This window comes from Cryptomeria japonica, chromosome 5 (assembly GCF_030272615.1).
Source record: "Cryptomeria japonica chromosome 5, Sugi_1.0, whole genome shotgun sequence".
NCBI lineage: Eukaryota > Viridiplantae > Streptophyta > Pinopsida > Cupressales > Cupressaceae > Cryptomeria > Cryptomeria japonica.
In genome coordinates, this window is record NC_081409.1 from 728,102,935 (window position 1) to 728,175,023 (window position 72,089).

The 72,089-nt window shown below is 34.1% G+C and overlaps 2 protein-coding genes across 9 annotated transcripts; one reads left to right on the top strand and one right to left on the bottom strand.

Moving 5' to 3' along the window:
• The first annotated feature begins 19,990 nt into the window (after positions 1–19,990).
• LOC131064953 (uncharacterized) lies at positions 19,991–24,563 on the top strand. The gene is made up of 5 exons (XM_059220926.1): positions 19,991–20,389; positions 20,476–21,154; positions 22,709–22,948; positions 24,088–24,296; positions 24,462–24,563. The coding sequence occupies exons 1-5, from the start codon at positions 19,991–19,993 to the stop codon at positions 24,561–24,563; spliced, it is 1,629 nt and encodes a 542-aa protein (XP_059076909.1).
• An 8,043-nt stretch (positions 24,564–32,606) lies between these two features.
• On the bottom strand, positions 32,607–44,179 carry LOC131060409 (uncharacterized). Of its 8 annotated transcripts, none has more exons than XR_009372713.1 (6): positions 44,032–44,179; positions 43,788–43,858; positions 41,209–41,289; positions 40,855–40,943; positions 38,843–39,160; positions 34,733–38,714 (listed from the first exon to the last, which is right to left on the bottom strand). XR_009372713.1 is itself a non-coding variant. In XM_059221705.1 (4 exons), exons 2-4 carry the CDS (start codon positions 39,146–39,148, stop codon positions 33,906–33,908), a joined length of 447 nt encoding a protein of 148 aa, XP_059077688.1. In that variant the 5' UTR covers positions 39,149–39,160; positions 39,409–40,844; the 3' UTR covers positions 32,607–33,905. The 8 variants fall into 8 exon arrangements, 1 of the variants encoding a protein (XP_059077688.1); XR_009372712.1 differs by having other exon boundaries at positions 43,967–44,179; XR_009372714.1 differs by lacking the exons at positions 43,788–43,858; positions 44,032–44,179 and adding an exon at positions 42,201–43,757 and having other exon boundaries at positions 34,733–35,224; positions 38,618–38,714.
• Positions 44,180–72,089: the final 27,910 nt, after the last annotated feature.

Sequence of the window (72,089 nt, forward strand, 5' to 3'; positions counted from 1 at the left end):
AGTCTCACATACCTAGGAATAACATGATCATTCTCTACAAGTTCAGCTCCTTCATTATCATCTTCTTCTGAATTTATTGTTCTAGATGAACAAGTACATCTGGATTTTCTTTATTGGTTTGTGATTTAACAGTTTCAAGTTCCAAAAGAAAAATGCAAGGATCTCCATCCTTCTTCTCAGAACTAGTTCCATCTAAAACTTCAGGGCATTCATCTACATGAACATCAACACTCTCAATGATTTTCTGTGTCTAGTTGTTGAATCATTTATAGGCTTTACTCTTGGTGGAATAGCCAAGAAATATGCCTTCATCACTCTTAGCTTAAAACTTTCTTATGTAATCACTTTTTTAATAAAAGATTTTCTTCCAAATATCTTAAAATAGCTAACATTAGGTGATCTCCCATACCTGTATTCATATGGGATCTTGTCCTTACCTCTTTTAACTAGAACTGGATTCGTTGTGTAGACAGTTGTACTTACAGCTTCTTTCCAAAAAAAATTTGGTACACCTCCTTGTATCAACATGGTCCTAGCAGCTTCAACCATTGATCAGTTGTTTCTCTCTGCTATACAATTCTATTATGGTGTCCTTGGTGCAGAAAGTTGTCACTTGATACCATTATCATCACAATACTTAGTGAACTCCACATAAGTGAATTCACCACCTTGATCTGTTCTTAGACATTTTATCTTTTTTCCACTCTCTTTCTTAGCTAAGGCACTAAATGCCTTGAATTTACTAAAAGATTCATTCTTATCCTTCAAGAATGTGACCCACATCATCGTTGAACAATCATCAGTTAAGATCATGAAATATATGTCACCTTAAATGCTTCTTGTTCTTATTAGTCCACATAGATCTGTATGAACCAAATCTAACAAGTGCTCTGCTGAGAAGGACTTGCTCTTGAAAGTTAAAGTAGTCATCTTTCCTAGCTGACATTCTTTACAAAGAGCATTAACTGGTTTGTCTAGCTGAGGCAGACCTCTTACTATCTTAGACTTGCTTACTTTAGCAATATTGTCAAAATTTATATGACAAAATATCCTATGCCAAAGCCAGCTATCATCTAGTTTTTCAATCAAACAATTGTTAACTTTAGGATTGAGATGAAATAGATTACCTCTAGCTTGTTTCCCGGTTGCAATCAATTCACCTTTATTGTCAAAGATTTTTCACATTCCATTTCTAAACTCCAGTGGGTATCCTCTATCATTAAGTTGTGTCACACTTCAAAGATTGTGTTTTAGGCCTTCAACCCAATAGACATCATCAGCATTGCTCTTCCCATTAGGAGAAATAACTCCCTTACCTTTAACCATACAGGGTGAGTAATTTTCAAATCTGAAAACACCACAATCAAATTCCTTCAGGGAAAGAAATTTGCTCCGATCACCAATCATGTGATGTGAACAACCACTATCAATGATCCAATCACCAAAGTTATCCATTTTGGGTACTAGTGCCTTCTGATATGATATTTCTTCCTTAATAGCTACAAACACAATATCTTCACTGGCATCATCATCTGATTCTTCGTCAGTAAAACCACTATCAATAGTTACAAGACAATCTTTCTTTCCTTTACCCTTATACTTCATAAATTTGTCTCTCTTGTATTCATGTTCACCATTAGGGCAATTAGTTGCTATATGACTAATCTTGTTGCATGCAAAACATTTTGAAGGTAGCTTACCTCTATATTTACCAGTGCCTCTAGGTATTCATTTTGCCAATAATGCTTCAAGTTCCACTAAGTTGTCTTCATCATCAGCATCTCTGCTGGATCTAGATTCATAGCTATGGCTAGTATCTCTACTTCTTCTCACAGATGGGTTAGAGATAGAAGATCTGAATGTAGATTCTAATTTTTGTACACTACCATCATAGTCATTTAGTTCAAAAGTAGTAAGTTTTCCAATAATAGAGTCAAGAGTTGCCTTTGTCTTGTCAATGGATTTTAGCTTCTGAATAGCTGCAACTCAGATAGCATAGACTGGTAGCAAGGTTCTCAATACCTTACTGATTACTGTGGCATCTTCCACTTTCCCTCCTACACTCTTTATCTCACCGACTCTCTTTAATCCTTTGACCATATTGCTGGATATTCTCACCTTCAGACATTCTCATGTCATCAAACTTTCCTCTTAAACTCTCCTCTTTGGCAATCTTAGCATGTTCATCACCGCTATAAATCTCTTCAAGTTTTTGCAATACTTCATGTGCAGTTTCAAGACCATGAATATCTACATATTCAACACCAGACAAAGAACAGATAATAGCCTCTAATGCTTGGTGATTTTCTTGTTGCTCTTTCTTCTGATCACCAGTCAGGATTCTAGTAGGTGTAATATACTTAGTTCCTATATGATCCCAATACTGACTACCAAGAATCTTAATGTAAATCTTCATTCTGTCACTCCATATTCTATAGTTATCTTTGTTGAACTTTGGACCTTCTTTCTTCATCATGATATACAAGATCTTTTCCTCAAGCTCTTAGACTTTTAGATTAAGAGGACCTAAGATGCTCTGATACCAATTGATGGTATGATGAAAGAATAAGTATCCGGTAGAATACTAAGAGGGGGGGTGAATCAGTATATTGAAAAACTAATACAAAGTTCCCAAACTCAAATTCAATCACACAAAGTAAACATATCTCAGTCAAGATCAATATTCATAAGAATACTTGACATCAACTAGTTTAATTGTTATGACAACTTAATAGTAACAACTTCAATCTTGTAAACATCAGCAATGCTTAATCATAATTCCACATATTTATCTCTCAATGCTTCTAGTTAGCATGCCTTATCAGAAGTTAACCAAATCAACAAATAAGATCATAACCACAAAAACATTCACCACTTGACACAAATGTTTATACATGGAAAACCCAAATAGGTAAAAACCATGGTGAGATGAGACTCACAAGGATAGCTATCTGAACTCTTCTGAAGTTCACCCTGTTATGAGCCAAGCCTGTTAAATCTTTACAATAAGTCCTGTTAAGAACTAATTCTGGTTAGGAATCACCCAGTTAAGGGATTTATAAATATGCCTTGATGAAAAGCACGATACCCTATTAGGAGTAACCTTGCTGGAGGATTTAAGAATCCGAGCTAATGGACCACCTTGTTAGAGGATTTAATGAGTAACCAAGTTTGGTAGAGCTTACCCGGTTAAGCGATTTCACTTCTACTGTAATTGTTAGAAAACAACGGGTTTTCTTAAACTGTTTGAGTAGCACTACATTTTCTTGATCAGATCATTCTAAGCTTCAATCTACCTTTACTCAAAGTGCAGATCCATTCATTGGTTAAGAAACTACACACTCAATAGGTTTATATCAATCTTGCCAACAACCTTTACAAACAACTTCATTGACCTTAAATACAAATCAATTAGGTCGATTACACAAGAAAAACCTAATTCTCATCATCGAGATTACAAACAAGTTAGTACAATCTTGACCATTAGAAATCATGACAATCTCTTCACATTCTTCAAGAAAATTCCAATCGCTCCATGATCACCACTTCATCGGACTTTGTAACTCATCACGTGTTGTGCATTAGATGCAATCCACTTTGCTCCTTCCCTAGACAAAAACAAACGTGCCAAAAAAATTTGAACTTATCCTCATACAGTGATCACATGTGTCTCCATCATTACCGCTCATTAGATAATAAAACAACAAACTTGATTGGTTAGGGTTTAACAACTGATAGGGTTTACCAGTTACATTGCATAGAAAGGTTTAACCCTTTACACTAATTTACCAGTTCAACTTAAAAAATTTACAGATTGGTTTACAACATCTTCCACAAAGATCTTCTTACTAGTTACTAGTTAATATCAAAAACAACAATATCATCAATAACATGAATACCATTACCGGTTCAATTAACATTAATGATAACATATCATTAATGCAATCTCTATGCAAAATGCCAACATAGCTCCCTTACATTGATAGAATGAAAGTTTTTAGAATACAATCCATAGTTACAAGAAGTCAACCATTTTAATTAGTGAGATAGTTGAAAATCATAGCCAGATATCTACCTATCTCCGTAATCATGGTAGCACTTGTCATGGAGAGCCAAATCTCCTCTGAATTTAGTAGCTTGCTAAATGGATCAAAATTGTTAATCATAGCAATACAAAAAACTTACCAAGCATTGTCAATGAAATTCCTTTTACACTGGAGTCTTGCTTTATCCACAGCAGAGGAGGATATGCCCAAGTTCACATCCTCTTCAAAAACATAATTGTTACTATCAAGATAGATACCTAGGGTGCTCACATTCCCTTCTTCCAAATCAAGAATGGCATTAGCCACAACTTCACCATCTGATTCTAGTATGAAATCAGAGATTCTGTTGATACAATTTTCCTTAGAATCTATAATATCAACCAGTGGACATAGAACCACCTCATAGACAAACCCATCACACCAATGATGGTTTTCACCCAGATAACACTTCACCAAGTCTTTGATATTATCCCCCACCTGCTGATCATTAATGGTGAAGAGTCACTTACATTGTGCCAACAACGTTTCCTCTCTACACAAACAGCCCAACCCAAAGTGGTGTCCCATTTCTCAATGCCTCTAGGGTCAATGGATGGTGTCATTTTATAGCTAAATAAGTAGTCCAATCTCTTTCAAAGATTGATATTATAAGATTTGCCAAATAGTAAGCAACTCACAGACTAGATTCTTCCTAATCCTAGGGGTCGACTATGAGATATTGTCCTTATTTTAATGCTACGAATAACCCAAATCTTGGGAGAATCCCAATAGAACTCATAATCAATAAATCTCAATCCCCTTATGATGTGTCATATTACTTGGAACCACCATTCACTAACTCGGGGTTCTTCCTTTAAGTTTTTTATTAGCCTGTATCGAGTTACAACCTTGATCCTCCTCGTGATGTCTAGAACCCCTCAAACAATCTTATCTAGGTTCAGTCTATCCAATGCTAGATTTATTCTTTTATTCTGAGTATGAGAAGTCATCCTTCAAAATCTGAGCAAAATTTTCATGAATATTTTTGTTCATGATTTGTTCTTCCCTCTTTTTCGAGGATACTCCCAAATTTTCCATGTGATAAACTGCTCCATTTTCTTCTCAATAGGCATGCATTATTATATAGTTCAAAATCCATTTTAGGTGCATCAAGATCCTACCCAATTTCCTCTTTAGTTTCTAGTTTGGGATCAATTTATTCTTGATTGCATTAATTATAATTTATAAATCTCCCTCAATATCTAGTGATTCAATAAAATACTTTGCACAATCCTTTAGTCCTCTCTCAAGAGTCGTAGCCTGAGCATCGTTATTGATGGTTATACCTAAGTAACCAAAAATGATAAAAATCACCTCTCTGCAGCCATCCCTAGCTATGCATTTGTATCTAGTTTCTCCAGGGTTGCCCTTGGCATCCCCATCGAAGTTGAGTTTGATCATGCCATCCTCAAGGGAAAACCATGTGGATTTTGTTCGCTTAAAATTATTAGGTACAAGCTTACATTGGGAGGAATTAAAGTCCCCCACTCTTTCTGATTTTTTTTTATCCCAGTTAGTGAAATATTCAATCTTTCTGTAGTAGGGGCCTTTGTATTAGAAATTTCACTAATTCCCATCTTGATTTTTTCAATAACCTTTTCTACAATAAGCTCTTTTTCTTCCAAAAATTTTCTATTATGCACAGAGCCCCCCATAATGATTTTTGGTTCAATATTGGCCATATCTTGATACCATTGATTAGATAGTCATTTGTAGCATCTAGAATCATTCCAAACATTGGCATAGCCAATTCCAACATTTTCTTGCAAAGGGGCATTCTAATAGCAAATGATTTGTAGTCTCCTCATTCTGTTTACATAAGACACAAATTTTAGGGCCATTAATCCCATAGAGCTTCAGCCGTTTTCTAGTTAGAATTATTTCATGAAGAATAGTCCACAAGAATGAACCAGCCTTAAGAGGCCCCATTTTATCCTAGCATAGATTTGTAGGCCATTCGCTCTTATCTTACTCTATCATTTGAATTTGATAACCCAGACTAGTATTGTATTCTCTTGATCTAGTAGAACACCAAATAACTTTGCTCTCCTCATTCTTGAGTGTGATTCTTTTGTTATGCAATATCTCAACTAATTTCCTTTCATCCTCTACCACCATGTTTTCAACCTATATCAAAATCCATTCAAATATGCCACTCCTAGGATATGATTCACTCAAATAGTCTGTGAAAAATTCACCATACACCAATTTTGCCTCCTTCATCCATTCTTATAGATCAAACAACTTGCTAATGTTCTTAAATCTGTCCCATGAATGATACCAGAATCTATCTTTTCTCCCAATCTTAATCTTCTAGCTAAGGTGATCCGTGATTATATACCTGCACTCATTCATAAATTTTCATACCATTCATCCACCATTGGAACTATTGGCAGTGAGTGTTCTTGCATGATCATTATTTTCCATGTATTTCCTTTGCATAATGTTGCACCAAAGTTTCTTGAGGGACCTATACATCTTCCAAATTAATTTAGCTCCTAGGGCTGAAGTTTGCATTTCCATATTCCTTAGCCCAACCCCACCACTCTCTTTCAATTTACACAATGTTCCACTTAAGAAGTGGGATCTTCTTGATCTCTTTTGCACCTTCCCACATAATTTTTTTGAAGAAACTTTCCAATGCTTGAATTGCTTTGGATGATAGTTTGCAACAAGACATTGCATAGATAGGCATGGCTGCCAAAACGAATTTAATTAGTTGGATTCTTCTAGGGAGCACCAACCATTTATGCTTCCATGCTTTGGTTTTTTGCCTGCATTTCAAGATTAGTTCTTCTCATAGTTAGGTCTTTGAAGAAATAGAGAACATTGGCACCCCCAATTATTTAGCGAACAATGTTTCGATCGGCCATCCCAACAACTTGGAGATTTTAATTTGGATAGACTTCTTTGTATTAGAAAAGAAAAATAATGTCTTCGTATCATTTATCTATTGGATAGTTGTTAAATCATATAGCTCCAACACATCCTTTATTGGCTTTGCCTTCCTTAAGGTAGATTCACCAAATAGGTTCGTGTTGTTCGTGAACTGCAAATGTGTAACTGTTCTTAATTCTTCATGAATTACAACACCCTTCCATACCTCTATTTCCCCAAGTTTGCAAATGTAACAACTTAGAGATTCAACCATAATAACAAATAGGAATGGTGATATTGGGTCACCTTGTCTTAATCCATTCTTACTCTCAAAGAAACTGAATAGTTCTTTGTTCATAGCCACATAGAAATGGGGAGAGTTGATGCAAAATTTGATAATTTGGATCCATTTTTTATTGAATCCCATTTTATCTAGCACACCAATTAGGAAATCCCAAGGTACTTTATCATATGCTTTGGAGATGTCCAGCTTGATTATTATTGCCTTCTAAGTTCTCTCTATTGCTATGGAATGAATTGTTTATGCAATGAGAGTGATGTTGTCTGTAATTTCCTATCTTGGAGTGAAGCCATTATGTTTTGTAGATATGACTCTCGGTAAAAAAAAATTTAGTCTATTTGTAAAGGCCTTAGTTATTATTTTATAAAGGGTATTACATAATGCATTTGGTCGAAAATCATCTAGATACCTGAGGTTAACCTTCTTTGGGATGATGACTAATGCATTGTTGTTTATTTCTTTAACAAATCTCCCCCTGTCTCTTACTTGCTTGACCACCTTTCATATATCGTCTTTTAGAAACTCCCATCAATTCTGGTAGAAACTAGTGGGGAGGTCATCCAACCCCGAGGCTTTGTGACGGTGCAGATCGAACATAGCAGCCTAAATTTCCTCTTTAGTAAATGGTTCCATTAACATTTGGTTGTCCTCATCAACAACTAATTTTTGGGTAGTCTCAAGAATCTTATCTCTGTATTGTGCTACATCCATACCACTAGAATTCATAATTTTCTTGAAATAGTCCACAACCGCCTGGCCAATGTTGTCTCTATCTCTGCAACAAACTCCATTACTAGGGGTGATTTCTTTAATCTGATTTTATGCCTTCCTGGCCTTGACCAAAGCATGGAAGAACTTCCTGTTTTTATCTCCTTCCTTGATCCAAATCTCCCTTGCTTTATCTTTCTAGTGGTTTTCATTTTTATTAGTTTCTCAGACAAACTATTCTTCAGTACCTTTTCTTGAATGTAATCTTCTCTATTCTTTCCCTCGTCAATTATTTTCTTATTTAATGCTTCCAGTTCAGCCTCTATGCTTTCTTTCTCATCAAAAATGTTTTTAAAAACCTCCTTATTCCAAATTCTAAGCCGATTTTTAATATAAGCTACTTTTTTGAAAAACAGAAGTTGGGCGTACCTTTGATATGTTTGCATTGGTTCCACCACATTTCCAATGCCTCTTTTAGTGTTGACTCCACCACATATTCTAGAATTTAAAGTATTTGTCACCCCAATTGATATCTAACCAATTTCTAATTGTACCAGGTAATGATCTGAGACACTATATGGGAGTGTAGTCACCAATGTCAGAATACCATCCTTCATCTAATATGAACCAACCATAAATCTGTCCAAATGTTCTACTATGTTGGTGAATCCTATCCATCTATTTGTCCATGTAAACCATCCTTATGATGGCATGCAATCAGTTGCATCTATATTTTTTATAAAATCTTTAAAATCCAACATGTCTCTAGTGATTTCTGTAAGATCTAATATTGTGTTGAAGTCACCACCGATTATGAGGTTCGTGTTGCAGCCCGCAAGCACCAATTGACAGATCTCCTCCCATAATTTAGATTTCTCTAGTGTTTAGGTGGGACCATAGATGTTCCATAGATAAAATTATATATGGTTTATTATGCTTTGAACATTACTTGAAATCCAGTTCTTTCCACTACAAAATTGTCTTTGCATTAATTGAGTTAATTTTCTATAGAATGCCTAATCCTCTAGCCCGACCATCTGTTGCATGGAATAATTATAACCAACCTCTGCAATAACTAATAAATTTTTGACCTTCTTCAATGTTGCACTTAGTCTCTTGAAAAATAACTACATCACTTGCGATTTTGTCTAGATGGCATTTCATCTTCTGGCATTTGTGAGGGGCCGCTAGACCCTGACATTCCATGTGGTGATCTTCATTGTTTCTCAAGGGAGTCGTTAACTCCCTTGTACTTTTCCTTTTCAAGAATTCAATTATGCTAAGAAGGCCTTTCTCAGCCACCTCCTCTTCTCTTTTTTGTTTGTTTGATTTCCTACCGTTGTAACCTTTTCCCCTCCCCAATAGAGTGACTGCAGATTGGCTAATACATCTAGTGTCGATGATTCCTAGGTCATCGTTATCTAACTCCTCTTCTGATTCCCATACATCTTCCAAGTCTGATTCAGGATTGACCCCCAAATCTTTATCTGTGTGAATTCCCACATCTTTTTCCTTCTAGAGTTCGCATACCCTTTGTTTTGTTTGTTCATCCTTATTTTGGGGCCAGTTTTGGTTTTCAACCTGTTTTTCTGTGTGCCCTAGAATGAGAGCTTTTTCAATGGTTTCAGATTCATCCGTTTGTTTGGTATCCATACCTTCTTTTTTTTCTTTGGAATCTTGCAATTATCCATGGAATGGTTCCTCCTTCTGTAATTCAAGTAGTAGAATCTCTCCTCCACTATTTGAACCGATTGAATCCAATCCATCCCACAGACTCTTAGTTTTATCTTTGGTAGAATTCTTCTAATTGTGGTTCTTCTGATTGCGGCTAGCTGTATCCTTGCATAGATATACGAATCGCCCTGGGTGATTTCTGCATCAATGTCAATTAGGGTACCGAGCGTTCTTATGATTTTCTCTAGGGCTTCCTCCATCCAGTGTTCCATTGGGAGGTTGTTTAAATAGATCCACATTGGCTTGTCATATGGGTCCGTTATGAGGGGATTAAAGTTCTTGTGCGATCTTTGAATGTACAAGGGTTTGGAGTCCATTGTCCATAGACCGCCATCCAGGACTTTTTGGTGTTCTTGCTCTGATGAAAATATCACAACAAAATGTCCTTTTGGTAGAAATTTTGTAATTTGAGGAGTTTGCCATGTTTCCTTAATCCATTTTAGAATTTTCTTTTGATCAAATCTTGGCCCGACAAATCTACAGATGATTTCCAAGTCTTTAAGGAACTCTATGTCTTCTCCGACCTCCTCAGTGACATCGATGGTTTGTAACAAATCTTCGTCCTCGCCTTTCAAATCGTTGGGTCTGTTTAGATTGGACGCGACAATGTCTCCTAAACCCCCAACTCCATTCAGTGAATTGATATTCTATGATTTTTCGCTCTGCTTTCCTCGCTCCGCCATTTTTTTCCAGCTTATATTGTACAAAAATGATTTATCTATGATAAAGCTTTTATTATTAATATAATATAACTATATTAAAATAATTTTCAAAATAAAACTAAAATTAAATGAAAATTAATATAAATATACAAATTTCATCATTATATTTATATATAATACAAATATTTAAAATATTATAATGTAGAACATATATTTATAATAAATAGGAGAATCATTTCATACAACACTTTTCAATTAAACATATTTTTTTTAATGATGTAATTAAACTACACAAAACAATCTTCATGTTGTTTTGCACATGAATGCAACACAAAATGGTGTGAAGGCTGCGACACAGATCTCGTATCGCCAGAGCCGTTCATAATTCGAGAAAGCCACCTTATCCTTACTTTTCAAGCTGTCAAGTTCACGAGGCATTATGACGGTAATGGTGGCACACACAAATGTTACTAAAGTTTAGAACGAAGAAAATATATAGCTCTGATATTAATCGATGAAAATAAAAATTGATTTTAAAGAAGATGAATTTCCATATTCATTAAAACTTAGAAAATAGATAACAAGCTTTTTGATTGAGTGATCAGTGATTTAATGATCAGAAAAGAGAAAACATTATAATTTTACTTCTTTAAATAGAGATGTATCAAATACCATCTAAAAATGGAAAAACAAACATGCATTTTCATGCACAACTCCAATTAATTTTTAATATAAATTATATTCTTAAAAAAACATATCCTTAACTCCAATTCTTCCATAGTTCTATATTTAGAGAGCCTATTTTTATCTTCGTATCAAACTACACAAACAGTTCTCCCCTACAACTATTCATGCAAAGAGTTCTCCCCTACAACGATTCATGCAAAGAGGTGAAATTAATATTCTAACGCAGAAGATTGAGACTAGCAAGTTCCCATTAGATGACTCGGACATAATATGTATAACTGAGCTCTATTGCAAGTGTTGTTGAAGGAACCACCTGTTAACCACTGTAAGAGAAAACGTGAAGGCCGTGGTGTCAGAAAATATGAACAATTTTAAAAATCTTACCAAATGCCATCTTATCAGTTCCATAGTGTATTTTGTTTTTATCATCCTCAATCCCCCCCCAGGATTTGGAACATGACTGCAAATGTGACGGTGGCAATCAGTGATGCCACTAACATGTGTGTATAAATAGTATCTGTGTCTCCCCCATGCTTTGAAACATTGCTTAGATGAGAACAAGTTGTTCTGGATTTTAGTATGGCACTCGCCCTTTTAGCTTCTGCAGCTTCAATTTATGTACAATGTAGGCACAATTGGCGTTGTCTTGAGATGCTGCAGATGCTAGGTCAAATACAGTCACGCCTTCATCGTTCAGGGCATTCACGTCGAGAGTCAAAGTATTCACATGTACATGTGGAGGTGAAAGAAGGTATTACAGTAGCTGCACACACAACAAAAGGATATTGCATTACATCTCTAACCATTTGAATAGTCCTCCTCAGAGAGCGTCAAATTTAACGATAATTCATACATAACTACATTTATTCTATTTCTTGTACCTAATTATGAAGCTAGTGATACCATGAGCAGACGTTGATGATTAATGATTATATCGAATGAATGGATCAAGAGCAACGCACAATTAATAATAATAATACTGATAAATTTGAACTACCAATCAATGTACATTATCAAAATTTAGAGGTTGATTTCACAAAACCCTAATTTATAATTCTAAAATTTACTTGTGGTTGCATAATTTTTTCAAATTTATTTTCAGATCTGATCTTTATGATGTGTTATGTTATAATTTAGAGATATTTTTCTTTCAAATTCATTAATCAAATTTCTTAATTAATTGGTTAATCAATCACTTTTACAAAATTTTGCATTGTTTAATCATAATTTTCAATTTATGCATTCAAATTTCCCTCCTTTATGCATAAGTTTTGTTACCAATTGTCCTATCTATAATATTCCCTTGAGAAGAAATTGTTGAATTAAGGCTTTCCAAGGTTTGATTACTAAGGATATGGAGCCTAATTTGAATATCATATTTTGTGAGAATATTGGTGGTTCTTCTAACCAACAAATGGCATTGTTTATCCCCATTCTTTTCATAATTCTCGTGATGTGGATGAATCACTAGCTAGGGTTACCATTGACCAATTGGAGAAGATTGACAATGAATTTGAAAATCTTCAGCAATGGATGAGTCGTCAATACCTGAAAAGTGAGACAATCTCATTAATTGAAAGATTAAAAAGAATGGTGCAAAGTGATAAAATTGGTGTTGATTTGTTGCATGGCCTTGCCGATATTGTTGACACTAATATCGTGCCTATCAAAAGTTGTGTTGAAGTCCTTGGTGTAGAAACATAAAATTAATTAAATTAATATGCCTAAATTTTTTAAATTATATTTAATTAATTATCCCCTTCCAACCATATAATTATTTTATTAATTAATTATATATGTCTCATGTCCTCCAAAGTTTGATTTATCAAACTCAACCTTAGGGAATATTCCAATCTCCCTGCTAATCCCAATCAGTTAAATTAATTCATAATTAATTAAACTAATCTTGTGATTCCTACAAACCACTTTTTAATCCCCTCATTAAGATAATTAACCTAAGCCTAATCCCTATTAGTATTTATTCAATATTTAAATACTACACACCTACCCAAGTCCACATGTGACTCACAAGTCACCTCATAGCCAGCTTACCTCTTACACATGTCATAGACATGTCCCTTTCATGAGCTTCACCGTGTATGCTCAAACATGTGTGAGCACACTTGCCCTCACAACCCACTTCTCCTTGTGACACTTGTCACAAGAGTAAGCCTTCAAATTTGAGACCACACTCCCTTTTAATCGGAACCCTTCATTCTCCTTTTAATCTTGACCATCCATTTTCAATCTTCAAACTCTATAAATTGGATTTTTTTTCATCCCAAATAATCCACTTTTCACTACATCATTATGCAAGCCATTTATCCATAATCATTGCATCCATCATGTTGCCCTCTTGAGAGCATAATCATTATCTTAGCATCCTCATCATATCAAAATATCTACCCACACATCTATGTGTTGTTATGCTAATGTAAGAAATCCATAATTCACCTTTCATCTATCTCTCACTCTTCATTCATCAACCTCGAAGAAATGTGCTTCGTGAAGACGAGGAGGACAAGAAATTTCAAGTGGCATCAAGAGAGTCATAAGGGAAGTATTACATATTTTATGTTTCGCATTTGCTCTATGCTAATGTTCTTCTTTGGTATCACTTTTAAATGGTTTAATTTATATTATTTACTAATCCTACTAAAAATTTTGATGTATTACACTTGGTTACACTCAAACCACTAGTAAAGTCAATCGTTCCATCCCCATGCCTACATCCTTGCCTAGTGTGCCTACATTTGCATTAGAAGGAAATAGGAGAATTCATTACAAGAGAAGGTACTACAAGTTGAAAATTGTCTATAGGAGAACCCATTAAATGAGGTGTTATGTGAGGAACCGACCACAATAAAAAAATTATTAAGAAAACTATAGGTTAAAAAGATCTTGAGACTTAAAGTCAAAGCCAATATAAATTGGTTGAACAATGGTGACAAAGGCACTAAATTTTTTTTTAGATATATCAAGGATTATGGAGTGAAGGAGCAAATTGAAGTTGATATGTGGTGACTGATCATGCAATTATTGTACACTTGTAATTTTATGGGGTTCTTTTTTGCATTCTTTTGTTGAAAAAATCAACATTTGAGAAAATCCCTAAAAAGCCAAATTTGTAGGTTACCCTAAAATCACATGTTATGATCGGCTAGAATGAAAAGGGTATTATAATGGTACTGTATTATTTTACTAGATAATAAGAAAAGATTGGATGGCTATGTTATGTGGATGTAGCCCATCTTGGGTGAACCACATTAAATAATTGTGTTATTTGTGTTGTGTATGATTCTTCATCTTTTGTGTATTTGAATCTACATATAATTGTTAATTCATATTTATCTACCTAAAACTTAACAATTGATAATTTTTGCATGAAGGATTTTTTCTCATTGAACAAGCAGACATAAAAGAACATTTTTTCCTCTATTACAAGAACCTATTCAAATCTAAAGGGAACATGGTAAATAAACACAATGATAAAACACATATCAAGCAAATTATTCCTAAAAAGTAACAAAAGAGGATGCATGCAAATTAAAAGAAGAAATTTCCAAAGATGAGATCAGAAAATCTGTGATGAATCTTAATAATGACAATTCTTCGAGGCTAATGGATACCCCATTGATTTTTATAAAACCAATATTAACTGAATATGTGATGACCTACTTCATCTTTACAAGGAGGCACTCAATAAAGGCTCTTTGAGAAGTGGTATAAATAAAGGTATAATTAATGTACTCACTAAAGAGGATCATAAGGAACTAATTAAAACATTGGAGACAAATTATGTGACTGAATATCTCATACAATATTTTAGCTAACCTTTTAGCTACAAGACTGATTGATATCCTTCCCAAGATTATTAATAATACTTGAACTAGATTTATGATTTATGAAGGAAAGGTATATCCTAGAAAATTCGATCACAAGATAGAAGGTTATGGAATGGGCAAAATCTTCTAAACAAAACCCAAAAATTCTCCTATTGGATTTTGAAAAGGCCTATAATAAGGGGGAATGGTTGTTTAAAAATGACCCTAAAAGCTTTTGATTTTTCTGAAACTTTTTGCAACATGGTTAACACTCTAAAATGTGATAGCATTGCTCAAGTGGATCTGAATGGATCATTAACAGAGGTTTATACTTTAGAGAGATCAATTAGACAAGGTTTCCCCTTTTTCCCAACTCTCTTTGTAATCACCTTAGATTCCATGCATTATCTATTAAGGAAATTACTCATTACACCAAACATTAGGGGTACAGTACTCCTGATAATAAAGACCTACTCAACATTCAATTTGCTGATGACAAAATTTTCATTGAGCTGGAGGAGAGGAATGTCAAAAACTTGTTTCAGAAACTTGATTTTTTAATGTAAATCCTTTGGTGCAAAAGTCTCCAATGCGAAGTCCGTTATTTCTAGATTGACTAACAATTGCCTTGTTTGGTTCCAAAAGTATACATTTCGAATAGGTGGTCCTCAAAATAAATTAGGGTACCTTGAGATCCCTTTTGCAATTAGTCTCAATCTAAAAGATATGTGGATGTGGATTAAAACAAAGATTGATAAGAAATTACATGGGTGGAATAAGCACTTAGTCTTCTCCCTCGGTGGTAGAATTTAAATCCGTTAGAAAATCTTATCTTCCTAAAACCTATATTATGCTTTCCTTTGGATCTTTAATAGTTACCAAATATATGATATTGAAAATAAAATCATATGCTACCTATGGTTAGATGGAGAAAGAAAAAGGAAAAAGCACCTATTCAAATGGGACTAGTATTGTAGGGAGAAAATCCAGTAAGGTTACCACGTAAATTACTGCGTAAAGTACCTACAAAATAATGGAATATCTTTAGCTCTAAAATAGATTATTATAGCACTAGATAGGGATGATCCATGTAAAGTGTTGTGAGAAACAATATTTAGCTCACTGTACCAAATCAAGCAAAAACTTAGAAATTCTCTCCCTTTGTGATTTTGTCACTAGCAAATATCTAATAATTATTATAGGATCTATAGTGTTTAGAATCTTATGGAATTCTTTGGAAATGGTCATGGATGGAGCAAACGACTTTCACTTCTTCAAGAACAATAGTAACTAGATCTTCACGCATAGATCCATATGGTGGAATCTAGAACACAAGGGAAAACCCCTTGCACTTTTACAAGTATTCTTGGACAAGAATTGGTGTCAAAAAGGTATTCTATGTTTCAACAATATATTTCAGAATGGGAAGCTTAAGTATTGAGCCTCTTTAATCTGCAAATTTTCATTTCGCCTTTCTAATTAGAGAACCTACTCCATATTGAGAGCTCGTCCTATAAGAGGCTTCATTTCCCTTTTGTCTATCTCAATTATATTGAGAATTATAAATTATCATTGATTATCTTAATAGTTGTTGAAATATCAGTCTTGAACATAAACAATGGCAAGCAATGTTTAAGAAAATTTGGTCAAATGCTTTACAGCCTAAGAAGGCATATTTTAGATGGATTTTTACTTTACAAAAATTACCTTACAAAATGAAAATTTTTGACATTGAATTATGCACGTTGGAGGAAACTTGATTCAACTATATATATGTTCTTTGATTGTCTCTATGCAAAGGAAATAAGAAAAATGTTTTGTCTTGCTATAGTTCTTTGATTGTCTCTATGCAAAGGAAACAAGGAAAATGTTTTGTCTTGCTCTTAAAAATTGGAATATTAGTAAAATTACATATTCAAAGGAAATTCTTATTGGTTATATTATTAATTTAAATAAAGGACATAATCAGTTTTTGTTTTGTTTCTCAACTAATGTTTTATGGCATATTTGGAAGGCAATAAAGGAAGTAAGATTTAATGGGTTTAAAGAGGACACTTACCGTGTCATAGGAAAGACTCACTCTTTTTAATATTGTCATGCAGGTCACGATAATTATGGAGATGTCTAGAACCAAATTTATGAAGTTGTTAGAAGATGGAATAATAGCAGTCAATAGATAGAAGGTGAGGTATGGACACACTTCATCCTACAATCAATTCAATAACACACCGCACTACAAAGAATGGATAAAATTTCAAGAGAGCTACAATGAAACATCAGTTGTTAATAAAGAAAAAGAAGTTGGTACAAGGTTCCATATCAATCTTGGTGATGAACTATCAGCTATATCTCCTCCATTCGAATGGAGGGACTAGGATACATTAGGTCAAAGTAGGAATTACTAATTTGATTGCTGAGTTCTACTATGATGTACTTCAAATGTAAAATTTTTCTATGTTTGTATAAGTTTATTTTGATAGACTCTGATGTAATAGATGCAACATTATAAACAATATTGTAGAATGTTAGTTTGATAAATAATGTTTCCTTTTGATTATACACAACAACTAGAAGTAATAGTAGCATAGGTTGCCAATCCTAGTGCCTTTACAGTTATAGTAGTCAGTGGGGACTAATGATATTTGAACCAAATTTGTTTTGATATATAATCGTCATTTGCACTATATTTTATATAAAAAAACAACACGTTATGATCTAAAAACTAATTGCATCAAAAGACAGCATTAAAATTTTAAATGTAATGAACACGTGATGCATCTATATGTGTATATTATCTACACAGTTCTAGAATTTCCTATAATAACTGGACACTAAGATCCTCAAACGACTTTCGTGCAAGTGTTGTCGAAGTAACCAGCCAACAACCACTGTAAGAGAAGCGAGGAAAGCCACAGTGTCAGAGAATAACAATAATCTGAAAACTTTACCAAATATCATCTTGGCAGCTCCATAGTGTATACTCTCTTTGTCATCTTCAAATGTGACGGTGGCAATCAGTGATGCAACTACCATGTGTGTATTAACAGTATCTGTGTCAATCTCTTTCTTTGAGTCATTAGATTTAGGACTCGATTTTGTTATGGATTTTAGCTTTACACTCGACGTAATAGCTCCTGCAGATTTTGTAATTGGGGTTGTGTTGAGCTGCTGCAGATGCTATGGCAAGTGCACTCATGCCTTCATCATTCAGGGCATTAACGTCTACTTGCGTAGGTGAGAGAAGGTAATTGAATAGTCCTCCTCACAGGCTCAACAAAACCATCCTGCTGTTGACTTTTCTATTTGTCCTTGATGACAAGGCTCTTCGGTGGTAGTATGTGGGTTTTATTTGTCACATCATGTCAATCATTATTTCAGCCTATTTCACACTTTAACTCAATGATAGATCATGGTTGAGTTTGACTTGAGTCAGTTTACTTTTAACTCACGTGGCTGGCATTATGAGTTCATCCCGGATGTCAAAAGGAAATCTATTATGATTTGGGATATTCCGGACTTCAAAGAAAGCTCAGTTTATTTTGTTGATACTTTCTTTTCACTGCCAAAGCCCTTGTTGTTTTACCGCTTTCAGCTGAACTTGCTTGGTGATTTAGAACTGGGAGAATGCTTTGATGGTTATGTGTTTCTACTATTTCTTGCTCCCGTCTTTGCTCTGGACATTGATGGGTTTCTTGTCAAGGATAAAGACTTCTTAAATTAGATCTCTACACATGCTCACTACTGGTAATCTTATCGTTTTCTCTAATCACAGGTATGCACATAGTAATTTCATTTTGTGGAGAAATGATAAGTGTCAAAAGGAAATATGAAGCAAGTTTTTTAATGGTTCAGTTGCATATAACTATTTGTCCTTTCCTCATTTTCCAGCACTGTAGAAGCATAGTAACTATTTTTTTTTGTTTAAACGATTTGACAAAAGGTTAAGGGTTTCATTTTTACAGATTCAAAGGTAGTTATTGGAATCATATTGCAGATTCTTGTTAACCCTTTATGGGTTTGTTACTATGATTATATCAAGTGGTTTTGCAGGATGATTCGAGAAACTTTTAGAGATTTATCAAAGCAGTTATAAAGATTGTTTTAGTTGGTTACCCTATACGAGGGTTACTTTAGAAGATTTTATTATTCACCCTCCGGTTTTTAATCAAGGTTTTTCAGTGATATTGTGGGTACATATCAAGCATTTGTATTCTTATGAAAGGGTTCTTTTTGGATAGGATTTATTGAGAAGTTGATATTAAAATTAAACCCTACATGGGTGGTGGTCTGATCAATAAACTCAAAATCAGTTTGTTTTTAAGAGCAGTGGTTAACTGTCTGGTTCAGTTAATGCTTTGGATACATTTATATGTATGTATCAATTTCTAAAGAAGGGGATATATATATATGTAAATGTAGGTGAAGCTGAAGTGTGTTTTTAGTGGAAAGAAAGAAAAGTTGTATTATTTATTTTGAGATCTCTAATGTTGGCGGACTTACTGGATATCATATTTTTGCTTTGTAATAAAGGTTCATGATAAAGTAGTTGCAAAACAGATTGAAAATATATCATTATGAATCCACTCAAAAACTATTGAAAAGGATAGGGGTTGAAGCTCCTTGCAGCAGGGCTACTAAATTGGATGTATTGGTTGGTGTTTAAGATTAATAAAAGGATTGGAGTGTTTTTTTCCCTATGATGAAATCTAGTTGGATTTCGAGGGTTTTCACTCAGCACAAAAACTATGTCATGGTGTTGGTTTCTTAGTTATGTTTAGTACTCTGATATAGTTATTCCATTTTCTCTTATGTTTTTTTTTTCAGTCACATGTTGATGCAAGTTTTCCAAATGGACTCTTAGTTTTCAGTTTTTGTGGCCATCTTAGTATTGTTCTTATGAATTTAAAGATTTAGTGTACTCTGATTCACCCCCTCCCCCTCTCAGAGTACTCATTACTTCCAACAATTGGTATCAGAGCGTAGGGTCCTCATACGTTTGTCCTAGGATTGATCCTGGTTATTTTGGAAGTTGTCATGTCTCAAGCCGAAGGTGCCTTACTCACTAGAGCTCCTTTATTTGATGGCACAGATTACATTTTTTGGCAAGTTAGAATGGAAGCATTTATTCATTCTTTGGATGTCAGAATGTGGGAAGTTGTATCTAACAAGTATGATGTACCATCTATTGTACCTACTGATGCAAATGAAAAGACAAAATATGAATTGGATAAGAGAGCTCGCTTTGCAATTCTATGTGGGTTATCAAAAGAAGTATTTGTTAAAGTAATGTACTTCAAATCAGCCAATGAGGTATGGACAAATCTTGAATCCATTTATCAAGGTAATGAAAACGTTAAAGAATCAAAATTGATTACGTTAAAAACTCAGTTTGACGATTTGAAAATGAATAATGATGAGTCAGTGGCAAGTTATTTTCTTCGTATTGATGAAGTTGTAAATGCCCGAAAGGGTCTTGGTGAAGAAATTGATGAACATGATGTGGTTACAAAAGTAATTAGAACATTATTACCAAAATTTGAAACTAAGATATCTGCTCTTGAAGAAAAAAAAAATTCTCTAAAATGACTGTGCATCAGCTTCAAAGTACACTTACTGCTTATGAAATGAGAATTGGTAATACCCCTTCTACCTCTAAGGAAACAACTTTTAAAATTGAGAAACAGGAAGAGTGTGAGTCTGAATTATCTGATGTTTTTGAAACTTTACTGGTTAGGAAACTCATGAAGAAGTTTCAAGGAAAGTTTAAATGTTTTGGCTGTGGTAAAACTGGACACTTTGCAGCAAAATGTTCGTATTTAGATCTAAGTAAAGATGAGGATAAATCTGAAAAATCGTTTAAAAAACCTTGGAATCCTAATAAAAGGTTGAACAATTTTAAAAAGAAGAGTCTTATGTCAAAAGAAGAGACTAAAGATGAAGCTGATGAGTCAAATGATGATGGCTATGAAACACTATTTATGACAAAAGTTGAATTTGAAAAACCAGTTGCAGTAAAATCTGAACTAGATTCTGAAGTTGAAATAGAAGATGTAAATCTCAAAGAAGAGCTTCTTTGTGCTCTTCAAGAAGTAAAAAGAATTAAGAAACTTGTAATTTCTTATAAAGATTCCAATCAGATCTTACAACTTGATATAGTTAATGCAAACAAGGTTATTGAAACTCAGAGAAGTCTTATTGAAAGAAAAGAACAAGAAATTAGTACACTGCAAAAACAAGTATACACTCTTGAAAAACAACAACATTCTACTGAAAAAGGTGAAACTTCACATCAGAATTCTATAACAACAAACAGAAATCAGTTTCCAAATAACAGATTTTTCCATGGCTATTGTCGTTTTTGTAATCTATTTGGGCATAAAGTAAATACTTGCAGATTTGCTAGAGTTCCTATTTTTGGTCATAAATAGTCTTTTGGTTTTGTCAGAGACATAAGATGTTTTACATGTTATCAATATGGTCACACTTCTAAGTACTATAAAAAGTTACAAAAACCTGCAAAAATGTGGAGACCCAAACTTGAACAATCTATGCTTGTTCAAACAGCTCTAATATCTACCAAATCTTCTATTTGGGTTTTGGACAGTGGATGTTCTCATCATATGATAGGAGACAAAAACAAGTTTTCAGCCTTAGAAAATCATCCAAGAGGTTTTGTTAAATTTGGTGACAATACAAGTCTATACATTACTGGAATGGGAACAGTCATGATAAACAAAGACACTCCTATAAATGATGTCTATTATGTTGAAGGATTAAAGTATAACTTGCTAAGCATTAGTCAGATTTGTGATAGTGGACGTCAAGTTGTGTTTAATTCTTATGGATGTGTGATTAAAGAAAAGTCAGGGAAAATAATAGCAAATGGTTTTAGAACACCTGTTAATTTGTATCATTTGTCAGACTCCAAAAATCAAGAACAAAGTGCAGGCATGTGTCTTATGAGTTATATAGATGAAAATTGGTTATGGCATAAGAGATTTGGTCATGTTAATTTTGATAACATGGTCAGAATCAGCAAAAATGAAAATGTTTGAGGTCTACCTCTGATTAGTAGACCTACAAACTCTGTTTGCAGTGAATGTGTAAAAGGCAAACAAACTAAGTCATCTTTCAAATCTAAGGAGTTTCTGTCCTCAAGGCCACTAGAATTAGTTCACATAGATTTGTGTGGTCCTACGAAAACACAGTCACTGAATGGTGAAAAATATTTTATGTTGTTCGTAGATGACTACACCAAAATGGGATGGGTAACCTTTCTCAAGCATAAGTCAGAGGCTTTTGATAGGTTTAAAATATTTAGAAAAATGGTTGAAAAAGAGTCTGATTTGAAACTAAAATGCCTAAGATCAGATAAGGGAGGTGAGTTCACTTCTCAAGATTTTGTTGAGTATTGTGAAAATCATGGGATTAAAAGACAATACTCTGCTCCTCGGACTCCCCAACAAAATGGGGTAGTTGAAAGAAAAAACAGAACTGTAAAAGAAATGGCAAGAACTATGCTTAATGAATCTAATCTATCTGATAAATATTGGAAAGAAGTTGTTCATACAGCTGTGTATATATTAAACAAAGTACAAATCAGAATAAGAACAACTTGCACTCCTTATGAACTTTGGTATGGAAAAACAACATCTATTAAGCATTTTAGAATCTTTGGTTGTCAATGTTTTATCAAGAATGATTTTGAAAATCTTGATAGTTTCCATGCTAAATCTGATGAAGGAATTTTCTTAGGTTATTCTTCAAATAGCAAAGCATACAAGTGTTTTAATAAATTCTTGAATAAAATTGTTGAATTTGTTAATGTAGTATTCAATGAAAATCAGAATGTGATGAAAAATCAGATTCAAGATGTTGATGAGGAATCTAATTTAGAAGCTGGCAATGCCTCAACATCAAATGAACCAGTTGTTACCAAAGTAGATGAAACCAGCTCAAGTAAACAAGAGGAAGTTCCTAATTTTAAGGAAGATATACCTCAGAAAACACCTTCCAAGATAATTGCTAAACGACATCCTGAAACACTTGTGATTGGTGATAAAGATGCTGGTATAATAACTCGTAGAAAGGCAAAACAAATAGAACAAGCTCAGATTGCTAAGCATTTTTGTCTTTTAACAGATTTTGAACCACAAAATGTTTCTGAAGCCTTAAAAGATCAATCCTGGTTAAATGCAATGAAAGATGAAATTAATCAAATTGAGAAAAATAAAACATGGGAACTTGTTCCTCGTCCAGATGACAAAAATGTAATTGGGGATGGATTTTCAGGAATAAGTTAGATGAATCAGGAAAAGTTATTAGAAACAAAGCTAGATTTGTGTGCAAAGGGTATGCTCAACAAGAAGGGATATATTTTGGGGAAACTTTTGCTCCTGTAGCTCGTTTAGAATCCATTAGAATGTTTCTTGCATATGCCTCATTTAAGGAATTGACAGTGTACCAGATGGATGTTAAAACAACATTTTTTAATGGATATTTAGAAGAAGAGGTATATATGGAGCAACCAGAAGGTTTTGAATCTTCTGATTATATAGATCATGTTTACAAATTAAAGAAAGCACTTTATGGCTTGAAACAAGCACCACGTGCTTGGTATTCTAGACTTGATTCACATTTGATTTCTAAATGTTTTACTAAAGGCAGTGTTGATAGTACATTATATACTAAAGTTGTTAGTGATGATCTTCTGGCTATTGAAATCTACGTAGATGATATCATATTTGGATCTACAAATGATGAATTATCATAGAGTTTTTCAACTATTATGGAATCTGAATTTGAAATGTCAATGCTAGGACCTTTATATTTTTTCTTGGGTATCCAAGTATCACAACTAGAACATGGACATTTTATTTCACAAACTAAATATGCAAAAGAGATGTTAAAAAGGTTTCAGATGGACCAGTGTACTCATGTTGGTACACCTATGGAAACTGGGTGTAAGTTGGTTAAGGTTGATGATTCTCCACTTGTTGATCAAAGTAAATATCGGTCTATGGTGGGAAGCTTGCTCTATCTTACTACTTATAGACCTGACTTAATGCAAGTAGTTTGTTTGGTCTCATGCTATCAGTCTGCCCCTAGACAATCTCATCTAAATGCCGTAACACGAATTTTTAAATATATCCAAGGTACTCTGGACTTTGGTTTATGGTATCCAAAACATGGTGATTTTACATTGATAGGGTATACTGATGCTGACTGGGGAGGCTGTGTTGATGATCAATGCAGTACTAGTGGTGCAGCTTTCTTCCTTGGTGACCGGTTGGTTTCTTGGCACAGCAAGAAGCAAGACTATGTCACTTTGTCCACAGCTGAATCTAAGTACATTGCTGCCACAGCTTGTTGTACTCAAATGCTTTGGATGTCTTATCAGTTGGCAGATCTGGGTGTTGTGATATCAAAACCTATGACTATATTCTGTGACAATACCGGTGCTATTCAAATTTCAAAAAATCCTGTGATGCATTCCCGTACCAAACATGTTGCACTTAAATTGTAATTTTTACATGATCAAGTGACTGCAAATGAAATCATTCTTGTTCATGTTTCCTGCCAGGCACAAGTTGCAGACATTTTTACCAAAAATTTACCAAAGGATAAATTCATGTGGTTGCGTGATCGATTGGGCGTTTACTCTCAATCCTTTATTTCAACCTGATTTCTCTAGTATGGGGGAGCTTCTCACCATGCTCCCACCTAGGCCCTCTTTGTCCTTGCTGACAAAAAGGGGGAGAATGCTTGTCATGATGGTTCTGTTGCTCATATCTACTGTTTTAGATTTATACACAGATGCTTTGGTTCAGAGGTTGATGGTCAGATTGCTCACTCATATCTACTGTTTCAGATTTACACAGTTTCAATGTTCTATTGGTTCGGATTGGTTACAACTTGGTTTTCTGATTCTGATTCTTGACAATGATATCTTGGTTGTCAGTTTGATTTTTCAGTTCTTTCGGCAATATATTTTGCACTTGTACATCAAACTGCTTCAGTATGTCAAAAGTGCTTATGGTTCACTTAATAATTTGGTGAGTATTTGATTCCCAAGTCTGGATTACATGATATGGTTGATATACTTCTATCCCTCTGTTCAATGGTGGCTATGTTTTTGCCATCAAGGACAAAGGGGGAGTTTGTTGACTTTTCTATTTGTCCTTGATGACAAGGCTCTTCGGTGGTAGTATGTGGGTTTTATTTGCCACGTCATGTCAATCATTATTTTAGCCTATTTCACACTTTAACTCAATGATAGATCATGGTTGAGTTTGACTTGAGTTAGTTTACTTTTAACTCACGTGGCTAGCATTATGAGTTCATCCCGGATGTCAAAAGGAAATCTATTATGATTTGGGATATTCCGAACTTCAAAGAAAGCTCAGTTTATTTTGTTGATACTTTCTTTTCACTGCCAAAGCCCTTGTTGTTTTACCACTTTCAGCTGAACTTGCTTGGTGATTTAGAACTAGGAGAATGCTTTGATGGTTATGTGTTTCTACTATTTCTTGCTCCCATCTTTGCTCTGGACATTGATGGGTTTCTTGTCAAGGATAAAGACTTCTTCAATTAGATCTCTACACATGCTCACTGCTGGTAATCTTATCGTTTTCTCTAATCACAGGTATGCACACAGTAATTTCATTTTGAGGAGAAATGATAAGTGTCGAAAGGAAATATGAAGCAAGTTTTTTAATGGTTCATTTGCATATAACTATTTGTCCTTTCCTCATTTTCCAGCACTATAGAAGCATAGTAACTATTTTTTTTGTTTAAACGATTTGACAAAAGGTTAAGGGTTTCATTTTTACAGATTCAAAGGTAGTTATTGGAATCATATTGCAGATTCTTGTTAACCCTTTATGAGTTTGTTACTATGATTATATCAAATGGTTTTGTAGGATGATTCGAGAAATTTTTAGAGATTTATCAAAGTAGTTATAAAGATTGTTTTAGTTGGTTACCCTATACGAGGGTTACTTTAGAAGATTTTATTATTCACCCTCTAGTTTTTAATCAAGGTTTTTCAGTGATATTGTGGGTACATATCAAGCATTTGTATTCTTATGAAAGGGTTCTTTTTGGATAGGATTTATTGAGAAGTTGATATTAAAATTAAACCCTACATGGGTGGTGGTCTGATCAATAAACTCAAAATCAGTTTGTTTTTAAGAGTAGTGGTTAACTGTCTGGTTCAGTTAATGCTTTGGATACATTTATATGTATCATATTTTGGCGGACTTACTAGATATCATATTTTTAGTGGAAAGAAAGAAATGCTATATTATTTATTTTGAGATCTCTGATGTTGGCGGACTTACTAGATATCATATTTTTTGCTTTGTAATAAAGGTTCATGATAAAATAGTTGCAAAACAGATTGAAAATATATCATTATGAATCCACTCAAAAACTATTGAAAAGGATAGGGGTTGAAGCTCCTTGCAGCAGGGCTGCTAAATTGGACGTATTGGTTGGTGTTTAAGATTAATAAAAGGATTGGAGTGTTTTTTTCCCTATGATGAAATCTAGTTGGATTTCGAGGGTTTTCACTCAGCACAAAAACTGTGTCATGGTGTTGGTTTCTTAGTTATTTTTAGTACTCTAATACACTTATTCCATTTTCTCTTATGTTTTTTTTTCATTCACATGTTGATGCAAGTTTTTCAAATGGACTCTTAGTTTTCTGTTTTTGTGGCCATCTTAGTATTGTTCTTATGAATTTAAAGATTTAGTGTACTCTGATTCACCCCCTCCCCCTCTCAGAGTACTTGTTACTTCTAACACCTGCATCATATCTCTAATTATTCGAATAATCCTCCTCACAGGCTCTCAATTCTAAGATAATTCATGTGTGACCACATTTATTGTACTTCTTGTACCAAATCCTGAAGTTGTGCCTACTCATGACATTTTGAATTTAAATTATTGTATACAAAACAATGCAGGTTTGATATAGTTGGAAACTATGTTGCAAGTCTGAAATATCACCATTGTAGGTCCAAACAACCCCTTAAAGCCTCCTAAAACTCACTCTATGCAACCATGTTCGCCCCAAACAATGCCAAATAGCCTAAGATGCTCAACCATACCAATCAATACTAAAATACTGCAAGTCAATTTGCAAGTCCCCTCCAAGGTTGAGGGACGTTTTGGAGTCTTAGGGACGTTTGGGAGTCCCATTTGGCATTTCTAACACAAGAAACTTCTGAGAAATGACCCCTAGTGAGGAAACGTCTTGGAGACAGTGGAGGAAACGTGGAGGGACATTCTCTAGGTGATGTCTATTATTTGCAAATATTCTGTTATATTAATGTTAGAATTATATTAAAGTAAGAAATTATATTGTGCATGAAATAACAAAACAACAATATTATATACAATTATTCAAATAGGGTATAAGTATAATTTGTTTCTATTTAAATATATAAAGTTTATTTTGATTCTTAACGGATTATGTAAGAGCTTTTTACTAAAATGTATATTTAATTTAACTATTCAGATGTCTCAATTGATTTCCATGAACAAAGAAAGGAATATTTTAATGAAAATTTGTCACTAATTTATAAAAAAAAATTTCTAAGATTTTAAAAGAATATACTTTCACCCAAATTTGATTCTATTTACATGTCTATAGCACTAGATCTCCTTGGTATAAAATTTTGATATCCAACAACAATATATTACCATGTTGATTAATCTAGTTTTGGTCCTCATCACATGGATAAATTATACAGGCAACTTTTAAATTGGATCCAATCATCTATCACTTTTGCATATTTATTTTTTAATATTATCATTCAATCATCTAGTTTTTTATATTAATTAAGGGTATTGGGTGGTTTCACCATCAATTAAGCTATATTAGATTAAGGGAAAGGAGTTTTGTAATATGAAATTATAGTATAGGCACTTAAGGAAAAGTTGCAATGTGTTTACAAATGAAATTAGTAAATCAAGAGAGCTATTTTATTGAAAAAAGTGTTATTTCAATACAATTATAGATATTTTAAAGAAAATGTGTATTATTATCATTCAATTATAGGCACTTTGTTGAAACATGTGCAATCACTATAAAATTATAGTTAATTATGTTTAATGTGTTTATTACACATGCACTTCACTCAGTTCTTACATACAAATTTATGATATTAAAACTAACATTTGATTGATCTACAATTTATTTGAGATATGACTCTAGAATATCTTGAAATGGTGGTGAATGGATAGAGGTTAACACTCTACTTTAGTCTATATTTCCTGGTCAATTGTAGAGACAATTATAAATTTACATTATATATATTATGTATTACAAATTATTTGTTTGATCTTTATAAAAATATTTGACATATAGACCTACATATTTTTAATGTTTTGATATTGATATAAATATTTTTAAATAAAGTACGGAAGGGACCTAACTCGTTATAGATCTAACATTAACCATCAAACCAAAACTGAAACATTCAGACACAAGGATAACAAAACAGGGCAACCAGCCAAACAGCATAGTTGGAGCCAAATAGATTACATCTTGTTTTAAAACTGAACTTTGAAACTTCTTGTCAACCATCCTATCCTTAGGTGACATTTTTGAAGTTAAACAATTGTCCAAATAGATTCATTTATACAATCAGAACAATGCTGACCCGAAGACAAAGGTGGGTCAATAATATCAAAGACAAACATCAATATTACGAATAGAAATAGCAGAACTAGTATTAGCAATAGTAGCAGCATTACCAATTTAGAAGTATTAGCAGAATCATTACCAATGGTGTTACAATAGTTTGTCATTGATGTCAAATGAATATACAGTTTGTATGCATTCATCAGATTTTGATCAGATATAGAAACATTTACCAGTGATACATGATCCTGTTGTTTGGATTGCATAGTCGAATAACACTCTTTTAATTTTTTATGAAGTGGTATCGGCATTATGAGTCGTTGAAGTAACTTGTATTACACATCATTTTTTGGTTTTTTGGGGTTTTATTCTTGATTGGAATCTGTGAATAGATTCAAAATGAATACACAAAAAGCATTGTAATGTTAGATCATAAGTAATAATGCACAGAAAGTTTTGGCTCAAACGCACAAGAATGATTATTTTTAGAAAAATGACTGAAATGTTTATGTTTGATTGGTTGATCAGCTTCCTTTTGACAATATTACATTTTTCATTGATCGATGCATTGATTATATGTTATACAGACTTTCAATGGTTCTTTAGAGTCCATCTCCTATTAATGTAGGCAGTCACCATACTGAAAAATAAGAAGGTACAATGAGAAAGGAGTTGGGATAATTGGCAGCGGTTAGATGATTGGTTGCAACTCCCTAACTATACTAACCATATGCATTTGTTTGATTCATTTGGACGACTCTATTTAAGGACATTCACTTGAATTGTTTGTTGTCGGCGATATGTATGTGATATGAAAAGAAAAACATGTTGATGATAAAACAATATGCGAAGTAAAGAGATTCCTTATTGAGTGAACGTGTGAAGGTGATTGCATCTGTGTTGTAAAATCATCCGAATTGTGCTCATGTAATCTTTGAATGGTAGTAAAATCACCAGCTTCCAAAGCAAGGAAGAGTTCACTATTCATCCTGTTCTTAATTTTTCTGCTTGCCTACAAGAATGCGCTAAAAAAATCACAGGGAACGCAAGAAAAGTCCGCTGTAACTGCGGGGATCCGATACAGTTATTACAGAGGAAAGGAAGTTCGTAAAAATGAAATAAAAAAGCAAATTAAGGTGGAGGAAAGACGTTGGCTTGAATATTTATGGATACCTAGATTGTTTTCACTATTGAATTCACCCATACATAACGATGGGTGAAGAGAGTACGGTGTTTGAATGGCATAAAAGTATAGGAGACACCATGCAGTTTCTAGATTTGATTGTGTGATTTTACTACCATTCAAAGATGGCATAAAAGTATAGCAGACACACCAAAATGATGTGATTTGCGTCGAAAATGCCGCAGACCGCAAAACATAATTTTAGACACGCAACATCCATTTCATTCGATTACTACTCCCACTACTAAAAATTTATTACGATAATCTATAAAGACAAGATTTTCTAAAATAGTTTATATTTTAATCTTCAAAGTGATAAACATAGTAATATGATAGTTGGTTGTGCAAAAATTATTTGCACCATATAGTTATTATTAAGTTTAAACAGAGGTAAGAATTAATTAATAAGTAATCAGCATTTTAAACAAGACATGCAAAGCATCATTGTTTCTACCAATGTTGTGTTGGTAGATGGTGGAAGGCGGAGAATGTGGGAAAGTGTGTTGAAATGTTGAATGGAGTTTTATGGGAAGTGGTTAATGTTTTGGTCACAAGGTCTATTGTTTGGTACATAGATTGAAAATGCAGACCAATTTATGCATTGACGAGATTAGTAGAGTTGTAATATTATGTTGTCCTACTGTGAGCAGGATATATGTAGCATTATTAGCATTTTTAGGTGCATTATTATTTACTTGCATTGAATATTTGTTTCCAATTATCATTTGTATTGGTTGTTTTCTGTATGTGTAGTAGTCAAAATAGAATAAAAGTGTGAAACAATGTCATTTTGAAAGATTGCTAGAGGAAGCAAAAGACCTGATTTGTATCATTTTTATTGAAAATAAAGGTCAAGTGAATAAATGAAAATTTATTGCACAATTGCATCATAGCGAGAAGAGGACAAATTTTTACACTTGTAGAAAACAATGTAATGAACACTAAGTCCTTGAACTTACAAATTTATTATCAAAATAACTTTTGTACATGCTTACAAATTTATTAACAAAATAACTTTTGTACATGCTTAAAGCTTTGGTGTCATTACCATCATTTCCTTTCTTCCTATATTTTTCCCAATGTCCTTAGTTTTCTCTGTTTGCTGAACATGCATAGAATATCAAAGCTACAAGATTTCCACAATCTATTCAAATCTTGTATGCAGTTTCTGGATTTGATTGTGTGAGAAATTTTTGACCATCAACATTTCGAATCACACTCTGTGATTCATTATCGAGATGCAAGAGAGTTCAAGGAGTTGAAAGATAATGCAACTTTTCAACTCCTTGAACTCTCTTGCATTCTGATGATGAATCACGGAGTGTGATTCAAAACGTTGATGGTCAAAAAAAATTCCCACACAATCAAATCTAGAAAATACATACAAGATACATAGAATATGCAAACAAAAGGGGGTGTTGAGCCTATCTTTTTTTCATTTTCTTATCTTTGAAAGTTTTGATTGACTTGGAAGGCTCTGTTGTACATGTTGAAAGGTTGTAGGCATTTTTGCCCATTTTGTAGATCAATATATCATTACAACTTTTTGTGGATCCTTTTCATGATGTGGTGTATTATAGCATAGTGTATTCCATGAGGCATAATTTAATGACAAAGAAGGATACCATCTGCAACAACAAAAAAATTCAAAGAAACCCTGCACTATAATACAAGGATACTAAGCAATCAAATTTCAATCTAAGTTTACTAATTAATATTTGTTCATGATAATAGATTGGGTTATGATTTTGCTTTACTTGTAAATATAATGAAAATGTGGAAACAATGTAATGCAGGTGCAACTAATAAAATCCATTTTCTAAGACATTGTATAAGTAACTTATAATAGAAGATTTGATATACCTTTTTTCAGGTTATATTGCAATGGCATGTTGAGGGTTTAATGAAGAGGGACAAAAGGAGAACATTTATGGCACTTTGAAGATTTGTAAGAGGTTAATTACATGTAACTAACTGAGAACTTCTGTGAAGTAGATATAGCACAAAGCAGATTTTTAATTACCAGTAATTTAAGAGTAATGATTAAGCACAAAATAAAGAATATATATGTTGTTTTTAAATTTTGAATGGATGCAATAATGTATTAATTTATAATGGTAAACTGACCTGTGCATTTGGTGCAGGTGTTTGTAATGGAGGTGGGTATTTGAGCATAGTTTATTTGATGATGCATTATTTAATGAGAAAGGAGGATAGCATCTGCAACTAAAAATCGAAAGAAAACCTATATTAGAATACGAAGATTGTGAGCAGTGAAATATGAATATAAGTTTATCATCAATTGGCTTGAAGACACTTAGATTTTAATCTGATGGAGGTGTCTTCATATTTGTATGCTAGAAAGATTGCACTGACTGCAACAAGCTTTAATGACTTTGTTGCTATCATTTGTCTTGAGACATATCTATGAAAGATATTGATTTTGTTTGAAGTAAGAAGAGAAGAAAGCAAAGTTTTCATCATGAGCATTATAGCAAGTAATAGGTACAAAATAAAGAAGCTATGATGTTTTGGAATTTTGAATGTACGCAGTAATTAATTAACTTGTAAGAGAAAACCTACTTGTAGAGCAGTAGTATTGCATTTAGCAAAAATTAATGTGCACTTTCCATCAAGTGGGCTAGAGGAGAATTATGTTATTAATGTGCTTTAGCAATTGTTCTACAATAAAAACTAAAATTCAAATTTAGATAGGGCCATTAGTGTTGAAACAAGCTGTAGTGAACATGAATAATTGGAAAGAACACTTAGCATATTATAGAAAGTAATAGATGTGTAATTTGTTCAAATTATAAGTCTGTGTCAATTGAAAATAGCCATACATCATAATTTTGTAGTTGTTTATCGCCATTGTTCTTTTGTTCGTAAAACCTAGAGAATAAAGATTAGCTAGGAATGCAAATAGACCATCTATTTCTACCTATTAGTGGTAGGAATAAGAGTAAGTACTAAGCAGAAAATAATGAATATATGTTGTCTACCAATTATTGGTAGGAATACGAGTAAGGACTAAGCAAAGTAAGGACTAAGCAGAAAACAAAGAATATATATTGTTTTGAAATTTTGAATGGATGCAGTAATGTATATTGATGCAGGTGTCATTAATGGAGGTGGGTACTTTAGCATAGTGTATTGCATGAGCATTATTTGATGAGAAAGAAGGATAGTATCAGCACCTGAAAATTGAAAGAAAACCTATATTAGAATAGAAAGATAGTGAGCAATGAGATATGAATCTAAATTTATCAATTAATTTTTTTTTTATCAATCGGCTTGAAGAGACTTACATTTTAATCAGATGGAGATGAAAATAAACTCTTTTCTTGCTATTATTTGTCTTGAGGGATATCTATGAATGATATTGATTCTGTCTGAAGTAAGCATAGAAGAGAGCAGAGCTTTAATGATAAGCATTATTGATGTAGGAGCATCCCTGGTTCATGGCAATCTTGCATCAACCAAAAACATTTCTTTTCAGTTTGTTTCTTGTTTTGCAATTTTAGCATTTCTTTTTGCATTTCTTTGCATTTGCTTATTGGATCTTGTGAAGCTCAATTTTGTTTGTGGACATGTTCATCTACCTTATCCCAAGTCCGAGAGGTGTTTAGATATTTTTCTGATAAGTTATCGCTTCTGGAATCTGAGACAGTTTCTGGCTTGGAACACCATAATCACTTGGACCTATTTGCTATTAGGGAATCTTGCAGATCACTTTTGTAGCTTGTGGAGTTTCAGTTCATTGTTTCCAACATTCCTTGGTGTGTAGCCGACCTTCCCTTGGGTCTGCACTTCATTTTATGTATTTTCCAGAGGGATCTCTTTTGGGGAGGCCGACCTTGTTGTTTTACAAGTTACATCTTGTTCATCGACATTTGTTTCATCTTGGGTGGATGTGCATCATACTTGATCATATAAATCAATGTAATTAAGCATTTAGAAATCAATTATCAGAACATAGAAAATAAATTTAAAGGTAGGAGGTCCCTTGTTGGCTCGCTTTCTTGTTTGAGCCTAGATATTGTATTTGCTCGCATGTATGTAGTCAAGCCAATTTTTCCAAATCTTGCAAGCCTGCATGTTGCTGGAAGTTTTTAATTAATTTTCATGATGTAATACAATCTATTTTTGCATTGCCTCCATCTTATTGAGTTATTTTTGTTGTGTAACTCTTGTTACATGGTCTGGACTGTTCTCCTAGAGGACCCTCCTGTCATGACTGCACCAATTATAGTAAGTATTGGGCACAAAATAAAGAATCTATGATGCTTTAGAATTTTGAATGTATGTGGTTGTGAATTATTTTGTAACACAAAACTCACTTGTGGAGTGGAAGTATTGCATCTAGCAAAAAATCATCTCCACTTTGCATCAGGTGGGGTAAAGGAGAATACAATCAATATTATCTTTCAAGTACACAGAACACAATCATAATATTTTCAACGATGGACCATAACCGCAAGAAATTCACTATTTAGTTGATGCTTCCAAAATAAAACTAGAGGTTAATATTGGCAAAAAAATATGGGCCACTTAGTTTAAGACATCTACAAGCAGCGAAACCCCAATTGGAATTTGGGAAACAACAATTTTTATTAGAAAAAGTAAACCATATCTTGCATTGTAGAGGGGGGATTGGGAAGGTGAGGAAAGGGTAGAAGAGAGAGTTCCAATAGTGTTAATCATAATGTGTGCCATTGTAATCACTCTTTGAACATTTATTTTCAATTATTCAAAGTACTCTTTGAACATTTATTTCTAATTAACGAATTTCCATTCTTGCAAAAAATAGGCCAAACAGATGTACTTCATTGTCCTCTTAAAAAAATTTACCTGCTGCAATTGTTTCTTTTAATTAATTTGATATCTGCTTTAAAAATATAGCTTCACACAAGAAATCTTTATTTCCAACAAAAAAATGTAAATAGATGTTTTTAAAACTATACAATACTTATGAATCTACCATGATCTATCACCAAATCAAATAGATAAAATTGCCAAGTATAGAAAATAAACCAAAAAATAGATAGCTAAAAATCAAATGTCCAAGGTGGCAATCCCTAATACTTGAGGGAATCTAAACAAGAGATCTAAATTTACATAGAGCTAGATCAGCTTCTTGAATACAATACCTTTTGTAAAGAAAAAGAGCATATGATTTAGGAATCTAAATCAATTTTAACCATACAAAGTGTTGTGTGATCACCTAAAATCCTTGAAGAGCTTTTAAATAATGAATACAAAATCCCTTATGATCAGAAGCCAAGTAAATTTGAATCCTACTACAAACTATGAAATTTGTTTCCCTTGTTAACTAATTTGGTTGAGAGGTTATATCATAGGATACCATGTCACACTAGAGAAATTATACCTTTGGGTATGGTGTTTGCACTACCCCTACCCCTGAAGGTCGCATTGGCATTGGAAAATTCACATATTGATCTTGAACACCATGGGGTGACTCAACATATTCACACCATTGGCATTGCAACAACTAAAAAAACAAACAAAACATCAATAATTTATATTTCTGAAAGTACTAAGAACGATAAAACTCAAGAGAAGTGAAAGAAATAGATTATACGGGGATTACATAATCACAATCTCAGTCTTATGATCGTTTTACAAAACCATTTGCTTAATTATAACTTACTAGTTACTACAATGCATATACACATTTGTTCATAGGACTGGCAATATTACATCAATTACATGAAAAATTAAGAATCTAATGAACGTGGGCTCTTGCAAAAAAACCCAAGATCATATAAAAAAATAATTGCAATAATCATCATAAAGTAATTCACCTTGGTACCTCCTAGAAAATCAGAACTCACACTCATGAGCAAAATTCAATACATAATGAGGAAACCAGTAGTCATCTAAGTGTTTCTCAAAAGATAAACCATAAAAAAGATGTACGAGATCCCAAACACAAGACCTGAGCTTGATTGTTTGGTCCACCACAAAAGTAAATTTCCAAAAAATATGTTCTAGCCATCATGGAGAGTAAGAAAAAAGACTTGTTGCTTGGTTGTCATCACATGGGCACATGTAGACAATATAAAGGTGTTTAAAAGAGTAGTGCAAAATATTTTCACAAGAATTCCATTGCACAATTCTGTAGAACAATGAGAAACTTCATGCAAAAGTATAAATTTGAGAAGTAATGTACAACCTTCATAATGCAACCGTAAAGAAATAATGGAATGTTGTAGTTCATAGTATGCATTTAAAACTCAACTAAAACAAAAGCACAAATAACCTGTTTAATAGTAACATTTAATCATTTGTCAAAAAACAAAAACCAAATTCTTAACAACCCATGTATGGGGGGTCATAAATAGAGAAAGGAGTGTTAAGTTAACAATACAATCAAGACATAAAGCACACGTTCAAAATAGGGCATATGATCTATTAATTGGAAACCTATCACTAAAAGTTCAATTAGATGCTAAGTCACTAGCTTGGAAAAGTGTTAAAACATATACAATATAAGCTAAGCATAGAAAAACATTCTAGAGCTGAAATAGTTTAAAATTTAAATTAGTGACATTTTATTCTTGTAGCTGGCAATCTTGGAAATTAAAAATAACTGTCAAAAGTGAGAAAATTTATTCCTTATTCTCTTTCATAACTCAAAGAATATGGGATGGTGAGAAACATAATTAAAACTTGTTGTCTAACACTGAAATGTTCCTTTTTTCAATTTTTGAATGTACAAACTTTTGAAATGCTAAATTGTACACTCTGACCATAGAGAGCCTTAAATAAGCCTACCGTCAAATCATACATGTTGGTGTTGAGTGCATATGGAAAAAATGGAAAACTGGTTGAATCTGAACAACTTTTGAGCCAAATGCAGTAAAGTGGGCTTACACATGGTACATTTGTTTTTAATAGCATGCTCAATACTTACAGTCGTTTGGGCATATATGACAAAATGGAGGCACTATTGGAAACCATGGAATGAGGTGTTTGTAAACCAGATATTAGTAAGTATAACAAGAGCTTCAAGCAGCGAAGTTCCTGCCGGAGGCTAGAAAAACAGTTCTGATATTGTTGTTGCATGATGTGTTTGTGTATACATGACGTAAAGCTAAAATTAACAATCTTTGCCAATATCCTCTGCTGTGCATAAGCAAAGGTTAAGATTGTTTTCAAATAATAAAGCACTGAATACAAGAAATAAAGCCAAGAAAAGCCTAAATATTATTTTAGAAGAATAAAGAAAATACTAAATAATTATTTAGAAGATTAAAGTGGAAAAAAGATTTGTTTAATTTTTATACACTGGTACTAACTACTAAGGTTTTAGAGATTTTGGAAATTTCTGTTTTACAAGGTAGTCTGCTAGAAACTTTCTGAGCCAAATGCAGTGCCCAGGAGTTTGATTGTACCTTCTCTGGAAAGTTTTCTTAATTTCATGTATTATCTGCAATTGTTCTTTGAAATACACTAAAGTTACATTTAGTTTGTGTAAGATTTCTGCTGTTTCCTTTGATATCCTTTAATGTAAATCTCTTCTAGGGAAAAAAAGCATTTCAATACTGAAATCCTAAAACCATATTCCTTCTTTTGTTTTCAAGTTTTCAATATAAATTTCTGTAAAGTTTCAGTTTCAGATTTCATTTTGGATCATAACATTATATTCTTCTGTCTCTTCTATATTGTGCTTTTTTTCCCAATTGTTTTCATTTTTTATGTTGATTAGCTCAGGTCAAAAGGTGCTCTAGGTGGTCTGTAAATCTTCTAGAGGAGACTCTATTGTTCAAACTTCAAACTTCAAACTTCAATTGCCTTCCACAAAATTCATTAAATGGAATATAAAATACATTAGGAAGGTTAACACATTTGATCTTGAAAACACTTGTATGACTCATAGGGAAGAGCTAACTTATGTTGCTCAGGCAACAACCTAAAAAAATATTACCTAAAAGAGGAGATTGCATTAAGCTTTACTTGTGATGATGAATTGGTTCTACACATATATGATCTGAACCATGAATTTAAAAATAGTAGCTACACATCCAAGCAATGAGCTGGATCTCAATATATGTAAATAGTTTCTGAACAAAAGACAAATTTACCAATAAAGAAAACCCAAAGATATGTCCCATAGATGAAGATTTCTGCCAGTTGAAATGATTTTTGTCAAAAACTCTTAGGATGAGTAGCTTAGAGTCCAGACCAACTTCTCACACTCTGAGGAGCAGATTTAAAAGTACAAAACTTCCTCCAAACTAATCATTGCAGATTAAAAAATTGAGATTTTCCCATGTAGATCTATGAATATTCCAAGATCATTAAAAAGATATCCACAATCAACTGTATAGAGAGTCGAGACCTAGGTTCAGCCCAAATGTTTGGCAAGACTATAAATGGAAGCTCTTCTATAAGCCTAGCTAGAGATCTCTAGAACCTATATCAGGCACATTTATCTTTAGTGCATGTTGAGCACAAGTATAATGGCTATATTGGATTTAAAACCATACACCTTGATTGAAAGTTGAAACCCATGACGTTCAAACATGCTGAGATGTATACGGAATAAAGAATGTCAAGTTTACGCATATTATCTGTTTTTAATATATATAGTAGCTCCCACTTTAGGAATCTTTTTGCATCCACCATCATTTAAAAGGTGCGTATGATAGACTAATCACATGTACAATTGCAAGAATTGTCGAGCATAAATAGATTTACTGTAATATGCAAGTGCATATTCTATTCCCTGGATGGCCATGGATAATACCATTTATGTTCATCAATTTCATTTTCCTTTTACAGGAATCTAGAGCAATGCATGATCTAGCTAAAACTTTGAATTAGTAAAAAATGGTAATATGTTATGGAATTTGCGAAATAAATTGAAAAGATGACTAACCACTTGGTATATGCATCAAACCTTTTCCACAGTCCTGAACAGGGCAGTCGGTTCTTTTTTTCTCGCCTCGAAAAGAACAATTTCTAGAGTACACCATCTGCATAAGACAGCAAAATATTTTATTTTTGGAATTAAGAAGTAAAATCCCTGAATCAAACTTCTCTGGGCATTGATTATATATGAAATGAAGAATTGACCAAAATTTATTGGGTAGAAACAAATTACAGAAATCTTTGGACTTCCAACAGACTCTGCAATCCCAATCTCAGGTGAACAAGACTTTGGAGTTTCAATGTTTATCGTCTTTCTTGGTGATTTAAGTGTTTCCCCACTCTCTAATACATTTTGATATTTAGGAATATAATTCTGCTGTGCCTTTTGACTCTTCAGATCTTTGTACATTTCAGCAAGAGGTGATGACAAACTAAAAACTGTTGATCGAATCTCAGAACGTGGCTGTGAGAATCCTTGCTCAGAGAAATTTGATAATAGTTCAGAAGCTAATGGCAATAGAGAATTCTTGTCCAACATAAAAATATGGCTCTGCAAGAAAAGAATCGTGTTTGATTAATAAAATGCATGCAATTATCTCAGATGCCACTGCAATGCATTTATTTTCACTAGTTTCTCTGTGTGATGATAATATGATCTCGAAAAGATCTAATTTTATATATTTCAAACGTGGATCTGAATGATTTGGTTCAGCAACATTATGTAATTGAGAAACATAAAATCAAGCATCTGCAGATCAGAGATAATAGATCTGTGAGACTGATGTGTGCAGTCGATACCTTCACAAATAATTCCTCCAATTGATTGGCAAGGGAAGAACCAGAACTAACAAATGGCTTCTTTGTGGGCCATATCTACAAAGAAAATTTCATACTATCAGAAAAATGCTACGAAACCCAGGGACGTGTCCCCTACCTGAAAACCCCCGTCCCAGTCTTCGGGACGTTTCGGGGACTTGGGGACAGCCAGGGGACGCCCCCCCCTGCCCCCAAATTGCCAAAATTTTGAGGGGACGTCCCCGAAATGGGGGGACGGCTTCCCTAGCTGTGGGGGACATCCATATGTCCCGGGGACGGCTGGGGACGGATTGGGGACGTCCCAGCCATCCCGGGGACAGCTAGACGTCCCCCACATCTAGGGCTAGGAAAAAAGATTAAAATAAAAAAAGTCGTATTTGCATTTTTTTTAAATGATGTTTTTTGCGTAATTGAGGGAGTGAAATATCTCATGAAGGGTTTTTGCCAATAGAAAAATAACACCCGATGCCTAAATAAAATAATAGAAGTATTTTTGGCCTCGCGGCGCGCTGCCCCTTGACCCCAACTTGGGGGCGCTGCCCCCAAACCCCTGTCGAAAAATATTGGGGGAAACTGCGCTGATGGAAGTAGTGAAAATTTAACCTCCGAGTCTGATTAGGCTACATTATGTATGTTATTTCTTTAATATCTATTATGATATGCATATTGACAATGTGAATGAATTGAAATTCTGAATTATGAGTGCATATTGAGTATTGAGTCTATTGATAATGTTGTATGTTCGATGTTTGCATTCTAAAATGTTTTCATAGTATCATACACATGCTATATCCATGTTTTCATATGAATAAAATGTATAGATGCATGCTTTATCCATGTTTTCATATGAACATTTAGAATTTTCCTATATATTTTAAATTTTCCCTATATTTTATACAGCCGTCTCCTTTGCCGCCCCATCCCGTCCCCAAATTTGGCAAAAACATTTGCCGTCCCGGAAACTTGGGGTAACGTAGGAAAAATGACCATACTCTGTGCTAGATGTAACACTTTGCAAGAACTCTATTGTTGAATGGGAGCCTGGATTAAAATAGTAGTTGAACCAAACCCGAAGTGCTATTACCAATTTAGATCCAAAATCTTCATGCAATATGCAAGAATATAATATTTTATATTTAATCTTGACTTACTTGGCTTTACTATTAATTACAGTTTCCAAAAAGAATGCTTTAGTGTGAAAATGACAAACATGTCTTCCTAAATTTCTAGCTTATTGATCTAAGACTGAAGACATCAACATACACTTTATTGAAACTAAAATGGTTCACGCATTGAGCTAAAATAGAACACATTTTTCTTCGCAAGAATTCAAACCAAAACAGAGCTCTGTATCATTTGCTCTGAAACAAACTAAACTAGGTGCTAGTATATTAGCAGCAGAAGACACAAGCAGACATAGAAGCTTACTTGTGATTTGCATGAAGGACGTGTAACCAGTTGGAGATGAGGATCCTTTCAAAAGTAGAATCAACCATACACTCTGCATATGTCCTCACCTATTATCCACCCATATACAATAATACATAACATCTTAATAATGTCTCCAGGAGAAAGCCAGAAACAAGCCCACACCCCTAAATTATGCATTGTATTACAGAAACGAACATAAGATACTCAATGGTGACTGCATGTAGTTTAGGTTATATTTATCAAATCTCAAATTTGGGTCTAAATGGTAACAGAGAACGAGTACTGAATATCTCTATATATTATTTTCCACGACAAGAAACCCAAAAAATTGAGATTATGAACTGAGATCACCTCACAAGCACTGTGTTCAGGAAAGCAGATGCAATCTCCACATACAGGAACCTTATGCGTACAGCAGTATAGGTGTGTTTCCTGCACACATTTCAGCAAATCAACTGAAAATCGTTAAAAAGGAATAGGGTGAAGCATAGATTCTTAATCCTTATTTTTTCACATATTCTTTTAGAGGCTTCGTGAATTTTGGAAAATGAAGCAAAGAATCAGAGGATACAATGATAGATGCATTCTAATTAAAGACACTTTTGGGGGATGGACTTGCAGACTTTCAGTCTATAGTGAGTAAAACAAAATAATGGAGTGAAGACTTTCAGAATAAAGCATTGTTTTGGCTGTCTAATGGATGGCAATGATGAAAATATCAGAACACACGGACCAATTGCCATAACAATTTAGCAGGAGAGGAAGATGAGCAATTCCCAAAACAAGATAAGATGGCAATAAACTAATCCTCCACGTAAACCATAAAAATTCTCCAACGCTTAGCAAATCACTGCAATTCTCTAGGTAATGACAATAGAAATTGCAGATCACAGGGCTGACTGTTCACAAACAAGGGAGCTACACTTTTGTCTGTACACACGAAGTCCCAGTGAACAACAATACACAAAACATCAGTCCCTTCTTGCCATCATCAAATTGCATATATTTCCTCTCTGACTAAGCGAAGGAAACCATTGTTGAAAGCATAAATGTAGTTCTTCCAAAGCAACAAAGAAGATAAGGACAAGAGGGGATTTGTTGGATTTGAATAACGGTTGGGTTGTTCTATTTTTAAAAAATCCTGTTCTAAAATCATATAATCAAAGTGGGTATCTGTTAAAAGTCAAGCCTGCACATAAAACTGCATTGGGCTGAGATACTAACAGAGAATAAGTCTTGGGACAAAAAACGTCATTTGTGATTGTAACGTGCAGGCTGAATGACAGAAAAAAGTTAAAGGAGTATAAAGAAAACAAAAAATAGAAAATGATGAACGTGCTTACCGAACAAACATGCGATGCTCGAGGACAAGACCGGATGTTACCACACTTTTTCCTACTCTCTGTACAGCAATCTCAGATTCGTATTAAAACTCATATTTATTTTTTTTTGGTAAAAGTTTTTTTTGGTGTTCTGTGCAGACTGAAGTATGTAGGGATAAAAAGCCGAGGTTGTATATTAGTCTTTTGGTGATGGGAAACAGAGTTGGCAGTACAGTGTTATTGCATGTGAATGAAGGTCAGTTTGCGTCCACGACATAGGAAAGTCACGGAGTGAAAGCAAAAGTACATGCATGTTGTATCTTGTGAAATATCTCCTTATTTCTTTCGTGTTCACCACATCGAGACGAGTATCCAAAATATGGAAGCACACGCAAGACATGTGGCTAGGTGAACGGATGCCATCTTGTTCTTGAAAATCTCCATTATTCCATTGTTGCCAGCCATACTATAATGACCTGCAATGCACTGACACAGACATAGTTTTATGTGCGTTCTCTCTCGTTGGTATCCGGGAACCCTTCTGGCAACCATCTGCTATGCCAATGAAACACTACCAAAATGTTTTGAATGAAAATTTTACATAAAATATATGCAACTTGTACCTAACAAATATTCAGAAACAAATTTATGCAAAGAATTCTGGCACTTTGATTGGTTGAATGTAAACAGATTAATAACAATTTAAGCATCGCTACCTCTGCTATGGTTTCCTGCAGGCAGGAACTAATATCCTGATAAATGTAAATGCTAAAGTAGGTTTCTGTGACAAAGTAGAGGAGTTATATCTTTAAAGACTAGGGATCTTAGACCCAAGATAGTGACTTAAACAAGAATTGGTGCTTTTGCAAGAAAGAAAGAGTATTGGAAGTGTATGGAAATTTTTGAACAGATGTTAGATGCAGGGTGTAGCCCAAATGCAGGGACTACAGAATGTCTTCTTTCTACGTGTACAACAAAAGACCAAAGAAAGGAAGTAACGAGTTTGTTCAAATCTATGGGTACAAAAGTGGTATAATTTCAAGGCTAGCTAGCCATTGATAAAAGTTGGTGCTATTAGTTCGCAAGTTGCTAAACTAGGCTATGGGACTAGACAAATTTAAATGTCTATAGAATTAATCCACATTAGGGTTTCATTCGAGATTTCTCAAAATTGATTTTAATCTAGATTTCTTTTGGGGCTTCTCAAAATTGGTTTGCAGATAACAAGACAACGCGACCTAATACAGTGAATGCTTTTCATAGTTCATGGTCACTTCTGCAGCACAAACTAACTTACCAATGGTGTTACTAGCACTTGCATATGGGGCCCGAGGAACTTTTATCGGGACGAATTGTTGTCGTTGCCCTTTTGTACAAGAAGTGTTAGAAATCACATACATTTTTCAGTGATTGTAATAAAACAAATGAAAACGATAAAGCCGCTTGCAACAGACGCCATCAATGGAAGCCCCAAAAAATGGTTGAAATTTTTTTACAATATACTTTAGGAAAAGACTTTGTGGTCAGAAATTATAGCAGTTTTAGATAAACACTGTATAAAGATTTATAGGAAGTGCAATAAAAACTTCTGAGAGAAAAGTTAGTTACCTGAATACCTTCTCTTCTCTAAATTTTAAGCAAGGTTCAAGGTATACAATCACCACAGGGAGCTATTTAAGCTACACGAGAATAATTTAAGAGCAAGCCAAAAAATGTACTGTTAGCCCTATGAAAATACATAAAAAAGACAAGTATCAAAATCCTTTGAGTATCAGAACGAAATGTACTGTATTTCCTTCCAGTGTCAAGGCTTTGCATTGAGAAATCTCTGCAATGTTTGTCCAATACGCACCTGAAATCCGCAAGAATGTTCAAAAGTAAACAATACACAAGCACCCTCAACTCATAGCAGACTAATTATGGAATGCTCGAGAAAGTATGCATTCAATAGGATCACTTGCAATAGTACTCAATCAACATCCAGTGCTTGGCTACAGCTGTTTTCACAAAGATCATACGTGAGCATCTAGAATTTGCAATTAATATTTTCTTTATATGGATAGTTGTTATCAATATTGGAAGCCATTTTTTTTTTTTATAATAATTAAAATTAATTATATGGTAACAACAACCAATAGAAAATCAAAGAAACAAAATTTTTAAATTATAGAAAATGTACTCTTAATTTTAAGCTATAGAAATCCAGCACATAAATTTTAATTACTGCATCTGATTGGTAAGAAGAAAAAAAAAAAAAAAAAATTGCATTTGAGGGAATGCATTAGTAACCTACCTATCGGTAGCAACTAATAATAACGAGGTCATTGATTGTAATGATTAATTATTTTTTATTTGGATGGTTTTATTTTAGTTAAATAAATATAATTAATTTTATATAATTTGTTGGAAAGCTGTTTTAATTTTATTTTTAGTGTTATCAAAAAATAATAAATGTAATTTTGAATTATAAAATAGAAAGCTTCAATTTATGGGTTGATGAGGTATTTTTTTCAACTTGGGATTGGTTTTTTTATTCTCAACATGTAGATATCTTCAAGCTTTGTAATTTTAAAAAGGGAAACCAAACATCATCTTGGATAAAAGTTATGCCTTCTAGAAATTGGATCTCCCACATTCAAAATGTGAAAATAACAATAACACATTAAAAAGTTATTATATGAGAAAGTTAAACTCATTAACCAAATTATGATGTTTGATATTAAATTTATAAGACATCTTTAAATGGAGATAACACAACAAAAATGGAATGCCCAAGTTGGTGAGTGTATCACGAATTAACTTATGACCATTAGAAGAAATGTGCCACTTTGAGCATGTGGACTCATTTTGGGATTTGGATGTTGGACTTTCAAGTAGGGATGTCAAAACCAAATTTTGAGTTGTTTTAGCTCATGATTTTTAATTATGATATGATAATTTCATGTACATCATCTCTTATTTATTGGTTTTTTTGTTGGAAGCTTTGATGGTAAGTTTTGTAGGTATTTTTTGCGACAATTTTTACTCTAGATCTTTGGGGATTGCATTATATCTAATTAGCTAAACTTTGGCATCTACATTTTACTCATTTGATTATTATTTTAGCTTGTGTATATTTGATAAGTCATCCATTTCCTAAATTTGTTCAATTCAAAACATTATAATGGTATTGTAACTTATGTATTGCCACCATGTAGGAACATTTTGATATATATATTTCATCACATGCACCATAAAGGAGAGAAATAAAATATTATCAAAGAAAAATTGGAAAGTTCTTTGGAAATTATAGTTGGGTTAGAAAAATTAGAAAGTTCTTTGGCAAGTATAGTGTAGTCATTGTAGACCTTGAATCTGAATAGGTAGGTAATTGGGAACATAAGTTCTTCCCTCAATAATAGATTTTCAATCATTTTTCCTCCAAATAATTTCTTAGAAAAAAATTCTACAAGGAAAAGAGAGAAAATAAATTGATAAAGGACCACTTTAACATCAACCAAATAATAAGGTGGATGCATGTCATGCCAAATATGAATAGTTGATTTGAAAAAACCATAATGCTTTAAACTCCTAAGATTATTGTGAACTTAACATGAAGCATGGTTTAAGGAAAGGAAGAAGAATTCAACATGAGCTGCCCCACAAAGACCTACAACACCACTTGGATAAGATCCCCATCCCTACTTCTGATGGATTTAATACCTAATTTGATAGAAGTATATAGATGTGTAAAGGATGTGTTTTGGCATAATATGGTTTGATTGAGTCATACATTGAGAAAAAAAAAATCTCAACTATTTATAATTTGCAAAAGATATATCAAAAGTTGAGGATATCCATTATTACATATACTTGTCATATCAATTCTTCAAAATTAAGGTAGCTATTATTATATATGTTTATTGTATTACTACTTCTGAATTAGCTATACACAGTAAGGGTAAATTTATATTTATAGTACTAAAAATATCTTTCTTTCATAATATTTTGAACATAAATTCATTGTTTTCTAAGTTGGTGTAAATTTAACTTCTATTTATATTCACTATATTTATTCATTTTTAAATTGATTCATTTTTTAAGAAAATAAAAAAGTATAAATTATTTTGTCAACAAACATAACCTATGGTGGTAGGAGGGAAAGAGAAATAACGTTGTGAGACTAAAATAAAAATAAATGAATGAATGATGTAAAATATATAAAAAGATATAAAATATATTAACTTCTAAGTAAATAAAATTAATGTGTATTTTGTAAATTTTTAACTATATTTTATTTATTTATAATAATTTGAACATATATTAATATTTGTTATTTATTAGTAATAATTTAATGTCATTAAACTACAAATTATTCTATAGTACTCTTGTTTGGTTACGTGATTTTTCTCAAATCTTTAAACTCTTTATTAGTTCTTCTAAAAATAAAATATTTGGTGCCAGGGCAGCAGCAGGAGCAAAGGCCACAGGAGCATCAAAGGGCCACCCTGAGTCGGACCCAAGTGACTCTCGTGGGGTGATCTTGTATCCCCCAACCTTTTTTTGTGAATATGTACTTTAATATTTCTTATTAATAGAGAAGGCCTATTCATCAAAAAAATAAAATATTTTATCTCGGGATCTAGTGCAAGGCTTCGATGAGTTCAGATCATGTCTTAGGCAAATTTGGTGAAATGGATACCCCTCAATCCTTGACTCTTAGTCGAAGAAGTCTCAACTTATAGGATTGTTCTATTGTATCAAGTAGCAAAAACTATTCTATGAAAGCCCTCGTTGGGCCGGTGTGCTCACTAGCTTTGTGCTCTTGCTAGGTTACCATGCTTGTAGATCTAGACCTCCATAAAACTACCTAAATAAAAAAACTAAAGTAATTAGAAGATGTATTTTAAGAAATAAAATAACATATATTAAAATATTAAAATAATTTATTTTCCTTAATAGAGAAATTCGGAGAGGGGTTATGCAACCAAGGAAGAATACGAACGGTCCTTAGAAGCAGGTCAACTCTCTGGTCAGGGGCTCCCAAGCATACCGGGAGGCCCTCGCATTTACTTCGGCTCGTGTCTCCATTAATGGAGAAAAGTAGGGTTGGGGTCGATATTTAAACCAACCAGAGTAACATTGGAGGGAAGAAATCATTCCACCAGGTTGTTGAAGGACATTGCACCACCTTCCCAAAGGGTGCGAGGTTCGAGTTGGAGGTCCTCCATGATGCAGCAGCAAGCCAGGCCCATGAAGAAGGTTAGGTTGCCTCGGCACCAAAAGTTGTCATTAAACCTAATACCTCCATGGTAGAATGTATTTCTAAGGAAATTTCTAGACTTAGGGATTCTACGATTTTTTTAGCAGCCCTTGATGTAGATAGAATGTCGTCTAAACAGTATTTAAATTGATGGTTTCAAGATATTTGGTTTTCAAAGCTTGGCATTCATTTTTCCTTCTATAGAATTTTACAAAAAGAGTTATTCCTTATTTTTTTCAATGATAAAGAAACATAGAAGAAAGTGCTTGAAAAGCAATTTTGGAATGTAGGAAATGCTTGTTTTAGGGTCGTTCCTTGGAACCTTGTTGCATGTAATGAGGAAATCATGGCATTATCGAACCCTAAATGGGTTGTTATTAAAAATGTTTCTCCTTTCTATGGAAATATATCTCAAAAATTACCAAACCTCTAGGTAAAGTGATTAAAATTGATTCTTTTGCTGCTTTATTACCCCATATGGATGTGAGAGTGCTCATTGCCTTCAATCCTAGCTCAACTCTTCCCTCTGAAATTGATATCTATATTGAAAACAAATTATTTTCATGTCCCTTAGAGTATTTGGGGGGAATTAATGCATGTCATAAGTGCAGAAGAAGTGGACACTTCCTCAAAAATTGCCTTCTATTAGCATGGAAAAATGTCACTCCTTCCAAGAAGACCTTTGTTCGGCATTCTCTACACTCTACCTTTGAAGGCCCCTCGAACCCTAAACAAATTGACCCTACTCCTCCCCCAGTACACCCTGAATCTTCACCTCCCATCCCCCCCAACCACTCTCAACCTAATCCTCCTGACCCGCCACCTACACCTGACCCTGATCCCCCACTCTCTAACTACCACTCTCAAGGCTGCCCTAATCCACCCAGTGCTCCTCCCTTGATTGCTGAGTATTTAGTTAAATATCAGAAGGCCATAAAAGAGGCCAATTTAGCTTCCAATATCCCTAGCCCACTAGAAACTGATGTGGTTGGGTTTCCCACTAATAATGGTTGACCCAAAACCAAAAATGCACAACAAATTATCCTTGAAAAACTGAAAATGGCTGCAGAATACAGAAAACAACTTGAATTGTCATTAAGTAATCAGAAAATGGAGATTGAGTCCTATACCATGCCCTTCCTCCATGAGTTGATTAGAGGGGATGATTGTGGTCCTCAAGATACCACCAATGCCATCTTCTTTGTAAGGCAACACCCTTTGGGGGCTGAATGTAGGGGCAATTGTGACATTCTTGGGGAGAAGAACATCCCTCTAATAGCTGTCATTCCAAATACTCCCTTGGAGGACAAGGTTGAGGGTGAGGGAGCACAAAACCCCACCACACCCCTTGAACTAGCATCAGGTGACATTGATGGGGATATGGGGCTTACCATCCCCCCTTCTGACCAAACCATAGTGGATGACATGGCATTGGACCCTGTATGAAATCTGATGACTTTGAGGTTATCAACAATGTTGGGGATAAGCCATTTTCCCCATATTCTATAGTCTTTGATTTTGGTTCTAATAATGGGGAAAAAGACCTATTTGGAAATAAATCTAAGAAAAAAAAGAGGAAAAGATATCCTAAGGTATCTAAGGAGGCATAAGTTAGGAAGGAATCATTGGGACCCGAAGAACCCTTGGAACTAAGGAAAAAAAGAGGTAGACCACTTTCAACAGTGGCTTTTGATTCTAGTCACCTCTCTAACCTTGAGGAATGGCCTAAGTGCTTCAACGGGTTGAAGTCCCTGATGGATACTACTGAACAATCCTCCTAATGTTGAAAGCCATCTCATGGAACATCAGGAGCCTCAAGGCCCCTGATAGGAAATATGTGGTCAAAAGATTTCTAAATATGCACAAAGATATTGACTATCTTATGCTCCAGGAGTTAAAATTAGTGGGATTCACCTTAGAAGTTGGACTAAAATCTATTTGGAGGGAGGCCACTCCCCTCTATACCAATCACCCTAAAGGAAGAGGGGGAGTTGCAATTTTAATAAACCCTAATTGGGTGAATAAGGTAAAAAAATGGGGGCAATCCCCTTGTGCAAGGGCAGTATGGGCTGCCATTCAGAATGACAACTCCACCTCTGGCATTTGCTCAATTTATGCCTCCAATGACTATCGGGAAAGAAGGAGTATGTGGGAATGGATTTCTAGCTTGGAGGATATCCCCCAGTTCTTGGGAGGGGATTTCAACATGGTAGTAAATGCTCAAGATAAACAGGGAGGTAATAATGTGGAATGGAAGGGTGCTGAGAGAGTGCTATGGGAAAGGATGGTTAACAAGATGAGATATATCGATCCTTTAGCAGGAAAGAAGGGTGAGTATAAATCAATATGGTACACCTGGTGTAATCATCAACAGTATAATAAAAGAGTCTATTGCAGGCTTGATAGATTTTATTTCAACAAAGATTTCTTCGAAATTACTAAAAATGATGGGGGGGTTCAATATACTATCATACTATATAAATTATCAGATCATCATCCTATTATGTTTGGGCTAAAGATAACTGATAGTAGGGTGACCCCACCAAACCCTAGCTCAAAATTTAGAATGAACACTAGTCTACTAACTGATGAGGACCTAAAATGTGCTCTGTGTCTGGTCAGAATGTTTAATAAATATGATAATTGCCAAATGTCCAACATAGATAGGTGGAACCAGAATGTTAAAACCTAGACCTCACTATGTCAAGCTATGGGTAAAAAGAAGGCTAAGGATGCCAGAGCCTCTGAGTTACAACTACATTATGCCCTCCAAGTGGTTGAGCTGGAGCTTCAAGGGGATCCTGAGAATGTATCACTCACCAACTAGCTTATTAGGGTCAAGACTGGTCTTAGAAAATTGTAGAATCAGAAAATCAAAGGGTGGAGAACTAGGGTTAAATTAAATTGGTTAGACACTGGAGATCAAGGATCTAAATTCTTCTTCCAGTTTCTTAAAATAAAACAAGCTAGAGAAAAATTTGACACCATCTGGGAGTAGAATAAGAACCTCTCTAAAACCAACTAAAATTCTTGAGTGTTTTGCTCAGTTCTACAAGGACCTGTTCTTCGCTGAACCAAGTAGGGAGGAACAGGAAAATGCCAGAAAGATTGTCATGTCCTTAGTCCCTAAACTTATTGACAAAGAGGATAGTAAGATACTTGAAATGGATATTTCAAAAGAAGAAATCAGGGGAGCTGTCTTGGCTCTTAGCAATGATAAATCCCCTGACCCTGATGGGTTTTTGATAGAATTTTATAAAGAAAACATTGGATGGATTGTTGATGATCTTCACTCCTTATACACTGAGGCGATACATATTGGCTCCTTGAGAAAGAATATTAACCAAGGTATGATTAAGCTAATTCCTAAGGAAGGTGACAAAACCCTACTTAAAAATTAGAGACCTATCACACTTTTGAATGTGTCATACAAAATCCTATGTAAGTTGATTGCATGTAGATTAGAGAAAATCTTGCCTAAGATTGTTAGTACTACTCAAATAGGGTTTGTTAAAGGATGATATATACTGGAAAACCTAATTACATGTTGGGAGTCACTCCACTGGGCTAAGGAATCAGGACAAAGTAGAGCCATGTTGCTCATATATTTTGAGAAAGCTTATGACAGGATAGAATGGGACTATATCATTCAGATGCTTCAATCATTAGGCTTCCCCCCTGGATTTTGTAATATGGTCAGAACTCTGCTATGTGAGGCCAATGCTTCTATTGAAGTAAATGGGATAAGGTCCTCCAATTTTTCACTAACTAGGTCCATCAGACAGGGGTACCCTTTAGCCCCTATCCTTTTTGTTCTAGTTGTTGATGCAATGGTCTACTTACTTAAGGACTCCTCTACTACTCCCCCTGTTAGGGGTATTTCCTTACCTAACAAGGAGGAAATCTGTAATGTCCCATTTTTTGATGACACTGCACTATTAATTAAGCTTGAGGAAGAGAACCTTGCTGCCCTTATGAAAAATATTGATCTCTTTTGTCTAGCATCTGGCAGCAAGATTGCTATGCACAAGTCCAATCTTCTTGGTTGGGATGACAACCCTCCAAGCTGGCTCTCAAAGTTTTCTCTCAATTGGTTGGGCCCAACACAAATAGTAAAATATATAGGTATTCCCTTTTCTATTCTCCCAAATCTAAAAGAAATGTGGGAATGGGTAAGGAACAAGATTGATAAGAAACTGTCCAAGTGGAACTAGAACTTTCTCTCCTTGGCTGGAAGATTCCAGGTGTGTCAAAAAATATTGGCCTCATATAATATTTATTTCTCATCAGCCTGGCTCTTTAAGAATTACCAATTTAATTATGTTCAAATGCAGATTAGGGAATTCTTATGGTTAGATGGCAAGGGTACTAGGAAGCAACATGCAGTCAAATGGGAGTGGTACACTATGAATAAACTAGTTGGTGGGATGGGGTTGAAAGACTTGAATCTACAGGGCATTTCTCTTGCTTCCAAGTGGATTCTTAAGGCCATGGAAGTTAATGAGCCATGGAAAGTTCTTATAAGAAATAATATTATATGCTCAGTCCCTAAGAAAGCCAAGAAATGGAAAGATCTCCCAACCCTTGATATTCTTATGGGACAGTTTGAGGTAGCTTCAGCTGGTTCTGATATCTTCAAGTCCTTATGGAAGGCCTGGGAACATGTGAAACACTTGGTACATTTCAAAGTTAATGGCACTATACATGGAAATATTGCTGATAACAGATCAATCTAGTGGAATCTATTTCATAATAGGAAACCGTTAGCCACTCTCCAAGGCTATTCTACACTGAAATGGCATAATATGAGTATTAAATACTTTGAGCAGCTGTTTGAAAATGACCAATTAAGATCGTGGGAGGAGTTGAAACTTACCTTTTCTATCCAGGCATCCCAAAGAAAGACGCATAACATACTTAAAATGGCCTTATCCTCTGCTCTCCCCCCCTCCCACCCTCCTCTCCTTCACCCCCCCATGACTGCACTTTGCTGGACTTATGGAACACCTCTCCCTTCCCTTAAAGCCAAATGCATCTATTCTACACTCATTGAGACTGGTACCATTTTTCTGCACCTTAACAAATGCTGGGACCTAAACTAGGAGCCAAAGATCTGGAAAGATAGTCTGAGTAGGTTTTGGATGGCCCATAATGAACCAAAAAAATAATTCTTTGGTTGGCGCCTGCTGTTAAACAAACTCCCCATAAAAAATAAGGAAGGTACTTTATTAAGTTGTAACATATACAGAGTGCCTAAAACTATGAAACATATTTTTTTTTAATGCCATTTTGCAAAGGAAATATGGAGACTGTTTGGCTTTAACTTGGAATCCATTTCTTTTGAATACATAGATATTATTCTAGGCTATATCAAGGGCTGTAGGAGAATTGCAAATATCTTTTGGTCTTGTTTTTATTTGGAGGTTCTTTGGCTCATATGGAAGTATCGTAATGATGACATCTTTAATAGCAATACCACGCACCTCACTGAGTCTCTTAGTAGACTCATTGTTCATTCTATTTCCATGCAGGTCACTATTGTAATTAAGCTCGACTCGGACAAGTTTTATAGGTGAATCAAGGAGGGGGCTACTGTTGTTTACATCTATGAACTGTCACACGGATTCACTTGGGAGAGGGATGAACTAGGCAAAGCAGCTTTTGAGCAAGCACTTATGGCTTTTATGAGGCAATTGAATCATAGAAAGATGCACATGGAGATTATTCAGGAGGAGGCTGACCTGATTTGTAAGCGCACCTCCCATCCTCATAAAAAGGATATACTTGATGGTCGGGTGGAAGTGTGGCAAGATGGAAATATGGGGTGGGTGGCATGGCTCCCCCCCTCTGGGAAACAACACTTCACCAGATGCTGAAATCTCAATTTCCTAGACTGATTCTTAAGTCTCTTTGCTAATATTTTTGTTTACAAATATGTATATCTAATGTAATCATCCCGGATATAGTGGAGGTGCCCGATAACTATATATTTTGTATATGCACCTTCTCTTGGTGCCCCTCATACTACCGAACTCAATTTTTTTTGCTGATGCTATGTAAAGTTTTTTTGATATCTAATCCAAAAAAAAAAAAAATTATTTTCATAAAAAAATCAAGAAAGGTATCTATCAAACTTATTTCCTAAATTTAATATAAAAATCTTTAATATCCATGAAAATATTTTAAATAGGTATATTGAATATATCTACACTAATTTTATATAATTCTTAAATTCTACAAATTTTAATAATCAAAGTTACACATTTAATCATTTCATTAGATATCTTAGTATTATTATCTGAAAGATAGTTAAAATATAATAGATTTTTTAGTTAGTTTTAATTTTAAAAGGGAGATACTATTATTCTTTTGAATAGAATAAATCTCTAATCCCTAAGATCAAATAATAAATAAATATAATTGTGTCCATTGAGTGGGACTTAAAATAGAAATTCTCTAAGATCGAATAGTAAATAAATATAATTGTGTCCATTGAGTGGAATTCAAAATAGAAATTTTTAAAATTAAAATACTATTTTTGTTTCAGACTATTTGTTGCCCTATACTTCTTCTCAAACCTCTATCTTGAGCATCTAGTGACAAAAGACTTAGGGCATGTTTCCATGCAGCTGCTTAGCTTATTTTGGCTAGCAGATGCTGCTCAATATTTTTAGGAATTATTTGTGAAACAGGTGGCCCCATGAATATTTATCTTTGCTGCTTATTTTTAAACAAAACATTTTAATTTCTTATTAATAATATTAATACTAATTTGTGCACTTAAAATTTGAAAAACAAAATAGAAATAAAATCTTGAAAAAAAAAAGAGGGAGAGCAAATTGTGGAGCCACATGGCACTTTCGTTAATAAGCCCCCCCTTTTCTTCCATGGCTTATTTTTAATTCCTAAACAATAGTTGCTCCACCAAAGTAGGGAAAGATTCTAAATCTTCCTTTTTTCAAAATTTTAAAGTTGCATGGGAACAATTAATTGCTTAAAGTTAATTAGAAAATAGAGTTAAGTAGACATGGGAACATAAGGTTAGTGTTGTAAGTAGTCATTTATTCAAATATTAGGATAATTAGATAATTTTGAATATAAATTGATTTTTCATAGGGAAGTCTTACTTTTTTAGGTATTCTTTTTATTTTTCAATCTTCTGTTATTGCCCTCTCAAAAAAATTATTGCTAAGTACTAGATTACCAGTCCTTTTCTTGTGTTGGTAAAAAAAATTAAATTTGCTAGATAAGTGGTTTACCACTCATGTTAATTATTTCTCTTTTTGGGTTCTTTCAAAAGTTTCTTATTTTGAACAAAACTTAATTAGAGGCTTTCTCAAGGTCTTTAGTGATAGGAATCAAGGATTTCATCTTGAGAATTTTATTTTCCCTATCATGCTTGTAGCTGAGGATACTATTAATCTATAAAAGGTACTTCCTTATGTGCTAAATGGATTTTTAGGGATATCGAGCTAAATGAAAATTGAATTTTTTTCATTATAAATTTTATCAACTCAAGTGCATCTGTTAGGAAATTAGTTTGGAATGATCTAAATATTAATACTCTCATAACCATAAGAAAACTAGTTTAAATTGAACGCACATTTTCTAATAAAATATTTTAAAAATATTGGGATACTAATAAGCCTTGGCTTCTTTGGGTAGAAAATGATTTCAACAATGGCATTTGAATTATTCAATAGTCTATTTTTTGGTCTCCTATTCTACCTTGTCAAAAGCACTCACTATCTAATGTGCCATGGATCTACACATTTTAATTATTCAAATAAGATATTTTAATGATGCCATATCTTATTAAGAAAGCCATTAAGAATTTTATTTCTCGAAAATAAGTTAAAATAAAATTTAGACTATCAACACAACACTAAGAGACTTTTCATACTACTAGTGATGTTATTTCTCTCTAAAAAGTTCATAAAATTAGGGTTAAATTTGTCAATCCTTGGTGGAAGGAATGGAATCAGTATATTGATACACCATTTCATAATTTAAATTGTTGTAAAGGAAATTTATGGGTTTCTCCCATCTTCCTATGGTTGGTCTATTGAACAATCATTGGCAACTAAATTGTCTTCTCAGTGTACTTGACATTGCTGATTCTAGTATATCTAATCATGTAATCTTGAGCCTTGATTGGCCCATTTCAATTGATGCATTCTTTATCATGCACTTTTACTTGGTTATCCCTTAACTCATGTCTTATATTTCTTAATCCTTATCATGCATTTCATGGATATTTTGACTCTCAAGAATCTATTCTAGTTTTGTACTAGACATTAGAGAGCTCAAATAAATTAGATTCATGATTTCATTAGGTATTTTAGGCACACTTCTTTTCATTGTATTATTATTTTTCCATGGGATTGACCTTATATTATTTTCATGTATACCTATATTGTACATGCCTTGAGGGTAAAAGTACAAACTTGTGTCACAATTGTATAAACGAAGTGACCAACACAACAAAAACTATTCAACTTTGACTACACAAAATTAGCATTTTCGTTCTAAATATCAGAATGATGTAAAATGATGAAATGTAGAAATCTTCATGAAGTTTATGTATGAAGTATTTTTTTTTTTTTTTTAAATTGAATTTTTTATATAGTTAAAGGCACATTTTTAATTGCTAAAAAATTTAGAAAAAAACAGTGTTCTATTTTAGCCCTCCAAAAAAATCAAAACAAGATTAATTTTCTTTGATTTTTATTTTTTAAATAGATAACATCAATATCTAATGCATGAAAAAAAACTAAAAAATTCGATGTATATTTTCTCTATAATAATGTTTCAAAGTCCTAATACCAGAATTTGATAGTTTTCAATTGACCCCACCTTTTTCCTAATAGATTATCATTATAAAAACACCACTCATATGCTTTCAGACAAGATTCTCTCCTCTAGTGCACCATAGTTTTTAAAAAAAATTATAATACATTTTAATAGTTTTCCTCTAATTTCTAATCAGCCCATTTTTTAGTTTCAAAAACCTACTTACAATATTCTAGGAAAAAACCATATTAAACATAATTAAAACATATAAACAATTATATGTCTAGATTCTTGACTTTGATATCTATAGAAGAACACTTTTAGAATTTTTTTAAAACTCATATTGTCTATAGAATAATTTGGTGGTAGTGAAAAGTTTCAAAAAAAATTGAAAAATGATGAGGTGGCTGTCAAGTAGACATCTACATAGATAGTTTTGGCTGAAAAGGTTTTGGCCCAAACCATATAAGTAAATTTTTTACCGACCAAAACTCCATAAAGGAAAAAATTTGAATTTGGATTACCTGTATGAGCCACATGGTTTCAATTGAAAGGGTTACGACTAGAACCTTTCCAGTCGAAAGGGTTTCAACCATAACCTTTTAGCTAGCCTGAAATGTGACACTAGTTTGTTCTTTTATCCTTTAGCATTTGGAAAGATAGAAATGCAGCTCTTTTCTTAAGACATTTGACTAATATTCATTTTTCTCTATATACTAAATCTATGATTTTCTTTAACATGCTTATGCAAATTATTGTGCAAGCTAGCAAAATTAAAATTGAAGTATCACATTTATGGATCACTAGGGCAATGCACAATGCACTATTATCAATATTGCATCTCTCATCTTCTTCTGCTTGTGGGTGTCAATGAGTTTGCATCTAATCTATTAGAAGAAACAATTAATCACAATCCCATGACTCTTAGCCCCCAATAAATAGAGATAATTCTCCTCATGGTTGGTATTAACCCTAAAGACCACTTACCACATCTCCCTGTGGGCATGGTGCTCTTAGTTGGCCAAACTCTTGTAAGTTTATTTGACTAGAGTTGGCAATTTCTCCAGTTTGTTGTCAACCTTTAAAGGACAATCCTAAAGAAGAGGTTTTTCTTATTTGTTGAGAGTTGATTGATGATAACCCTACCACTAGTGACTTTTAGGGAAATCTTGATGGAAAAAATCCTATTGGTGTTGCATTAGGTGTTTTACTTTTATTGTTTTTTGTTATGTTTAGGTTTGGTCCTTTGAACTTCCATCTATATTATGGACATTGTCCTACTTAAACTTTTAGGGTATGCTTTTTCAATGTCTTTTTTTGTGTGAACTCTATTGTGAATATTATCCTATTTAGACTTTAAGAATGTGTCTTTTTATTATATTTTTTCTTATAAATACTGTATTATTATCTTTATAATTAATTTTTAATGTTAAATAAAATTTATTTATAAAAAAAATCTCTATATCATTAAATAGATTAAATAAATCTATAAATTTATTACAACTTGAAAGATGTTTTTTCCTATTTCAAATAACTAATATTTAGTTATGTGAAAAGATATTCTACAATCACAACAGAAACAAGTGCCACATAGTGGCGATTACTTACCTTGTTAATTTGTACTTGAAATAGTAATTTATTAATTGTAAATAATATATTATTTCATTTAATTTATTTTATTTTGTATTATTTGTCTTTCTTGTTAATTTGTAGTTGAAATAGTAATTTATTAATTGTAACTAATATGTTGTTTATTTAATTTATTTTATTATATATATTCATCTTTCTGACAATCGTGTTGTCTTAAATGTATAATTATAAAATATTTCATGAATAACACATTAATAACTATCTGGCCACCTTGCTTTGGCCTAGATCTATTTCTTTGGAGGTTCGACATCCCCAACTCCTTCCTGGGGTGGGTGTTTGGGTTCGTGCTCTTGAGTGCGTGGTGGTTCAGAGCCCTTGTTTCCCTACATTGGCGACCTTCTCTCCATCTGGTGCCTACTGGGATGGGGCTTGTCTTATGCATTTTGTGTCCTTTGTGGGTCCTCTATTTTGCCTCTCTGTCATTGTCTTCTCCTAGATATTTACCCCTGCTTTTGTTTTTGAGTTGTTCTCATTTCCTATGAAGGTGGATTGGACTCGTGTGGATATGCCTAGGGTTTTGGTGGCTTTTTTCCATCCCTTTTCACTCTCTGTGCTTGTAATGTTGGTTCTATCTCCTATAGAGATGAAGATATTCTTCGTGGTTAGAGTTGGATGTTCCTTTTCTGAGGCGGTTTTGTTTGTCAAAGGCTGCTCGGATCTTGGGTTGAGGATGGTGTGGCTTCTCCTTCTGATGGACCCTTTTCCCCTATTGAAGTGGGGGTTGTTCCTTTGGAGATGGAGTTTTACACTTGCGGTAGACATGTCTCTTTTGTGTGTACCCTCGATGCTTCCCCTATTGGTTTCTTTTTGAGGGTTTGTTCTCTTACTACTCATTCCCATGGTTCTCCTCTTGAGGTGTTGTGCCCTCCTATTAAGGTGGAGTGGTTGCATGGTGATTGGGTGGTTAAGGGATTTTTAGTCAAGTGGCCAGTTATGATGCTGATGGTTTGGACTAGTGAAGGGCTATTGATGCCCTATTTTGTTTCTATAGGATAAGAAAGGATGGTCAGCTTTCTGCTTTTCTTTCTCTTTCCCTTATTGAGGTTGTGAGTGCCTCTTCAAAAGCCAGCTATCCAGTAAAGCTTCACCATGCCTTCTCTTGGTTGTTGGATTTTGGTTTGCGACCAGCAGATTGGGTCTCTCTGTGGATGATTTCCCTCTTTTCAGCCCCTATGGAGGTGGGTCACTATCCTATTGAGGTGGGTTGGTGTTTTACTATTAAAGGTGTGATAAGTTACTTTGGGATTGCTGGTTATTTCTTGGTGGTTTTTTAAAACCCAAATCAAAGGTTAGGGGAGCCTTTCAAAAACCCCTTGCTTATGTTTGGCTGGACGCTGACAATTTTGAAGGGCCCAACTTAGGTTGTGCTAGTTTTTGGTTAAGGGTCAGGCTAGCATTTTGCTAACTAAATTTTTTTGTATATGGGTTGGGGAACTTGAAAAATCCTTGATGTTTGGATGAGGGAGTTTATTGACCTTAGCTAAAGGCTTAGGATGTTTCACTAGTAGGTTTTGTATTGATTTTCTCTTAGTTTGGCTGGCTTATCTCTGTTTGTGGTTGTGCTAGCTTTTGGCTGGCACTAGCCAGATTTGTTGGTTTGGTCTGCTAATTTTATTTGCCTATCTTTTTAGCAGAAGTTTCATTTTAGGTTCTAGATCCTAGTAAAATCTGAGGGTTTCAGGTTCCTTCAAAACCTGTTGTATGGAGTTTTGGGTCCCCCTCAAAACCTATTTTTTCCTTAATAAAAAACACATTAATAACTATATTTTAATTACGGTATGTGAAGGTTTTATTGATCAAGAAAATATGTAATTACATCTTAGCCATATTAACTCTAATCATAATATTAACCATAACTTTAATACTAATTAAACCCTAACCATATAACCCCAATTTAAATATTATGAACACCAACTCCAATCCCAATTGAACCCTATTATTAACTCTAACCCTAATCATAACTGTAACCTTGAACTAAACTTTATTTTAGAATGGTTAATTTTATTTAATGTTGACAATATATTAAGAGTTGTATTTCAAATTTGAAAAGAAGGCTTGTAATAAAATAATTTAATAAACCATTTAAATTTTTAGAAAAAATAAAAAATTTAATAATTCTTTTTAAATTTTATAATATTATTAAATATAACATGTAAATATAATATTTTCTTAAATGACAATAGATAATATAATAAAATGAAAAATATCTTTAAAAATGTACTTAAATAAAAAATTAAAGATCAAAGACAAATTTCATTAGAATGGAGTTATAACTCTTATATATATCTTTTTTATAGCATTACAATTATAACTAAATTCCTTAAAATTTATATTAAATTATAATAATCTCAATTATTATTTATAAAAAATAGTAAGACAATGGATGAAAATATAATATAGTTTAACATCTTTTATTATTTATTTTAAAAATATATATATATGAAGACATTTTTTTAAATATTTTTAAACAATATTTTTTTAATTTTTTTTAATTATTATTATTAGAGATCGAGAGACTGAAAAAAGGTTTATACAAAAGAGTTTAGGGGAGGCAGGGCCTCAATCGTTAATTAGTGAAACCAAAAAAAGACTTAAATGAGTAGCATATACAGTGTACTACAAAAACTTAGAATGAGGAAAGACTGAGGAGTAAATGAAGTTATGTTTGTTGTCATAAGGCACTAGTGTAGGATTTCATCCGAGTCCTCTAGCCATGTGGTCCAACCCTGTGGTCCTTCCATCCAGACCACCTTCTTCCTTTCCATGATCTGTGTACACATCTCAATCTTATTGAAGGGGGGAATTCTAGTATCTTGAAGTTCCTTAATCAGTTTCTTTACTGCAACCTTGAAGGCAGTTTGGTTCTCTACGATCCTGGCCCATTCACACCCATCTTGCATTTCATAGATAAACATGGTGGCTCTACCTTCTTTGAGGAACTGTGGGAGTTTGTTATGCTCAACGTTCATCAAAAAGAAAACCTGTACAACAATTTTGTAATGTGTGAGTTTTTAAAAAGAACCAGTAAGTTCCCTAGCATTACCTTGGAAATTCTCCTCATTTCTGAGTTTCCAAATAAACCAAAGGATGAAAGAAGAAAAAATTTGCCAGATTAAGTTAGCATCCTTTTTAAGTTTATGGACGAAACTAGTAACTATGTCATAAGTAAAGACATGTTCAGTAATAGATATTCCAAACATTAACCAGATCTACCTAGCAAAAGGGCAGTCAAGGAAGATGTGTCGAGCAGACTCAGGCTTATTGCAAATAGAGCAAAGATCATATGCAGCTAAGTTATTCCTAATAGGCAATCTATTGATTAAGAGCTGCCATCTGAAACATTTAATCTTCGGGGGGATGGGAGATTTGCAAAGCTTCTCAAAGATTTATGCCAGGTGGTGTGGTTGTGGTCAACATTCCACAAGGTATTAATATGATCGATCACTAAGGTGTCTTGGTTAAGCAAGTTGTAAATAACCTTGGCTTTAATTTTGGGGAGGGGGGAGCCATCCTTCTATAGGAATGGGAGGTACCTGAGGGCGTCAACATGAGTTTTTCTGGGAAGGTTGAGGGTATTACATGCATTCCTAATCATATTGTAGGTCTGCTTTTGCGAAGCAAGGAGATCATACTTACTACTAAGGTCCTCCCAGGTTATGAGGTTGTCATTTTCTAGAATATCCATAAGATACTTGAATCCCTTATTATGCTAGTCTCTAGTAGAGTAGCCTTGGGTTAAGGCCAATGGTTTAGAGTTATGGTAGAGGTTACACCATATCAATCTTTCACCATGAAGAGTGTTATCACAATCAATGCTAGAATTACCAATAAGTCTACGCACATGCTCCCAAGCTTTCTAGATGGACTTAAAGACCCAGGTGCCTTGGACAGACACAAAGAAACTACTAGCAACTATATCACTGAATGGGAGGGCTTTCCATGATTTGGCAGCCTTGGGGAAACCATTTTGAATGTTGTTTCTGACAAGAATCTTCCAAGGTTCTTGCCCTTCTAGTGCATTGAATATCCACTTGGCAGCGAGGGAGATTCCTTGCATCTTGAGATCCTTAAGGCCCAAGCCACCAAGTTTTTTGTCTAAGTGGTACCATGCCCATTTCACCACATGGGCCTTTCTTTGGCCCTTACCATTAGACCAGAGGAAGAATCTGATAGCCTTTTGAATTTCAAAAATTTGGTAGTTTCTGAACATCCAAACCGAGGAGTAGTAGATACTATACGAGGAGATTTTTTGAAATACTAGAATCCTACCGGCTAGGGAGAGGATCCGATTATTCCACTTGTTAAGTTTTCTATCTATTTTCCCTTTGACCCAGCTCCACATGTCTCAAAGAGAGGGAGATATAGAGAACGGGATACTGAGATACCTGAATATCATATTGGGTCCTCCCCATGAGTATCCAAAATGCTGAAGCCAGTTTGGTGGTTCATCTTTCCATCCAAGTAGGATAGATTTGGAGCTGGAGATCCGAGCTCTAGAGGCTTTACCAAAGGTGTCAAGTTTTAGATTGAGGGAATCGATGTTATGCCTAGAGAGCTCCAGGAAGAGAGAGGTATCATCAACAAACTAGATGTTGAGCAATTCAGAATCATCCAACATCTTGATACCATGGACTCTAGGAGATAGAGTGTCATCTCTAAGGAGATAGAATAGGGCATCTAAGGCAATAACAAATAGCACAGGGGCAAGAGGGCAACCCTGCCTAATGGATCTAGAGAGAGGAATAGGTTGGGACAGAGCTCCATTAACTTCAATCAGGGCAGAAGCATCTTTGAGGAGAATTCAAACATAGTTGTAGAATTCGTTAGGGAAGCCAAAAGCTTGGAGCATCATGAGGATGAATTCCCACTCGACCCTGTCATAGGATTTTTCAAAGTCAACAAGGAACATGGTTGAATCTTGGTTAGAGGTCTTGGCCCATTCCATGGATTCCCAACTAGTGACAAGGTTTTCCAATATATACTTGCCTTTAATGAATCTAGTTTGGGTAGAGCAAATGAATTTTGGAAGAATCTTTTCAAGGCAGGAAGCTAAGGCTTTGGCTAGAATTTTATAGGAGACGTTTAGGAGGGTGATTGGTCTCTAGTTTTTAATGAGTGCTTTGTCCCCTTCTTTAGGGATGAGTTTAACAATACATTTATTTATGAATTCCCCCAGGGTGCCAGTGTTAAGAGCTTCATTGTATATGTCATAGAGGTCATGTGTGACCCATTCAAGATTGGCTTTGTAGAATTCCATAGGGAATCCATCGGGGCCTGGGGCCTTATTATCCTTGAGAGCCTTAATGGCATCAACAATTTCTTGTATAGAGATCCTGGCTCTAAGGAGGAGAGCATCATCCTCAGAGATTCTTTTAGGGATGATGGTACTACATTTATGTCGAGCCTCTTTCAAGGATTCATTATGTTTTGAGGTAAAGAGAGTCCTATAGAACATTTCGAAGGCTTCTTTGATATCAGTGAGATCTAGGAGTTCCTTGTTGTCTATAGTTATTCTATCAATTTTTTCTCTGTTCTGCTTCTTCTTAAGGAGATTAAAGAAGATTTTGGAGCCTTTATCTCCAAATTGGAGCTAGTGGTTAGGGATTCTAATGAAGACTCCCTTGATTTTGACTTGCTGATGTTTTATGAGGATATCTTTGGCTTTAGAGACAAGCTTAGCCAAGGTAGGGGAAGAGGGTTGAGTTTGGATATCTTGTTATAAGGAGTGGAGGTGATGGGTGAGTGTCTTTTCTAGGGCTCTAGAGTCCTTGGCTTTCTTCTGGCCAATAGTTTGGAGAATTTTCTGCCAGGAGGAGACATTCTTGGTCCATCCAAGGGTGTAGGATTGGGGAAGCTAAGGCTAAAAGTTGAAGAGCTTGACCAACTTAATGGCACCTAGGACATCTCTGTCTTTTAGCAGGGAGGTGTCGAGAATAAATTTCTTACTACAAGTGTTGTTGTTAGGGATGGTGTTTCTAGTGTTAGTGACCAATAGGATAGGAAAATGGTCAGAAAGGGTAACAGGAAGGACAACAACTACATTCCCCAAGTGATTAGGGGAGAAGGAGAAGAAGTCATTATTAACATAAAACTTGTCTAGTCTGGAGTAGATGTGATTGGGGCCTTGCTGAAAGTTGCACCAAGTGTACCATAGGTCAGAGGTAGCAGTTTTAGTGGCCTCAAGGGGGTCAAATAACTATAGTTTTTGTTTAAATTTTTCCAAGTGAGGTTTTTCTGAATTCTTCCATTCAAAAGGAAGTCCCCCAGCCTTGTCATCTTGATGCTTAGTCATATTGAAGTCTCTAGCCACAATCCAAGGGATACTTGGGAGGGATGCCAGCCAATTCCAAAGGGACACTCTTTCCTTGTAGTCATTAGGTGCATATATGGAGCATATGCCAAAGAAGGATCCCCTAATATCTAGGGTAGCCCAGGCTTCTCTATTACATGGGGAGATTCCCTTATCCCTAATGTTGCTTTCCCACTTAGGGACAATAAGAAGGCCAACTCCCCCCTTTCCTTTCTGGTGCTTGGTGCAAATTTTGATTGCATCTCTCCAGATAAAGTCAAGTGAACTATTGAGATGTAATCAAAAAGTCTAAGTTCTTGCAGCATCAAAAAGTCTAAGTTCTTATGATAGTTCAGAGAACTTTTGATGACAAACTTCCTATCAAGTGACTTAAGGCCTCTAATATTCCAAGAGATGTATTTCATTAGAGAGGAGCATTAAGAAGGGAAATTAGGGGGACTGCATGGATCTCTAGATTTCTTCTTATTCTTGGAGCCCATAGGCCTACCTTTCTTCTTAGCCAAGGAGGATCCTTTCATAAGGTTGTCCTCATCTTCACTAACTTTGGATGGTTTAGTCCTAGTATCTGTATTTCCTCCTATGTCAGACCCAGACATCTAGGAGTCTGGAAAGCCAAGGAGCATTGTGCTAGACCTGATTTCATCTAAACCCTTATTGGCATAGATCACTTCAATAACATGATTGTCCTCTATCTCTTTGAGCATAGATGTTGTCAAGGGGTTGGTGATGTTAACCTCAGGGGTAAGACTTGCAAGTGATGAGGAGTCCAAGTTCTTGGGAGTTCCAGACCTAAGCATCACTCTTGTAGGGTTATCACTAGTGCTAGCATCACCAGCACCTTGACTAGGGTTCTCAAGATTTTTAACCATTTTTTTAACTATAGAGTTAGCCGAGGTTTGAGAGGCAGTGGGTGTGCTAATATTTGCAGGGAGGGGGAAATCACAATTGCCCATCAAATGGTTGGTAATTGGGATACTAGGTTGGGTTTGATTTGAGGAGTTTAAGTTGTTAATTTTTTGCCTTCACTTTCTAGAGGTGACCAACTGAAAGCAGTCAAAGGGTGATTCTGCAGGACCATTTGGGGGGTCTGAGGTAGGACTGAGGGGTTCAAAGATAAGGGGTGTGTGATCAATATGCATAGGGTTTAATTCCACCAGATTGGTGACAGGTATAGTAGATTCTTCGTTAACAAAGAGTGGGGTGGATGAATCTTGGTTATTATTGGTTCTATGGTTTGAGGATGTATTGGTTAAATTAATGTTGAGTTTTTGTTTTTTGTGATTAATGATTGGGCAATTTTTCCAAAGATGCCCTTCTTTCTTGCAAAGAAAGCACACATTTAAGCCTCCAAGCATTTCAATAGGGCAGACAAAGGTTTCTCAATTGATGTTTAGGGTTAGAGATAGAGGGATATCAATCCCTGGCTTAATTGATACAAGCATTCTAGCATCCAAGTTAGGTACCAAGCAGTTCGTCTCATCAATACAGATTGTTTTTCCAAACGGATCCATTAATTGGGGAAGAAAATGCCAAATAAAGGGAGGGACATCCTTAAGGATGATACATATGGGGGAGGATAGTGCAAGAACCTCTTCACTAACCACCTCTGAAGACCATGCTATGGCACGGAAGGAGGTATTCCCAACTATCCAGTATTGACATTTTAATGCCTCACTTTGAGCCTCATGAGTGTTAAAGAAGATAAAGTAGAGACCCTTTTGTATTTGCCTGCAGAATGATATCTTAAGCCCTATTTTCAAATTCCAGAGATTATGAAACCAATCATCTAAAAATTTCCTAGGCAGACATTTCTCAATATCAACACACACAAACAAAATGGTCGTGTTACTTAACCTAGCCTTTTCTGAAGTAATTTCGTTCATCATTGCATTATTTGGCAAGATGCAGAAGGAGTCCGAAGTAGTGCTAGGGCACTTACCTTCCTCACCGAGTCGTTCATTGCCAAAAGCCTTAAGAAATCTCACACTAGGGTTGATTCCATTTGCAGGTGGGCCGACGGTTTTGGCAAAGGATTTTTTTAGAGGAGGTTTAGTTTGAGCTACGGATTTAGGGCCATTAATGGCACCGCCATCCAATTCTAGCTCCATAGGGAACTAGGGTTAAGTCGCACGAGCAACAAGGTAGGTGATGGCGTTTAGTATTAAATGAAGCCAAAAGTAATGAATTTGCAGAGTTAAAGATAATCGAGAAACAAAGCAACAGAGAAGGGGTTCCAAATCGGGTGGAGGAGATTTAACCCCTCCATAGAGATGTCGAGGTGTCTACGTCACTTAGGTTGCCTCGAAAGGTCCGCTTACAGCCAGATTGAAAGTTCGCAAACCTTGAGATTCGCAGTCGCCAAAATTAAAAAAAATAAAATTTGTTTTTCAATTTTAATAATTTAATTATTATTTTTCTTTATTTTTGAATGTGATGAAGAGATGAATATAAATAATGTTATATATTAACAATAAGATGACAGGAAAAATCTGGAATGATAAAGAAAGCCTTACAACATTTGATTACTAATCATTCATTGAATAAATATTAAAAAAAAAAAAATTAATACTCCAATATGAATCAAAAAGGAAAACAATTAAAATATATAAGAATTATCATAATATTATTTTAAAAAATTATGTTATAATAAAAAAAAATTAAACTTTTTTTTTTTAAAATATGAATTTTTTTTAAAGAAATTAAATCAAAAGATACTTAATTTTTTTTTAAAGTTAATTGACTTCAAATAATTTAAAAAAAATATATATGTTAAATGAAAAATATATTACTTATTAAAACATATCAAACTTAAGTGTAAATGTAAAAATACTAAAAATATCATTAATGTTTTGGCAAAACTAAAAAACTTTTCAGGCGTGATACTTGGCCATACAATCTACCCAAAATAATGCCTACAATATATTTAAACAGTTCGTCTTTTGATTATTTTGTGTATAACAACTCAATTGCATTTGGCCAATCAATGTGGAGAAAAATATATTTTAGAATTTATAAATGTATATTTTATGAGAACAAAATATATTTTAAAAACAGAATAATAGTTGATTATAATTGGTTACAATCAGTTTTTTTTAATAACTATTTAAGTCTTAAAAAAAAAATCATTCGTTTTAGCATAAACTACATAGAAACATAATCTTTAACCATGGCATTCCATCAATGTATCGTATGCTTTAAAAAAGAAAGTGATGGGAAAATGTGTAAAATCATACATTCGAGACAACATAAAGATGATTGAAGTTTTCTAAGGATTGTGTGTGTCCATGACATGACATTTAAAGTAGAGACATATGGAATAATGAAATAATAATTTACTATCAATGAAAATAATAATTTTAAGTTTAAGTCATTGACACATTAAAAATAATTCATTTGTTTACATTTAAAAACAATAACAAGTTTTTGCTTTCAAAAGAAATTTGGGAAACTCAATCATTTTAGGATTATTTTTTATAAACACAAGCAATTCTAAATATCACGATTAGAAAAATTTATCATTCAAATTTACTATAAGGATATATGCAAGATCATAGAATCTAATATGTAATTAGGAACTAATTTTCAAAACTTTTTCAAATATCAAAATCCATATAGTAACTAGATTTGAGAAGTATTATGGAATTTTTTGAATGTAATTGATTAATAAGAATAATCAATGAATATAAGTGATTTTATATAGCACAATATTTTCTTTAAAAATGTTTTACAAGAATATTAATAATCATGGTAAATTAACAATACATGAATCAAAATATGAATATCAACTATAAGTCGGGCTTGCAATATTCAAATCAAGTTCAGTTACATTAAGATACATAATCAATAAGAAAGATAAAAAATGTAAGAATTAAGTTGGATTTTCTAGACTAATAGTGAATAAATAAATAAAATATGATTCACATTTCATGTGTAATATAATACAATTTAATATAGTGAAGCAATGTAGGACATTCAAAGTGTTAGAAATAAAGGAGAGTAGAAAATGTATCTATACAATTGTATACCCAATTGTAAGAGGAAATAGTTCGTATATTTATATTTATAATTATACAGAATTTATGTTTGTAATAATAACATGTTTGATAGATACTAGAGAATTGTATCAAACGTAAGTTCTTTCAAAAGTGAAACTGAATTGATTTGCTATCTAATACGTACTAAGTTATTTTAAATGCTTGAAATTGAGTAGTTATGCTATTTATTTTGTTGCAAATGTAAAATGTCATTGTTTTGGCCCAATGCAAAATGTTTCTGAACTTGAAACTCTCATAAAATAAACACTATTGCTGAAATTTTATTCAAATATCCTTCATAAGCCATTTTCCCAAGCTATGGGATCAATTTCTTGAACATGTCCTTTTCAATAGTACAATACATTTTTTTCTTTTTCCTCTATTATTATTATGAATTTAAGGAAATTACTATAGATATATGCAATGTCTTGATTAAAAATGACGTATTGGGAAGATTGGCAAATGAAAGTACGGACCAAGGGTGCTGTTACGAAGGTATGTGAAAATAGAACCGTATAGTTGGGAATCAGGACCAACGACACATATCATCTCAGTAGGAGTGATATCATATGAGGGAACCAAAAGTTTATCCACCAAGAACTCATAGCGCGTTTCATTCTGCGGTAGATTGATCAGTGAGGCGATAGTAGTCATGGCATTTGCGGCTCGATTCTTCTCTCTTGGTATCTGCTCAAAGGTTATCTTTATGAAATATTGTTTGAAGTCATCTACCATTTTCTTGTAAGGCATTATTTTTTCATCCTTTGTTTGGTAGTCATCAGTTGCTTGATGAATTACCAGTTGAGAGTCCCCAAAAACATGAAGTTCCTGGATCTTCCACTGAACTACAATCCCTAATCCAGTTGTTAATGCATCTTATTCTTCTATGTTATTAGTGCAAGGAAATGACAATTGGTATGTTCTGGGAATGGAATCCCCTTGAGGTGTGATAAAGAGGATGCCAGCTCCTGTAACATGCTATGTGTATGAGTCGTTAAAGTATAGGTGCCAAGGCTTTGTGTGTGATACCATCAAGATGGATTCATCTAGAAACTCTGAAGTTAGAGGAGCATCATCTATCATGGGTGCATCTGCTAACTGATCTATGATAGCTTATCCCTTTATTGCTTTTCTTTCCAAATATTCAATGTCGAATTCACTAAAGAGAATCACCCATTTGGCTAGTTTGCCAGTAAGCGTCGCCTTATTGAGAAGGTACTTTAATGGATCATCCTTGCAACCAACTTAGTTTTATGAGTTAGCATGTAATGTCATAATTTCTACAAAGCAAAAACCACAGTGAGACACACACGCTCAATTGGTGTGTAGTTTAGCTCATAACCAACCAAAGTACGAGTGATGTAATGTATTGCCTTTTCTTTGCCCTCAGCATCTTGTTGTGCTAAGAGTACCCCTAGTGCTATTGATGTAGCTGATATCTAGAGTAACAAGGGTTGTTCTGGGACTAGTGGCATCAAGACTAGTGGATTCAGAAGATAATCTTTGAGTATCTGAAAAGCCTGCTGATAATTATCATCCCATTTGAATTTGATGTTTTTGTGTAGCAAGTGTTGAAAAGGATGACATTTATGTGTGAGTTGTGCTATGAATCATCATATGGACTGGAGTCTTCCTTGTAGAGATCCAAGTTGGCTGATATTCCTTGGTGGTGGCATTTCTAGGATCACTTTGACTTTTGATGGATCGGCTTCAATTCCTCTTTTTGAAACAATGTACCCAAGGAGCTTTCCAAAGGTTACTCCAAAGACACATTTCTTGGGATTTAGTCTCACTTTATATTTTTCCAACTGATCAAAAACAACTGAAAGGATGTCCAGATGTGTATCTCTGTCTATTGATTTTCCCAAGAGGTCATCAACATAATCTTCTACAATTACGTGCATGAGATAATGAAAGATAGTGGTCATGGCTTGTTGGTATGTAGCCCCTACATTCTTTAGCTCGAAGGGCATGACATTGCAGTAGAAAGTTCCCTAGGGACAAGTAAATGTTGTTTTGTGCTGATCTTTGTATGCGATTTTTATTTGATTGTAGCTAGAGAATCCGTCCATCAAAGATAACATTGCACGACCTGATATGAGATCTACGATCAGGTCAATGTTTGGCAATGGAAAATCATGTTTAGGACAATCTTTGCTAATGTCTCTGAAATATGTGCATATTTTGATGCTTCGATCGGGCTTACTGATTGGTACCAAGTTGGAGATCCATTTAGGATAATCAATTGGGTGTATGAATCCGACATCCAACAATGTTTCAAGCTCCACCTTCACTAATAATGCCACTTGTGGATGCATCTTTCTTAATTTATGTTTCAGTAGATTTGCCCCCAGTTTAACTGTTAAATGATACATTACTAAATCCAGATCCAATCCAAGCATATCGTTATATGACCATGCAAAATTTATTTGTCACTCTATGAAGAAAATTATGAACTTCGGTCTTTCTCTCTCTGTCAAAGATTGTGCCAGGAATATGTTAGTTGGAATCTCTTCTATACCAATGTTTGCCTTGATGGTCTCGTCCACTAACATAGATGATTTTTCTTTATATGATGTTGGGAGAATATCGAGCCTTCCATCTTTGGGCACCTCATAGAGGTTTTCACCCTCAGATACATCCTTTCTTTTTTACTTTTTTGGGGTCAGACAGTGCCACAATGTGGTTTTCACCGTAAAACCCATGATTTATTTTTATTTTTACATTTTTGTGACTAGAAGGCCCAACAACCTCACCAAAATATGCCACGTTGTTGAGTTCTATAGTGTATCCCGCCTTATGGTCCCCAAGCGGAAGATCATATCGTATGCCTAGATAGTTGATAAAGGCTTCATCATTTTGGAATGTGTCAAATTCTATAGGTCCTTGATGGTCCTAGTCAATAAGTTAGTTGTGAACAAGGGGAAGGCCTTCAATGTTTTCGAAGTTAGTGCGTGTTAGGGTGCAGATATAGTTATATTCAGGTATGTCAAGGTAGTTTTCAAGGTCATCGTTGGCACTCTCCTCATATGTCTCGATTGTGAACGAGTCCAATTTGTCATCATTAAAAGCGCATTCTTGAATAGGTGCCCTCATCCTTCATGATTTCGACCTAGGAACTAAAGACAAAGACTGTATGGGATCCTCAGGGGTTGTTTCTTGACCAAATCTAAATTTTCTATGAAATTCCTCTTCTTCTATGGGTTCACCTAGTTCTCGAAATGTTTTAGTGAGTTCATAATCACTGGAGGATTTGTTCGAACCCCATTCCCATTCATTAGTCTGTGGAATAGCGGACCTCTTGTTGATTATTGGAAAGTATGATTTGCAATGCTTCTTTTGATTTGTGAGTGTTCACCCTGAAAGAGATGAAACCAAGCCTTTTCAAGCACTAATTTTTAAATGTCAATTCTAGTTGCAAAGGTTGAGTGATACCTTCTTTTCTTAAGCCAAGAGGACTTTTACCATCATACCCAGACTTTTGTAGGATCTTGAATCCTTTGCCATATTTTTCACATGGCATCTTGCTATGCTCTTGTGTACCATCTTCAGGGTCTTTGTAAAGCATTTTGTATAAGTCTTATTCTTCCATTTTACCCCACTTTTGGAATATAGTAGGGTCCCATTTTAGTGTAATGATAGATACCTGTTTGGAAGGATGTGGTTGTCCATATTCTTTTGGTGAACTCATAACTTTCCGTAAGTACATGTTATGATTTAGAGTGTATTCACCCATGCCTTTGTCCTGATATTTTTGTTTAAGCTCACCTTGCTTTGATGTTGAAGGTTTTAATGATTTAGGATCAATATATGCAGAAGATGGGATAGATTCTCTATTAATTGGAATTATTGTCTCTAGTTTTGGTTTCAATTTATTGTAG

What these genes read in the sequence shown, in the direction of transcription:
- LOC131064953 (XM_059220926.1), top strand. Translation starts at nt 19,991, where the DNA reads ATGGAAGCATTTATTCATTCTTTGGATGTCAGAATGTGGGAAGTTGTA. An exon ending in AACATGATGTGGTTACAAAA is followed by an intron (nt 20,390 to 20,475) that starts GTAATTAGAACA and finishes ACTGTGCATCAG; the next exon opens with CTTCAAAGTACACTTACTGC. An exon ending in ACAACATTCTACTGAAAAAG is followed by an intron (nt 21,155 to 22,708) that starts GTGAAACTTCAC and finishes TTGTTAATGTAG; the next exon opens with TATTCAATGAAAATCAGAAT.
- LOC131060409 (XM_059221705.1), bottom strand. Translation starts at nt 39,148, where the DNA reads ATGTTGGACAAGAATTCTCTATTGCCATTAGCTTCTGAACTATTATCA. An exon ending in TTGGAAGTCCAAAGATTTCT is followed by an intron (nt 38,715 to 38,842) that starts GTAATTTGTTTC and finishes TGTCTTATGCAG; the next exon opens with ATGGTGTACTCTAGAAATTG. An exon ending in TTTGATGCATATACCAAGTG is followed by an intron (nt 33,950 to 38,617) that starts GTTAGTCATCTT and finishes TAATTGGTGCAG; the next exon opens with TCATGACAGGAGGGTCCTCT.